We start from the raw sequence: 72,089 nt of genomic DNA on the forward strand, positions 1-72,089 counted from the left end.
TTGTCAAATGTGCAAACAGTGTGTGATATAGAAAACAGAACAAAGAATGAACTTAAGCTTGTTGCTCAACAATTGGGAATTGCAGTTCACTCTCATCATTCTAAAGATCAAATTGTTGGTATGATTAATAAAAGCTTGTTTAATGTAACTCCTCCAAATGAGCAAACGCAGATTGAATTAGTTAAGTTACAGCTAGCCCTGCAGGAGGCTTGTGCTAAGGAGGCGGAGTCTCGTGTTAAGGAGGCTGAATTTCAAGCACGTGCTAAGGAGGCTGAGTCTCAGGCTACGGAGGCTGAATCTCAGGCTCGGATTCAGGAGGCACAGATACAGGCACAAGTTGAACTTGCTAGGATTCAGGCAGACCATGAGTATCGCATGAAACAAGGTGGAACTGGATCATCTTGCTCTGATGATTTTGATGTGGCTAAAAATGTTAAACTTGTCCCTCCTTTTAATGAATCTGATTTAACAAAGTATTTTCAGTTGTTTGAGAGGGTAGCTACAGGTTTTAATTGGCCTAAGGAGTATTGGCCAGTACTCCTTCAAACTGTTCTCACCGGTAAAGCTCAAGTAACTTATGCATCTTTGCCTCAGGATCAATCTGATAATTATGATGTAGTTAAGAGCTTGATTCTCAAGGCCTATGAGCTTGTTCCTGAAGCCTATAGAGTAAAATTTAGGACAACTTACAAGCAAGATAAGCAATCCCATGTTGAGTATGCAAAAATCAAAGAAGATCTGTTAGAGCAGTGGTTAAATTCTAAGAATGTGGATTCTGATTTTGGTAAATTTAAGCAGATGATTTTGCTGTAGGATTTCAAAAGGTGTATTAGTAAAGATGTAAGCCTATATCTTGATGAGAAAAGAATAGATAATTTGTCTGATGCTGCAGTTTTAGCTGATGAGTATGTTCTCACTCACAAGAGATATTCTAGAGAAAAAGGGAAAGCTGAGAGTAAGTACGTTGCCTCTACTCAGAGTACAGGTAACAGGAAAGAGAATAAGGATGATGTTTCTCAGGAAGTAAATACCAGCTTCACCTCTAGATTTCAGAAAAGTAAATGTACTTATTGTAGTAAGCTTGGTCATACTACGGAGAAATGTTTCAGGAGACAGCGTGATGTGAACAAAAAGGAGTCTTTAAATATTCAGTCAATTGGTCTAGTGTCCACTCTTGAGAGTTCCCGGAATTCTTTAACTGAGTTAACTGAACCTGCTTTGAGGGGTAACTTAAATTCTCATGATGGAGCTCCTCTTTTGAGCAGTAACGTGGGTGACACTCTCAAGAGTTCATGTGCTAATTTCCTGTCTGATGGTTTTGTCAGTCCTCTGGACAGTAATGACAGGAAATCAGTTCAAATATATCGTGATACAGGTGCTTGCCAATCCCTTATGCTGACCAGTGTTCTAGGCTCTAATTTTAATTCCTCTGATGAAACTGTAATCTTACAAGGTGTAGGGAATAATTACTTCTCTGTTCCTCTGTGCAGAGTGAATTTAGAGTCTGGTTTTGTTAATGGTTCTGTTATGGTTGGGTTGGTTGAGACACTCCCAATGTCAGGTGTAACTTTCTTACTTGGAAATGATATTGGTGGAAGTCAAGTGTGTCCAGCTCCTCAGTTGTCTAGTGAGCCAGTGGCTGCGTCCCAGGATTGTGATGTCCCTGATGTGTTCCCTGCATGTGCTGTCACTAGGGCTAAGTCTAAAGTTACTGGTGATTTAGAGGATGATGATCATGTTATCCTAGCTGACACTTTTCTTGCTAATTTGGACCACTCACCAGATGAGGCAGTACCCCGTAGTGTTGATAATTTGTCTCGTCAAGAGTTGGTTGAGTTGCAGGTTGCTGACCCTGAGTTGAAAGGTCTAGCTAACTCTGCTTGCAGTGAGGAAGAGTCAGCTGGTGCTTCTACTTGTTATTATGTAAAGTCAGGAGTACTTATGAGGAAGTGGAGACCCCCAACAGCATCAGCCGACTGTGAATGGGAGGTTGTACATCAAGTTGTCATCCCTCGTGTTTGTAGGCAGGATATCATTAGAGTGGCTCATGATTCCAGTTTGGCAGGACACCTTGGAGTGAGGAAGACTGTGGCACGCATTTTGAAACACTTCTACTGGCCAGGTATCTTCAGGGATGTTTCCTGGTATTGTAAGTCTTGTCACACCTGTCAAGTTGTGGGGAAGTGTAATCAGACCGAAAAGGTTGCACCTCTAGTTCCCATTCCTCCTTTTGAGGCGCCTTTCACCCGTGTGTTGGTGGATATTGTGGGCCCTCTTCCTAAGACTTCTTCAGGATTTTTCTTATGTGTTGACCATGATTGATATGGCTACTCGTTATCCTGAAGCCATTCCACTTAGAAACATCTCAGCAAAGAACGTGGTTAAGGAAATGCTAGGGTTCTTCACAAAGTTTGGTCTGCCCAAGGAGGTACAGTCAGACCGAGGAAGTAATTTCATGTCGAATGTTTTCAAGCAGTCTCTGAAAGAGTTGGGCATCACCCAGATCACGTCTTCAGCTTACCATCCCCAGACCCAAGGAGCGTTGGAGAGATATCATCAAACACTCAAATCGATGCTCAAGAAATACTGTTTGGAACATCAGAAAGACTGGGACAAAGGTCTTCCATTCGTTGTGTTTGCTGCAAGAGAATCTCCAAATGAATCACTGAGCTTCTCACCTTTTGAACTACTGTTTGGCCATGAAGTAAGAGGACCCCTTAAGCTACTCAAGGAATGCTGGCTGTCGGAGGAAGATGACGTCAACCTGCTGGAGTATGTGATGAAGTTCAAAGAACGGCTGTCCACTGCTTTACAGCTGGCGAGAGAGAATTTAGGAGCTGCTCAGGAGAAGATGAAGACTTGGTATGATAAGAAGTCCAGGTTACGCCACTTTCAGCCAGGAGATCAGGTTTTGATTCTGCTACCAGTTCATGGGCAACCTCTTCAAGCCAAGTTTAGTGGTCCTTATTTCGTGGAGAAGAAACTCAGTGATGTCAACTATGTCATCGCCACGCCAGATCGTAGAAAGAGCAAGCAACTATGTCACATCAACATGCTAAAGTTATATCACAGGCGGGACGAAAATAATCCAGTCTGCACTGTAGCTGTTCCACCCGAGTCTGCAAGTGAAGCTCTCCCATGCAGTATGAGCCTGAGTGATAGTTTGGGGAAGAATCCTGATATCATGAATGATCTCCAGACTAAGCTTTCTCATCTACTACCCAAGGAAAGGCAGGAGTTTTCGGCATTATTGCAGGAGTACCCGCAAGTGTTCCGTGCCACTCCAGGAAGAACCACTGTGTTGATGCATGATGTCGATGTTGGAGACGCAAAGCCAATTAAATTGCCTCCTTACCGTGTGAACCCAGTGAAAGTTCCTCTCATCCAGAAGGAGCTTGGCTACCTGTTGGACCACAAGATGATTGAGCCCTGTCAGAGCGAGTGGAGTTCTCCTGTCACTCTAGTCCCTAAGCCAGGTGGGTCACAGAGGCTTTGCATTGACTACAGACGTGTTAATCAGATAACCAAAACAGACACTTACCCTCTCCCTCGTGTGGAAGATTGCATAGACAAGATTGGAAAGGCTAGGTACATAAGTAAGTTTGATTTGTTAAAGGGATACTGGCAAGTACCTATGACTGAACGTGCTAGGGAGATCTCATTTTTTGTAACATTAGGAAAGACCTTTGCATGGTCTGTAATGCCATGTACAGATTGTTTTAGAGTAATAAGAAATTTCCTTTAAAAATTTCTTTTTTCTTTGTGGGGAGGTGTTACATAGCCTATGATTTCATCATCCTTTGTGTAATTTTAACGCACAGTTGCTGCATGTTTGATCACGAGCGTGTTCTGTCTCAGTCCCCCCTTCTACCGTTATAGTAGAGTGAGTCGTTCTCTCTGTTGTCCAGAGGGGGATTGTGAACTCTATGTCCCCATGGCTTTCATTTGCGCGTCCTTTTCACAAGTTTTATCAAGCTCTCCTGGCTCCTATATAATGAGCTCAGTCTCTGCATCATTGCCACTTAGATCTGCTCCTCATTTTGTTCACATCTCTGTCCTCCCCTGTACAGATATTATTATTGTGAGTGCTCAAGAAATCTCCAACCATCTAGCAGCTGTGTGTAATTTGAGTATAACTGTTGTTGCATTTTTTCTTGTACTGTATAGCATAAGTTTAATTTGTAGGGCCTAGTGAAGTTTTTGTAATTCGTGTGGGGTTCTTTATGTCAGTCATTTTTGATAATAGTTTGTATCTGTAATTATTTATCTGGCATTCACTGAGTATTATCTGGTATCTCATTTTTATCAGGGCTGACTTAGATAAATTTATTCTTGCTAATTTCGTGTTAATAGAGGCTATTGCAGTTAACTATATATTTAACCTGTTTATTTGCCATTACATTATCTTTATGAGTCCTGAATGTTTTGTTGTTAATTTAAGCATTAAACTTTAACTTGTAATTTTACCTAACTCTTTTGTTTTGAACCTGGAACTTTACGGGACAGTAGTGACTCTTCGTATTCTCACTTAAAGTGTACATTATCTTTCTCTGTTCCGTAACAATATATGTATATATATATATATATATATATATATATATAATTTACAACTATAAAACTTATATGTAAACTTCAGAAAACTGGCAAATGGGCCCCCCACCCCTTAGAAAATTTCTGGGTGCACCCCTGTCTGATATTAATAAAATTCTTTGAAGATGGGAGAGAATATTAATGTATAAACTCAGCATAGATTGCTACGAAAAGATACGGGAACCCAGCCCAATGATTCTACAGATATATTAGGAGTAGTTAGAGGAAGATGAGGCTAGGCACTGTGGTTGTAGTAATGGATTTTATTCTATTACATAAAATACATTCCAATGAAGGTAGCTGAGATGTTGCTTCCTGCGTAAGGAAACACCGGAGCGGGTGTTGTGTTAAGCAGCCCCGCACTGCACCATGGATTCTTAATGAGGGAATATCCGGCAAAACTCTCCATGTGCCCTTATCCTCGCTCATTTGCAGCACGAAAGGCCCACATCACCAGTACTAAGAGCGTGTTTGCAGTTAACGAGCTAGCGAGTACTTGTGATTGTTTTCTATACAGCACAATGTTTTGCAAACCATGAAATTAAAATTGAATTGACTGACATAGCCTTTAGAGAGAAAAAAAATCACAGCCCTAGCATGCATTCAATATGGACGGTGGGTGTTAGTGCCGAAGTGGTGACATGTGGAGATGGAGATGCAGGAGGACTGCTTGGCCCTGGGGATATGCCCTGGGAAGGTCTTGAAGCGGTTGCCCAGAGTCGAACACGTTTAAAAAAAACAAGTTATTGGCCTTTACATAGTTTGACAGTTGGGCTTGGCCAAGCCACTCATTGTAATATTCCACCCATACACCCACAGTAATCTTCACTCTCTCTCTCTTGTAATAATTCACAACGTTGATCATTCTGTTTATCGGTCTACTATGCACGACCACAATTTTACACTATAGTGTCGACTATTTTCAGTGTTATAGACACGGCCCACTGGAAATTTACAAACACCATATGGCCAGCATAGGGGGTATGAAGAAGGGAATGTAGCTTCCATTTTCAGCTTAAATAGGGCAAGTCTGCATAGCCCTCGACAAAGAGAAAATTATTCATTCGTTACCAGAAACCTTGCTTGGTGGTTCGAAGGAGGGAGCACAATTCAAGCCCTCAATCTTGACCTCACAAAAAAAGTTATCGACAGTTTTTCTAGATAGAGGATGTGGATTAAGGAAGTTTATGAACACCAGACTCGAAGTGTGTTCAGATAGTGTCGATATGTGTAATGAATCTGTGTGAACAGGATGATGAAAAGTATGTGTCTGAGCGAGTCTGAAGGTGGGAGGATGCTTGGTAGGACAATAAGAAGATGGATGGACATGGTAAATTATTTGTGGGAGAAACCGAAATATGGCAATAATGAGGCTAGGGAACTAGAAGTGGGTCGAGCAGATTGCAAAACTACTGTAAGGCTGTGTGCGTGGCAGGGGTTTGGCACCCCTGTCTTCCCCGGTATTCTGCCGGATTGACTCTAGCTTTCAGGTAAAGTTAAAGCATTTTTATGTGTAAAATTTAGCCTTTGAAGTGGAGTCAGGATTGCGAGGGCTGGAATGGTGAATGAATGAGAGTGTGGTCTATTCAGTTGAGTAGACTTTTACCTCTCCCTCTGCCTCTTTCAGTTATTTTTTTTTTAACTCTCTGTGGACCTTATAGTACCTTATCCCATCCTAAAGTAGAAGAAAGAGGTCAGGATGACCTTCAAAGGATATAATTATATGATATGCCAAAACATACAGTATGTAATGGCTTTGGTGGAGTTGCTCACTTTGGCTAAAGCAGTGGTTCCTAACCTGAGGTGTACACAGTGACTAGTGTTTTGAACGTTATAAATGAGGATACTAAATGAGCAGCATAGAATATTTACAAAATTCTAACCTTAGGAAATTCCAGCACTTGATGATGCCTAACCTTTTACCTTCATTGGTTGTTTCTGCTAATGATGTTTGTAATGTTCTTACTCCCCTATTTATCCGTCCTTCTTAACACTCATGCTCTCTCGCATCTGTTGTTGCTTATGTCTCTCATTTCTCCGATAATGCAGAGGACGTAGACATTGACTTGTAGTATGTTTATGTTGAGTATTCGAGGCGGTGCACGTCTAGTGTGGGTCTGTATTGTAGGTGTAGTGTTTGTGTGCCAGTGCCAAAGGAAATGTGTTGGTGTGACAGAAGTATTTATGGATGTGTTACACCTGTCACATATCCATGTGCTGTGGTGTTCTCTGGTATTTGTAAATGTAGTGTTGTGGATCTATTCTCTACAAGAACTTCACTGAACAGATCCGCTTGATTATTTAGGTCCTGTTATGTATCAGGAGAAAATAGGCAAATGAATAGTGTTTGGGGCCAGGGGCTGCTCTCACTGTTCCTGGCAAGTGTAAGGTGGTGGGAATGACCGCCGGTAAGTCATTTTCCATTGTGTAAAAAACGGTGTAGGGAGCACCTGCCCCCTTGCGGGAGACGACGCCTTGCCGGGCTCACCGAGATCTTTCTTGCCGGATGCAGGGTGGGTTGAGGAGGTTTCACCCCAAGATGTACCAGTTCCTCATCTGGAGTACATACAGCTGCCTCGAGTAGGCTCCATTGCAGCCTGTGATACTACCAGTAGCTACACAATGATGTGGAAATAACGTAGATAACATAAATGACATTAACCTAAACTGAATATGAAGTTTCCATATGTTACCGTATTGTTAAGTGCAAACGAAGGGAAACTGCATGGATTTGTGAATGAGTTTGGAGAGTACCGTATGTAAGAAACGGAATCTAGAGGTGAATGTAGGAGAGTAAAGTTGTAGTCTTCGAGAGAAATGAAGTCAGTGAGTGCTCAGTGAGGTTGGATAGTGTGGAAATGGAGAATGTGAATCCGTGAAAGTACTTGGGTTGTGTGATAAGTAAGGATGGAACTTTGGACGATGAAGTGCTTGAATTGGTACAACAGGGAAGAAAGGTTGCTGGTTCATTGAAAGAAGTGATAATAAACAAGGAAGTGAGCCTAGAAGTATATTGTGGCTGCATGACAGTATTGTGTGATACATACTCTAACGTACGGAAGAGAAGCTTGGACCTTGTTGGAAGGACATAAGTCGAGAGTGTGAGCAGAGGAAATGAGTGATTTGAGAAGAGCATGTGGAGTTACGTGGAGAGACAGACCGACAAATGAGGAGGTGGAGGAGAGTTGTGGTGTGGATGTGGATGTGACTGAAAGCGTTAGGAGAAACACACTGAGGTGGACCTGGAACGGTGGCGTCTTCGTCGTGGGTCTATCCCCCAGAGGCTGTCGAAGAGAAGAGGAGGACAGCATGGGGACCATACCACCACAAACCCCCTTGGCCCCTCACGGGGCTCGAGTACCTGGGAGTGGCTTCGGTTGCCCGGGCAAGTGCCACATCTCCCAACACAACACACAGAACAACACCGTTTTTTCTACACCGAGAAATGACTCCCTGGCTGTCATTTCTCGACGACTTCTTCTAGCCGGGGACATTGAGAGCAATCCAGGACCCACCATCAAATACATATGTCCAACATGCTCAAAACCTATCACGTCGAGCCGACAGACAAACGGTTCAATTCAGTTCAATTCCTACAAGAACTGGACCCATTACACCTGCACAACACTTCTATCTATCTATCTATTGCCAGACGCCTCAATCCCGTTTGGGATGGCCACAAACAAATCGCCTCCAAGTCGCCCTGTCCCCCGCCATTTCACTCCCCTGCTCCCAGCTCACACCCCCCTCTCTCATATACCTCTCCACAACATCCCTCCATCTCATCCTCGGCCTCCCCCTCCCTCTTTCCCCCTCCACCTCACTCACATACACTCTCTTCGTCAGTCTTTCACCCTCCATCCTCTCCACATGGCCAAACCACCTCAGTGTGTTCCTCATAACGTTTCCTATCACATCCACATCAACACCACAACGCTCCTTTATATCCTCATTCGTCAGCCTGTCTCTCCATGTGACTCCACAGGCTCCTCTTAAATAACTCATTTCCACTGCTCTCACTCTTGACTTGTGTCCTTCCAACAACGTCCAAGCTTCACTTCCGCACGTTAGAGATGGTATCACAATACTGTCATGTAGTAACTTTTTCACTTCCATGCTCACTTCCCTGTTTCTTATCACTGCTTTCAAGGAACCAGAAACCTTTCTTCCCTGCTGTACCCTTTCAAGCACTTCACCCTCCAAACCTCCATCCTTACTCATCACACTACCCAAGTACTTAAACATACTCACATTTTCCAATTCCTCACCATCCAACTTCGCTGTACATTCACTGACTTCACCTCTCTCAAAGACCATCACTTTACTCTTCCCTACATTCACCTTTAGATTCCGTTTCTTACACACTCTCCCAAACTCATCCACCAAGCCTTGAAGCTCCCCTTCGTCTTCACTCAACAACACAGTATCATCTGCAAACAACAGTACAGGGAGTTTCCAAACACTATCCTCTCTCACCATGGCCACTCCAACATCCACTACCCTACCTTGTACCTCTTTTATTACCCCATCCATGTACAGATTGAACAACCATGGAGACATGACACATCCCTGTTTCAACCCAACCTTCAAAGAGAAAATTCACTTAGTTCACCATCCACACGCACTGCAGCCTTCGCACCATCGTACATACTCTTCACAGCATTCAACAACTTTCCATCTACTCCATATATTCTTAACACTTTCCACAATCCTTGTCTATCCACCCTGTCATATGCTTTCTCCAAATCCATGAATGCCGCATACAACTTCTTTCCCTTCTCTAGAAACTTTTCCACTAAAGATCTGAGAATGAATATCTGATCTACACAACCTCTTCCCTTCCTAAAGCCTCCCTGTTCTTCTCCAACTAATTTCTCTGTTCTTTCTCTAACTCTGTCAATAAGTATCCTACCATACACTTTTCCTATTATACTAAGAAGACAAATGCCCCTATGGTTACCACACACTTCTTTTTCCCCTTTTCCTTTGTACAAGGGAATAATTATACCTGACTTCCAATCCTCCGGGACTCTACCTTCCTCCCAGGCCAATCTGCACATCTTCCACATCCATTCTACTACTATCTCTCCCCCATGCTTCAGCATTTCACCACACACTCCATCAATTCCTGGGGCTTTCCCCGATTTAACTTTCTTCATTGCTTCCACAACTTCTGTCCTACTGATTTCTTCCTGTCTTCTCACCTCCCTCCTTCTCCCAGCCATTCCCCAGCTACTTATACTCGCATTACTTCCATCCTCTACGTTCAACAATTCCTTAAAGTGTTCTCTCCATCTGCTCACTTTTTCTCCCTTCTCCATTAGTAATCTACCATTTTTATCTTTCACTCCCCTGCTAACTTCACTTCCACAAGCACAACACTTGCATCCAGAAAACATTACGCATACACCTGGACCTGCTCCTTATGCTCCTTTCTTCCCAAGCACCAACCCCCATACCAATCCTACTCCTACTTCCTTCACACCTCCACAGCCAAACCCAACGATCCTTCCCACACTATCCAGTCCCCCAACTCCTCCCATTCCATCCCATCCTAATCCACCTCAACCCTTACCTCCATCACAACCTCCTCCTACCCCTTCCCCTCAACCCACACCACCTCCCCCTTCAGTGCTGCAGCAGCCAACACACATCCCACACACAACATAAACATCCTTCAGTTAAACATAGATGGCATAAACACCAAAAAACAAGAACCCACACAATTCATCAAACAACAGAACATACACATTGCCATCCTACAAGAAACAAAACTACACAGCACAGAAAACACAGACATTTCATAACTTCACCACCATTCGGCAAGACCGGGCTGACGGCAGTGGCGGTGGACTCATCACCCTGGTACACAGATCCATCAACTTTGCAGATACCAGTGCATATATAAAGTCACTTCCCCCCTCACATGGCAACACAACAGAAATACAATCCGTTAAAATACGCACTGGTAACAAATCACACATAACAATCGCTAACACATACATTCCCCCCATAGTACCACACAATTACTCTCCACAGATACACCACATTCCTAACATACCCAGCATCATCCTGGGTGGTGATTTCAACGCCAAGTCATCGGCCTGGCATGTCAACAATCCTGACACAGACAGAGGGCTGGTACTACAATCCCAGACAGACCATCTTTTCATACTGAACAAGCTAGACCAACATACCCATATCCCACACCAAGCCCTCTTCCTGCCATCATCTCCAGACATCACCTTCTGCTCCCCTACCCTTGCCCCCACTACATCATGGAGAGTGATCAAAACCCTAGGTTCTGATCACCTCCCAATCATCATTACTACCAAAACCAGAATCACCCCAGCTGGCCACAAACACACATACACTAATTATAAGAGAGCCAACTGGAAGATCTTTGTAACTGAAACAGAACAACATTTCGAAACACTAAACAGTACACCCATCACAAACATCAACACCGCTGTGCACACTTTCAATACAATTATACAAAATGCAGACGAAAGACACATCCCTAGAGGCAACAGAAAGAGATACAACCCCAACTTCACACCAGAAATTCAAGGCCTCATCAGATAACGGGACACACTGCGACACTCCCCAACACCCCATACACAAGACACCGTACAACAAATACAAAAACTCAACACTCAGATAAACAATCAAATATCAGAACAGCAAACATTAACCTGGAAAAATTACCTCCAAACACTTGACCAAAAAACAAACATCAGCAAACTCTACAAAACACTAAACAGCATCACACTTTCCAACAGCAACACCACACAATCACACGATGCCATCACAACAACAGACACCATACCCTCAAACAAACAACAAGCAAACACTCTCATCAATCACTTTTCACAAATCAGCCATATAAACCCTCATCCCAAAGACCGACGTATCATCCAGCGTAAGAGACAGTTCCCCACAGACCCAGACTACGCACCTTTCACTTACAACCAGACAAAGCACATCATTAACAACCTCAAGCACTCATCTGCCTGTGGACCAGACAACATAAGCAACATTCACCTGAAACATCTTGGACCACAAGGCATACAAGCACTCACCAACAATCAAACTACAGCTACTCACACAACATATACCCAACATATGGAAGCATGGCATTATCATCACTATCCCTAAACTCAACAAAGACCCCACGTTACCCTCCTCACATCGCCCCATCACACTCCTCTGCACCCCCTCTAAAGTCACTGAATGACTGGTACTACAACTAGTCACACCTCACATTTCCCAGTCTGGTCCACAACATGGCTTTAGGCCACTACACTACACAAACACCCTTCTTATAGAACTTACACAGAGAGTTTTCGATGGCATGAATTCAGCTAGGCCACCACACAGAACACTCCTAATCACACTAGACATTAACAAAGCTTTTGATGCCATCCCCCGCCACAACCTCACTAACAAAATACTCAACACAAACATGCACAATAACACAAAAAGATGGTTGGCAAACTACTTCGCAGGCAGATGTGCACACGTAACATTTGCGGGTCAGTCTTCTAACATCAGAAACTTCACAAACGGTGTCCCCCAAGGATCTGTTTTGTCCCCTACACTCTTTAACTTATACATGCACGATATACCCACACCCCACACACCACAGATACACATAGCTTCCTATGCAGATGATATAACACTTACATGTATGCACCAAAATGCAAACACAGCTGCACACATCATTCAACCTTACCTCAACACACGACACGAATGGTTCACCACAAACAGGCTCAAATCTACAGTAACCCTTCTCACAAACTGGACAGCAGAACACAGTCACATCCCACAACTCACCATAAACAACACTCCCCTACCACACACACACACACACACACACACACACACACACACAATTCTTAGGGTAACATACAATACTTCAATGTCATTTAAACAACACATCACAAACATTAAAAATAAAATAACACCAAGACTCAATGCTTTGAGGTCACTTGCCCATACAACATTCGGACACAACAAAGAAACCACCACCACGGTATACAAACAATACATACGTTCAGTGATGAATTATGCAAGCCCTGCCTGGGCTTCTAACCTCACCAAAACACACTACAACACTCACCAGACCATGCAGAACAAGGCCCTAAAAATAATCATAGGCTGCACAGCTACTACACCCACAGACCACCTACATCAAGAAACCAAAGTCCTCGAAGTCAAGGATCACCTAGACATGAGAGGCACCCAGTTTCTTGCTGCAGCCTCCACAAACCCACAACATCCACTATATTACATGGCAGCACATCCACTCACACCAAGGAACATCAAAACAACACCCAGCACACGATACCATACACAAATACTGTCATCTCTCCCTCCTCGCCCATCTCAGACTAGCTTCCAGAAGCATATCCACACTCAGATCACTCGCCGCTCCATGGCCTTCCTAAGGGACGCGGGGCTGTTCGGCCAAACTGCCTAGGGAACAATTACTACTACTAGTACACACTGAGGTGGTTTGGCCATGTGGAAAGGATGGAGAGTGGGAGACTAACTAGTTGAATTTATGAGTGAGGTTGGAAGGCTATAGAGAGAGAGGGAGATCGAGGATGAGAAGGAGGGATGGAATAGAGTGGCACATGAGAGAGGGGGTGTATGCTGGAGGGGACGGGGCAGGAAAATGGTAGTGGACAGGCCGACAAGGGGGCGATTTGTTTGTGGCCACCCCGTGCGTGATTAAGGCGTCTGAATTTAAGCAAATAAATAAATTCCAGTAACGAAATAACAAGCAACGAAAAGGTAACGGCTACCAACAGTGGTCAGAAATTTTAGATGTGGAATATAAAACAAAAAACACTGTCACTGTAAGAAAGAGGCAAAGATGAAGCCACTGTAAGGTAAGAACAACCATAATATTGTAAGTTACTATGGAATAATGTGCAGGTAACGAGGAGACAGCTTGGTATTGATCCAGCCCACTGCACCTCTGCTGGGACACCAACATCACGAGTGATAAATTGTGTTTGTGTGAGCCACACTGCTGCATGCAGTCCTGCCCCTTGTTCTTTTTTCTTTTTTTTTTCCTGCACCCCGTCTCATTCTCACTTACCCTACCTCATTCACACACCGGCTCATTGTTTAACATCCTTCCTAACTGTCTCACATTCTCTTTAGTTCTCACCCACTCTAGTTCACTCTACGACTCAGCTCCACCTACACAATATTCAAGGTTTATGGCGGGAGTATCAGCAATGCTACTTCCCTGCTCCATGGCAAAAATCCTCATTCAGTGTCACTTTACCCGTCTTCCACCCTAAAAGGCTAATACAGGTTAGTTCTGAACCCTTTATTAAGGCAAAATCTGAAGCCAAACACTAAACGGATAACTTAGCCACCAGCCACCTCAAATAATGCAAGATGGTTCTTTCAGCCAGTCCAGTAGTGCACGTGGGATTTCGGTAATTGTCTCTCAGGCTACAGACATCTGCTACTAGAAAGTGGCCAACACCAACAGCTAGCCTTCGCACTACGGACTGAAGGAATCAATCATTACCAAAACTGGCACTCATATTATAAATGCCTCTTTTTCATCTTTGCCTGCCCTTAACTCTTACATCACAACGGTCATGCATCTGTGTTTGGAACCAAGAACAGGTACAACCAAACTCCATAACGATGGCATCAGGGAGTGTGTTATATGGACTCCATCTTATGTTGGCTTCCACATGCGTGATCGAGGAGATGAGGTGGCTCAGGCCGCTAACCTGAAAGAGAGAGTAGATAAAAATTTTGGATAATTTAAACAACAGTTTGAAGACAGTTTTCTCCAACGGAGCAATAGCATGCCTTCTTATACAGATGAAATACCGAAAGGACAGAAGTCTGTCCCTTTAACCTCACCATGATGCAGGAGCCTCATATGTCAAGATCATCAGGCAAAGTTAGTAGACTCATGGAAGTCACATATGCTAGCCTTAGAACAGGGAATAAATAACGATGGCAAGAAATACATTGCGTTAGTGCACACACTAAACGTAGTCTACACTATACATGAGAAAGTTTTCTCACATGTCGTAATGTTCTGCCTCACACTACCTCATTCTCCCGCTGTGATTCACTCTCCCATTTGGCCTCACGCTACCACACCCTTCCACCCTGGTTCACTCTCCCATTCTGCCTCACACTACCACACTCTCCCACCCTGGTTCCCTCCCAATGTGACTCACGCTTCCTCACTCGCCACCTGTGATTCATAATTCCTCACTCTCCCATTCTGATTCACAATTCCTTACTTTCCCACTCAGATTCACAATTCCTCACTCTTTATTCACTTTTCGAGGTCGCTTTGCTGGTATGAAGTTATTAATTATATCCTTGAATTGGTGTTGTGCAAATCCATCCGTTTATACTCATTCAGGCAACCTAGAAGGGGATAATATTGGATTTGTTTTTACTATTTCCCCTGCCACCTCAAGTCCAGCTTCGATAAACCTACTATTAGTTATGGGGTTAAGTGGCATGTGGGTGAGTCAAGTGGTGAGGGGAAGGGAGGGAGGGAAGACGGGAACAAGTGCTGTGATGGATGGCGTGCGGAAATAAAGTTATGTTGTATTGAGTGAAGGTATGAATGCATTAGGACAATGTGTGTGTGTGTGTGTGTGTGTGTGTGTGTGTGTGTGTGTGTGTGTGTGTGTGCTCACGTACCACCTTCCCTGCTGTAGCATTTCATCTCGCTGTATTACTTTCCCCACTGTATTCTTACTTTCCTACTGTATGCTGCTATACGCTTTTTTCTTTCCTGCTATTCTTCGTTGCTTTACCTTTTTTTCTCATTTATATCCTTCTCTCATCTCCACACACCCCCGCCAACCCCTTCCCCCTGCCGACACAGTCACTAGACTCAGATATGTCCATGACTGATCATTTACTCCTGGTTGTCCCTCGTATTTTCCCCTTTCTACCTTAATCTGCTTTCCCAATCCTGTTCATTTCCTTCTGGTCCCTATCACACACACACACACACACACACACACACACACACACACACACACAGATACAGATTGATTGATTGGCTGGAAGGCAGACACACAGAAAGATTGACTGACTGATAGATAGACAGACAGCCAAACAGACAGACAGACAGATAGTTGGGTAGCGGGGAGGTTATGTAAATGGGAAAAGGAAAAAAATATATATATCATGCTAAGTTGATACAAATGTGTTCACTGATGAGTAATAGCAAGAGGGTCTTCGGATGCCTCTGAACATCGGGATATCACTACTACCTACGAAATAGTGCAGGTGTCATTAATTCATTTTATGACAGAGTTGTAGTATGATAATTAGGTAGGGAAGGAAAACTTTAGTTCATTTTAAGAATAATATGTAACGTTTCCTTCATAACTCTACCTATTACTCAAACAACTGGGGTTAACCACACCTTCATTATCTCTTGTATAAATTGTTCAGTCAGGTTTCGTATTATTGTCATTGTATTCTACTTATCCTTAGATAATTTTGCATAACTAACAAGAGACACCAAGAGGTGTAGATTACACTTTAGTCCCAAGTGATTTTTTATTTTGATGAACTAAAGTCAGATAAGTTCATACAGCTTAGGAGGCTCCCCTCTCGGTGTAGGTGATAAACAATATTACATTTAACATCACTAGTAAAACAAAACAAAACAAAGTCCGAAGGGTAACAAAACGTCCCGAAGGCAACACTAATGGATTCCAAATAAAAACAAATATTAATAAAAAAATAAAATCCCTTGCAAATATCCAGCTTTTTGTCTTCATTCTACTTCCGCACGACGTCCACTTTATCTGGAAAGGCACTGTCCGGAAGGGGATTGAAATGATCCTTTATATTTACCCAGATCTATGACGCATTTACATTTCATTACTGCTAGCACAAGACGCTTATATTCCTCTTAGAAGAGACCTGGTAGTAAAGATATTTGAGGGCAATAATAATGTTCAGTACAGTTTCAGTAACGAGAGAAAAAAACCTAGTAGCAAAGAGTTTCACACCGCTGGACGTTGTAATAGACAGGTTGGCTTATAAATAAAGAATAAAGAAAGAGAACTAATATATATATATATATATATATATATATATATATATATATATATATATATATATATATATATATATATATATATATATATATAGATAGATAGATAGATATAGATAGATAGATAGATAGATAGATAGATAAAGATATATATATTTAAGGAGTAGACTGTAGCACCAGTCGAGCAGGGCAGTACTCCCGAGGTGGATGGAAAGCTGATGACAGGGAGTGCTGGAGCTCCCGTTTCATTAGCCCTCAGGACTAGTTCCTGACCATCCCCCTTTGCTGAACTTTTTCAGTGTCTCAGTTACACAGAGAGTAGGCCAGCATGCTCTCCCGTACAAATTTCTCTAACTATCTACACCAAACTACATGCACGTACACAATACACTTCCTATTCAAAATTCAACAAAAATGGCGTTTCTTCATCAAGCCTCGGAGTCCCCAGGGGGGGGGGGACCATAAATGCCCCCACCATCCACCCCTCTCACGGTGACGACTTGAGGTGCCTGGAACCACTGTCTGACTCTCTTGTTCTTCATTTCTGCAACATTCGCGGCCTTTCCTCTAACTTTCGCTCTGTTGAGCACCACCTCTCCTCCTCTAAACCTCACCTTCTTTTTCTAACGGAGACTCAGCTATCTGAGGCAACTGACAGCAAACCCTTTTCTGTATCCTCCTACTTGCTCTATACTCATTTCAAAGCCAAAGGTGGCTGTTGTGTATATATACGCAACAACTTATCTTGCTCTCGTGTTCCTGAACTCGATTCTTCTGAATTCTCTACACTCTGGCTTCGGCTTTCCTGTCATTCTCTGACTAAATATATCTGTGCTGTTTACTGATCCCCTAATTCTACTGACTATCAAAAATTCTTCGACTATCTTACTTCTACGATGGAACACATTCTATCCATTTCCCCTTTCTCTGAAATCTCCATTCTAGGAGATTTCAATGTTCACCACCACCTTTGGCTCTCCTTTCCTTTCACGGATCCACCTGGTGAACAAGCCTACATCTTTTCTATCCTTAATGACCTAGAGCAGCTTCTACAGCACCCTACCTGAATCCCTGACCGCCTTGGAGAGAGCTCCAACATACTTGACCTCTTCCTCACAACTAATCCTTCTGCTTACTCTGTTAATCTTTTCTCTCCGTTGGGCTCCTCCGATCAGAACCTTATTACCTTAACCTGTCCTATCACTCCGGTATGGCCTGTGGACCCTCCAGGGAAACGTCGTCTGTGGCATTTTGGAGCCGCGGACTGGGAGGCCCTCAGGCAGTACTTCTTAGATTTTCCTTGGAATGATTATTGCTTCCTTGGCCAGGAGCCATCTGAGTGTGCCTTGCGCATTACGGAGGTTATTCTCTCTGGCATAGAAGCATACATTCCTTTCTCATATCCTTTGACTAATGCAAGAAAGCCTTGGTTTAATCACGCTTGTTCTAATGCTGTCCGCAAAAAGGAGAGGGCTTACAAAAGGTACCGGATCCAACCCACCCCTAAATCACATCATCTTTACGTTTCTGCCCAGAATCGTGCTAAGTCTGTTCTTCGCTTTACTAAAAATAATTTCATCCATACTAAATGCTCTCAACTCTCCAACTCGAATTCTTCCCGCTCCTTCTGGCACCTTGCCAAAAATCTTTCTAACAACTTTACCTCATCATCCTTCCCTCCTCTTTTCTACTCTGATGGGTCTGTAGCTATTTCTTCTACTGATAAAGCAGATCTCTTCGCACAGACTTTCTCCTCCAATTCCACCTTAGACGATTCCGGTGCTGTTCCTTCATCACTTCCCCCCTCTGACTTCCTCATGGCTGACATTAAAATTTCTTCAGTTGATGTATTTTCTGCCATTACTGGCCTCAGTACTAACAAGGCATATGGGCCTGATGGGGTCCCTCCTGTTGTCCTCAAGAACTGTGCTCCTGTGCTTACACCCTGCCTAGGCAAACTCTTTCGCCTTTGTCTGTCAACTTGTACCTTTCCTTCTTGCTGGAAGTTTGCTCTCATTCAGCTAGTCCCAAAGAAGGGTGACCACTCCCAACCCTCCAATTATCGTCCAATTGCTTTAACGTCCTGTATTTCAAAAGTTTTCGAGTTAATTCTCAATAGAAAAATTTTAAGGCATCTTTCCTATCACAACCTTCTTTCCAATCGTCAGTATGGGTTCCGTCAGGGACGCTCCAATGGCGATCTTCTCACCTACCTTTCAGACTCCTGGTCATCCTCCTTTCGGGACTTTGGCGAAAGCTTTGCCATTGCACTTGACATCTCAAAGGCTTTCGATCGAGTCTGGCATAAATCTTTAATTTCCAAACTGCCCTCCTACGGTTTCTATCCTTCTATCTGTGCCTTCATCGCTAGCTTCCTTTTTGGTCATTCTATAGCTGCTGTTGTAGAAGGCCATCGTTCTTCTCCTAGATCTATCAACAGTGGTGTTCCTCAGGGCTCTGTCCTATCACCAACTCTCTTCCTTTTATTCATCAATGATCTAAGCTGTACATCTAACCCTATCCACTCATACGCTGATGACTCCACCTTTCACCTTTCTATTCGGTTCCCGCAACGCCCATCTCAACAGTTACTTCAACAAACAAGGGATGAGGCTATGGCACACCTAATGTCTGACTTGGCTCGTATCTCTGACTGGGGTAAAAATAATATGGTAGTTTTTAATGCATCTAAGACTCAGTTCTTACACCTATCAACCCGACAAAATCTTCCACAGGTATACCCACTAATGTTTAATAATATTCAGCTTAATCCTGCATCATCCTTGAACATGCTTGGGGTTTCATTTACTCGGGACTTATCTTGGAAAGATCATATTACATCTCTTGTAAAATCTGCTTCCAAGAGATTGGGTGTGCTAAGCCGACTCCTCTCTTTCTTTACCCCTGCACAATTGTTGACTCTATACAGGGGTTTTATCCGCCTCTGTGTGGAGTACAACTCTCATGTGTGGGGAGGCTCTCCACATACAGCTCTTCTCAATAGGGTGGAGTCAAAGGCTTTTCGTCTCATTAACTCTCCTCTTCTTACTGACTCCCTTCAACCTCTGTCTCTTCGCTGCACTGTTGCATCTTTATCTCTTTTCTATCGCTACTTTAATGGTCACTGCTCCTATGAACTGTCTGCTTGCATTCCTCCACCTCTACGACGGGCGTGTAGCACCCGTCTGGCAGCAAACTCTCATCCCTTTTCTGTCCAACTCTCTAATGCAAGAGTTAACCGTTACTCCCAGTCTTTCATTTATGCAATAGGTCAGCTCTGGAACTGTCTCCCTCTGTCTGTATTTCCTGCTGCCTATGATCTCCAGTCTTTCAAACGCAGTGTGTCCAGGCATCTCAAAATGATCGGATCTTGAATTTGGCTCTCTATTGTATTTTGTTTTTCTCTTGGAGGGAACTGTTACTGCGGGCTCGTGGCCTTCGGTTCCTTCTTCCTCGCATATATATATATATATATATATATATATATATATATATATATATATATATATATATATATATATATATATATATATATATATATATATTTATTTATCAATTTAGTATTTATTATTTTCTCTTTGTGGAGCCTACTCTGCCTACTTAATATTAGAAAAAATGGGATGCAGAGGATGATATGATCAGTGGAAGAAACAGTGAAGTGCAAAATCGAGAACTGAGAAATAAACAGATATCAAGGAGAAAAAGAAAAGGACAGAAAGTACTTCACAGGGAATCGTCAAGAATGTGAACAGAGAGAGAGAGAGAGAGAGAGAGACCGAAATGAGTGCACGAAGGTGTGTGTGTGTGTGTGTGTGTGTGTGTGTGTGTGTGATAAATTATGAGAGAGTGACTAAATGTGTGTTTGTGTCGCTGTCAGGTGAAATTTGGTTGGACATTTTTCTCCACTTAGTGCGAGGCTAGAGGGATATATGTTTATTTATTCTGAGGGTCTTCAATTTCCACTTTTCTCTTTCCGTCTTTCTCACTGTAAAACTTTTTAAATCACAACCTTCTTTCCCTCCACAACCCACTCCTAATACTGTTGTTATTCCCTCCTAACATATAATTTTAACTTTTTCTTTTGTAGTCCATAATTTTTAATATTTTCTTGTCAGTTTTCACTTGCACCTTTTCAACCTACTTTTATCTCTTTCATTTTCTACTAGACCTGGAAGTGGCCTGTTGTGCCAATACTACGGTGACATTAACAACTTTATCACGAAAACATCATCTATTCAAGCTTGGGAGAGATCCTCTGAGGATGGAAGAGTGGGAAGCAGTGCTCTTCAGCTCTTTGCGTCTGAGAATATCTTTTGCTACTTAGGATAGATATCTGAAAGTGACCGATCTCCTTACGTCATCCAGTCCGGTCCCCGATATATTGTTTTGCCTGTTTCTGAATGCCATGCACCCTGTGTAGGTAAGAAATAGAATAAGGGAGGGTAAGACAATGATGATTATTATGAAGATGATGCTGACACGACTATTAAAACTAGTACTACTACTACTACTTCTTCTACTACCGCTACTTTTACTACTACTACAAATACAGCTAATATTGTTATTACTACTACTAATACGAAAACTACTACTAATATTATTACAGCTGCTACTACTACTACTGTTAATAATGCTGCTGCTGCTGCTGCTGCTGCTAATTGACGGTGAGTGTACTGAAAGAAGTACAGTATAGCACAAATATTTACTCGGGAGTTAAAGAAAAAAATCCAATATCAGTGCTACAATGAAAGAGAGAAATTTTCAAACTAAACAAATGTCACAGTCGGTTAATGCGGGAAAGATGCATATGAGAGGTTCACATGTAGCCTATCACTCTGCAGAATATTAAGTATATTAAAGAACGGTACTGGTCATGACGGACTGCCTCTTAGATTACTGACAAATGCATCTGATGATTTTTAATCAATTTAAGCAATGTTTTTAAGCTTTTATTTTACTCATTGTTATATGCCTGGTAACTGGTTGATGGGAAATGTGTTCCCAACAGTTAATAATAAGAAAGGAAATGTTACAGAAGCATCATATTAAAGACTAGTGATGCAGTCATCATGTATGCCAAAAATAATGGAAATTCATATATTAGATATACAGGAAGAATCTTTTTAGTCCAAGACAGTTGGGATTAAAAAGGGGTGTATCTGCAAATGATGCTAGCTCTCTTTTAAAGGAAACTCAGTATAATTATTCTAGACAAAATGGACCAGGAGCTGTCATTTTTGTTGATCACTTCAAAACCTTCAGCGTTGTAGATAATTTCATACTAGGTGAAATGGTTTTAAATTGTGGGGTGCCCATTGACGTTACGTTTTTGCTGATGCATTACCTTGGCAACCAAAGTGCTAATGTTGTTTGGAGGGAGTTTCATGGTCACTACTGTCCTGTAGATAAAAGAGTGAGGCAGAAATGAATCCTCTCCCCTTTTATATTCAAGTTATTTACAGATAGTATTATTAGCAACATAACCAATATTGAAAAGGGATGTGCGTTAGGTGCAACTAGAATGAATATATTAGCTTATGCAGATGACATGGCATGAATAGCAGACTATATACTCAATGTTCAAATATTATTTGAATCACTAAACAGTGAAATACATAAACATGGTCCGCAAATGAAAAAGTCAAAGACCAAATGTATGACAGTAAGTGCGTTCCATAATATTATATATATAATAGCTATAGTAACAATCTTTACCACCATAATAACAGCAAAAATGATAATTTAATTACAATAAATGGAGATGTTTTTTGAAGTGATGAGGGTTTATAAATACTTAGGGTTTAACATAAGCTCGAAGCTGCAGGACAGGAGTAGTGTAGAATATAATCTTAAGAAATTTAAATATATAATTAAAGAAACATTACTATTTCCTTTCAATTCGTACTGTAAGGCCTATGTCACATTATCAGGAACTTTCCCACGACACGCCACGATCTTCATGTCTTCATGTGTCGCCGCATGAAGTCTTGAGTAACCTGGCGTGACTTAGGTGTGACTTGACTTGTCGTAGCAATAACTTGGAGATCGGATCCTGAAGACCCGCTACGACATGTGAAGTTATATCTACGACAGGCAAAGCTACCTATGACACGCTACGACAACTTACGACACGCAACGTCAGCGTGTTGTAGCTTGTTGTAGAGTCTTGTGGCGATGTCTTGGAGTGATGTGGAGTCAAAGTGACCGTTTTTTTTTTTTTTTTTTTTTTTTTTTTTTAAGGGATGATCGTAGTGTGTCGTCAGGATAACGTGACGCTTCCGTAGGGTGTCGTGGGATGTCGTAGCAATGTCTCTGTCTGTCTTTGCATTAACTTGACTGTGTCGTGAAATGGCCGTTTTGGCCTACCGTATGAGGTATGATCGTGGCATTTCACCAAGATCATACCTCGAGGGTAAGATCGTGGTGATTGGGGCCGTTCTCGAAGATGAGCTTGAATTTGGGACACAGACTTAAGCCTGATTATGGGCTGAGTTTATCAATTGCTCTAAAAACTGTTAAGTCAAATATATTCAATAGTTTTAATGTCGCGTATTGTAATGCCTTTTAGCAAATACTTTATGCTCCCTCGTGCAGCAGCAGTCACGAGGCAGCGGAGGTGTGTGTTCAGTTGTTGCCTCACCACCTGGCCTCACTACTAACCGAACCCAACCAAACCTAATCTAACCTGACCTAATCTAACCAAACCAAACCTAACCTAAGCTAACCTAACAAAAGTAATCTAACCTAATCAAACCTAACCAAACTAACCTAACCTAACTAAAGTAACCTAGTTTACGCTGATGGTCCTTTTTGGCTTACCCGACTAGGTAAGCTAAGCTATCTCGGTTGAACTGCGATTTCAAAATATCGCCCTGTGATTGGTCGGCTGAGTGACGTCGGTCGGGTGAGAACTGAAATTAAAAATATTCATAGAAAATAGAAATATTTGCACACACACAAAAAAAACACATACAGACATACACTATACAGTATGATAATACAAATCCACTGGGTATAGTAAGATTGTCCGCTAAAGAAACGGCAATCAAGTAAATAAATACCCATACGTGCAGCGTCATGAGCACCAACGGGATCCTGTAGTGTTGCCGGTCACCAGGCGAGACAGTTTGTTCTATTCGTACGTCAGCTTTAATTTCTGCTTTTGAAAGTTTATTTTTTATATTTTATTTTCTAAACATTAGTGGGGATTTTATCCTGTATAGTCAGGAAAGTTTTGTGTGTGTGTGTGTGTGTGTGTGTGTGTGTGTGTGTGTGTATTCATACAGATACGTGTGTGTGCTTTATTCTTTCAGGTTGTTGCTTATATTTTTATTTCATTTTCACCATTTTTTTAATACTTTGGTCTATCTATCTATCTATTGCCAGACGCCATAATCCCGTAAGGGGTGGCCATTTGACTCTGAGGTATTAGTTTTACGGAGAGGGGCACTGACCCTCCACCAACCCACTTGTTGACACGTATAGTCGATTTGACATTCCTATTTCTTCCATAGTCAACCTAGAAATTTTGTTTCCTATGAAGTTTTTTTTCTTGATTTGGCCCCAGATGGGGATCTAGGACAATTTTAGCTTGGTTGCCCAAATGACAACATTGGGCAACTCGAGGAATTTGCATAATCCAAGATGGCCACCGAACGTCACCTCGAAAATTTAACTTTCCATCCCCCTGTCCTAGAATGATGTGTAATACCTCTTTTCAGGGTTTTTTTTGGGGGGTGTAGAATCCATTTTTGATGTTGATTTTTCAATTTTAGTTGATACTCATGTGTTAAAGGTTAGATAAAGGCTAATTTGTACTTGGTAGCATATATATTTAATGGAAATAACAACTTGACATTCATGATTCACTTCATTAATTTTTCTTTGTGTGAAAGCTATCATTAAGTCATTACATGTGAAACTTGTAAGGATCTCGCAAAAAATATATTATTTATATAAAATTAGTGCAAAATCATATAATTTGAAGACAGGCAAATTAAGGTCTTTTGTCTCCTCCAAGAACATGAAATAGATTACTTTCACCTAACAGCAAAATTAATATTTGTATTTTCCCATTCATAATTGGGATCAAGAAGGTAGTCCTCCATCTCCTCCTGTCCTTCACCCTCCTGGCTGTCACCCTTATCATATATCTCTTCTCCATCATCATCGACACTTTCTTGGGCTAGAGCATCGTCCATGTCAGCATCCTTCTCATGTACTCGTATAGCTTGATCATCTGTTCTGTTTGTGTATGGATTGCAACAACCAGCTCCATCTTCACCATAGCAGTTACAGTAGGACGTGCATGAAAGATGTTCTTTGTGGCAGCCACATGTCTCAGTGATACACTTCTCACTCTGTGTCCTACAGTGACACCGGATCACGTGTATTATCTCTGGTGGTGCAGGGTCACCCTTATTAATGACAGGAACAGGGTTACTATCCTGAATCTCCCAACCAAACTTTGTGATATCAGCTGACTCGACAGGTGGAGCTTGGTGGTCTGCCGCTTTCCACATCACTTGCAAGTGCGCCCTTAACACATGCTGCAACAGGTTGGGTGTTGTTGGAGAAAGGGACATCAGTTTTGTTTTGTTTTTATTTTTGTTGAACAGCATAAAGTGGGCAGATTCCATAGAAGTTCCTGGTTGCTGTCCATACAAAGCAAGAAGGAAGGGTTTTGCTGCTTCCAGTAAATCAGCCTCTGTGGCATCCACTTCACCGAGTACATCAGCCAATTCTGGGAAGTTCCCTCTCAGCGAAATATTTAGTGCAGTGATCTTTCCTTTGTCATAGGGATATGAGGTTGTGTCACAACCGCTGAGGGCATGCATGCCAAGGAGTTGCAGACATTTTAGCCCTAGGTTAGCACGGGTTGCATTGATGTCAAGGACAGTTCCATCCCAACGCTCCATCTGTACTTTGCACTGTATGTCCGCCCAATATACCCAATACTCCAACAGGACAAACACAGCGTCATCACTAAGCACACATACCACGCACTTTCCATTGTTGGCTGCCTCAAGGACATAGGAAACAATGGTGATGTCTGCTTCATCATGGCCAAATGAACAATTTTCGTGAGTTTCCACTGTCACATTTTCATCAAAAGGGAAGTTGTACAATATGCTTGCCAGCCTTCGCTTATTGCTCTTGCTCTTCAGGTTGACATCTTTCTTTCATAAAGGGCTAGCAATGGAGAGCTCATAGTCCATGATGATATAACCAGCCCGGCGTTTTCTTTCATGCTCCTTCGCAGAACCATCTTGGTACTTGTCAAAGATGATGATTTTCTCAGTGCAAGGTGGATAGTGACTCAAACTACCCTGGATGGAGGCAATTAGATCTGATAGACTGCCCCCCTGTGGCCACACAATATGGTAAAACAGTTGTGAAACATCTCCAGTGACAATATCTGCAGGTTGTGGCAATGTTTCAGCCACACCAAGACACTTGACCAGCTCTGACTTGCTACCTTTACGGAGGCAACCTTGTTCATCAATGAGCGATGGAGGTATAGAGCACAGTTCATAGGCAAAGAGAGATTCAAGCTCCATCTGCTGCCGCTGACCTATCACCAATAGTCGGAGAATAATATTCTCAAGGTCTACTACTGGCCTTACTTTGCTTCCTTTCGCCTGTTTTGTAAGAACTGGCATTGTCTTGAAGGGGCTACTGATAGGGTTGTAAAACCCATTAGGCAGACTGTCAATAAATTTCCTTTGCATCTTCTCTCCAATCACAATCAAGTCAGCCACATTCACAACAGGCAGGGCGATTTGACCAGTGACAGGATTGTACAGATGATGGCGGTGATCTTCCAGTGGATGTGGATACTTCTCAATCTCTGCCTCAATGAGACCGCGATCCTTTGCATCCAGTACACGCCAGTGCTTTAACTCCTCTTTGTGCTGTTTTGGTGCATTTTGGTCAGATGAATAAGCATAGTACATATGATTCACACAGTCTGATATATGTACATTGATGGGGAAGGCATCAATCCATTCCTGCACAAGCTCAGCAGATAGTGTCATGCCCTTGAGAGCTCCTTTTCCAATCTTTATGGCAGTCTGATCACCAAACTGGTCAGCAGAGATAGCGTTCGAGTATCCATCATGGTGCCGACAGACAAGATTTGGCTTGGCATCTGGGGCATGGAGTGCACGCATTTCCAGTAGGTACTGGGTTAGGTATCGAGCATACTGCACATGGCCAGCTAGGAAGAAGTACTTCATCATGTGCTTTAAAGCCAGTTGCTTCAAGTTCATGTCACCTTCTCTCTCTGCACGTACAAACTGGTGGATGAGAAGTGTAGGAAGAATGAAGTTGTCTACCCAGTGTCGGCCAGTAGGATGGAGGCGAGAAGTGTCCAGGTAATGTTCTATTTCTTCAAATGTTTTTGTCCTAGTTGATAACAGACACTTCAAGAGTGCTGCTGATACTCCCCTAAAGTCTCTCATTGCTTTCACCCAGGACTTCCCATTGATGATACTTGTCAGCCCTCCATATGCCAGCCACATATACCGGTACCTCCAGACCAGAACCTTGCATTAATTTTCCAATGCAGCTGAGAAAAGACTGTATAATATGCATCCCACCAGGATGGACAATTACATTCTTGAACTGCACCGGTTGGCTCCAGCATATCTGCTTGGTTACAACAAATAGCTGCATGTCAATGGTGATGTGAACATCTGTCATTCCCATGTCAATCAGTGACCTCTGAATTTATTTTAGGGTTGTGAAAATTGTGTCTGGATGAGAAAGGGGTGCATCAATCAATGGACCAAACATATATGTGCTGGCAGGTTTAAGTATACCATTGTTCCTGGCTATCTGATTGTTGAAACCATTCCACTCTATAGCATCTTGCCCTTGGGTCAAACTGTTGAGCCACTGTGTGTCCTTCTCTTGTGCAGCTACCAAACTGGCCTATCGAGCACATACCTCCCTGAAACTTACCCCGGTGGTGTTGGAAGTTGGTACTGCAGGAGGAATTACCTTCTTAGGGCCAGTGTAGTGCAAAAGTGCTATGGCTTTTGTTTTGCCCACTGACTTGGCCTGCTTGGATGTTAGACGAGGAATTATAAGCGTACTGATTCCAGGCTGGGTGTTTCCAGTCTCAATGATACCAGCTGGATGCATCTGAAATTCTGTTGCCATGGCGTGTGTCTCCCGGCGACCATTTGGGGTTGAGACCAACAAGTCAAAGTTGTCATACCAGCCAAATATGAGTCCAGCTGTTCGAGTGAACCCCATCATCCTATGCAGCATGGCAGCATTATCACCAACATACTTTGCTGCCGACTTGCGGAACCGCAACACCTCATCATATGATACAGTGTATCCATGTTCATGTAAAATATGAATGAGATCACTACTTCCAAACCTGTGATGTAGTTTAACACCTAACCCAAGTGTTATTTGATTCAGTGTATTGGTAATGTGATACTGTATAGACTGACAAACTTAGTGATGCCTTTGTGATTTCACCATGCGATATAAGCTTTGAGACAATCCTAAGCAGTGTTGTACTAGTGTGTTGCTTTATTCTGGCATAGATAAAATCACCAAGGTCATAATTCTTGTTTTTAAATGGAATACCACGTGCCTCAGGTGGTGATCTTTCGCACCAAAGCATCCTCTTCTTCCTCGTTGAAAGTGTCTACCTTGACAAATTTCAGGATTTTGCCTACAAACTCCCTGAAGCCAACAATGGATGCACAACCCTCAACATGAAGTACCACAACATCATCACCAAAATAAGTAACCAGAGTGGTAAACATTTACTTTCGTGTCAGCTGACCACCGTGACTCACATACTTATACAATTCAGTGGATGTCCAAGTACTTACTTTTCTATTAGTGTACATCTCATCAACAAGCATTTTCAGAGCTGTGTCGTCAATCGTGGGGCTTTGCTTAGCATGCACACGAATTTTTCTGAATTCATCATAACAGCAAACATGATACTGTGCTTCTGCTGCTGCTAAGTCATGTACACCGTGACAATGCCTACTCCACACATCATTTCGATCTTCACAATATTGTAATACAACAGCCTTGAAAGGCTGAGCACCTTTGACACCCTTTCTTTCACACTGTACCACTCTGCCCCACCTTTCAGGATATTTTGGATTTACAGGTTCACAAGGTGCAGCACAAAACAAACACTGTTTTTTTAAATGAAACTCATTCACTTGTGATCGTCTGATTCTGGTAGCTTGTCTTGCATCACTGTTTACTGAATCAATGTTCCTCTTTTTAGACACGGCTTTTTTTTTATATGATCCTTGGAGGTAAACGAACAGTAACAGCCTTGATGAACGTCTACTGATGCTTGCTCTCCTTGAGAGTCCAAAATACTCTGCATTCTGGTAAGGGTTTCCTTGTCATGCCTTTCTGCTGCACATTCTATTACTCTTTTTATTGCTTGTAGCTTGAAACCTCGAAGTTGTCCAGACTTGGTGCAGGTAGAGAGGAGGCACTTTTCAGCATCAGGTGTTGTTTCGGTCATCTTGAATTCTGCAGAATAAACACTACATATAAGCATAAAAATTATGAAAATCCATCGCAACTTCTTCATACAATATACTTTTGTGACATTCTGTTGAAGCACGCAATATTTGTTCAAGTAAAGGTCAGACCTGACCTACTAAAACATAAAATTGAACTGCAATTGAGAAAACAATATCAAAAATGGATATTACACCCAAGAAAACCCCTGAAAGGAGGTATTACACATCATTCTAGGACAGGGGAATGGGAAGTTAAATTTTCGAGGTGACGTTCGGCGGCCATCTTGGATTATGCAAATTCCTCGATTTGCCCAACGTTGCCATTTGGGCAACCAAGCTAAAATTGTCCTAGATCCCCATCTGAGGCCAAATCAGGAAAAAAACTTCATAGGAAACAACATTTCTAGGTTCCAAAAATGACAAACCGACTAGTAGGGAGCATGTATGGTTTGGTTATATGGTTACCACCCATTGTTGTAAATGGTTTCTTGGAATACAGGAAACCATTTTGCTTGTCATTTAATGTAAAGCCACATGTAAAGGAAAGAAAAATAATAAGAAGAGACAGGAAATATGGGAGAAATAGGAAGAGAGGAGGGCAGGCACAGAAAAAGAATGATAAAGGCTAAGGAAGAAGCAGGCAGCACTACATCAAGTGAGTGGATGATGGTCGCCACCACCTACCACTAAATACTTTGGTGCTCCCTTTAAAAGATGTATTTTTTACACTGACTCTCTTTACTTTTACATATTTTTTCTTAGGTTTTTGTGACTTTTTCTTATTGTGTGTTTTTACTTGGTGAACATTCTCAATTTTTTTTTGTTTTTTGGTTTTACTGTATTTTGGGGGAACAGTTGTACGAAACATATCGACTGTTGGATGTTTTTCTTCCTCTCACTGTATATTAGATTTTTAATGTCAGCAGCATGCAGTTTTATTTAGTATAATGTGAATTTTATATTGTGGCTGATGTAACTCTGTATTCTCGCTTTCTAAATCATTATATATTTATAATTCTAATACCAGTATATCAGGAACATTGAAGGTTGAATCACTGACTGCCTCTGCAGTCATACAAGTAGCAACTCTGCTTGCTATCAAGCAACAGTACAAAAAGGTAAAATGAATACTGTTTGTTATGTAGCCCTTACTAAAAACACATGCATGCGTGCCTCTATACTGATATTTTTATGCTGTATTTAATTTCGCTTTTTTAACAAGAGGAAAACTGATTAGGAACTTTGAATAATTTATTTATTCAGTTTAACTCAACCTTAATTTTTAGTCGCTATATGTAATATACATGATAATATAACTGCGACATACAGATTAATTGATTGATTGGTTAATTGACTACTACTACTACTACCATTACAACAACAACAACAACAACTACTACTACTACTACTACTACTACTACTACTACTGTCATGCCCTACACTCCCTCAGTAATCAATTACATGTTTAGCAATGATCTTTAATGAGCACAATATCTGACTATTATTTATAGAGATAAGTAGCATGAGAACAGTAGCAGTAAGGAGTGCACATCCAGAGAGAACTGTAACATTAACGTCAGGCAAATGTGACACTGTATATCCCTTTCCATCCCAAGTCCCTCCCGGACTACGATAAAACTGTTCCACGCACTAAGGCTCCAATATACATTTTCTATTTTACCATTACTAACTTAGTACAATAGTTACATTACTTTAGCAACACAAATGGAAACAAATCACTCAGTATATGGAGATCTAATTCAGTTACATGTACAGTAATTACAAGGACATTAACCCTTTAACCGCGGGTGTCATTCCAGAATGACATTGCAAAAACTGGACCAAACCGCGGGTGTCATTCTCGAATGTTTGTGAATATTTTGAATACCCCGCTTTTTTCCATGCGCCAATTGTTTCAAGGGAGAGTAGCTATTAAGTTCTTTCACTCTAGCCGACCCCCACCTCCCTCCTCCCCCCCCCCTGGGGCCCCACCTCCCACCCCCAGGGCCCCCCACCCCACCCCGGACCAAACACGCATCAGTATCTGTCCAGCTGTGTAAGTGAGAACACTGCTGATGTGGCAGTGAAGTGCAGGCAATTACAGTGCCTTTTACCTGCCTCAGTGAACACAGAGTGGGTGTTTATCGTATGTACAGTGTTCATATATGTTTATAGTATTATTATCAGAATGAGGTTGGCATTTGGTAATGGTGTGTGAGCGAAAAATAGTGATTACAACACCGCTGATATGGCAGTGAAGTGCGGGCAATTACAGTGCCTTTTACCTGCCTCAGTGAACACAGAGTGGGTGTTTATCATATGTGCAGTGTTCATATATGTTTATAGTATTATTATCAGAATGAGGTTGGCATTTGGTAATGGTGTGTGAGCGAAAAATAGTGATTACAACACCGCTGATGTGGCAGTGAAGTGCGGGTAATTACAGTGCCTTTTACCTGCCTCAGTGAACACAGAGTGGGTGTTTATCGTATGTGCAGTGTTCATATATGTTTATAGTATTATTACCAGAATGAGGTTGGAATTTGGTGATGATGTATGAGCGAAGGTAATGGTGTGTGAGCGAAAAATAGTGATTTTAGATCGCTCACTTCTAATGGCACTGCCCATCCAGTGATAGTCAACGAAATCATGAAACCTACATCATTGCAAAGCCGAAGGTTAGTATTTTCTAATGGTACCTTATTTTTCGCTCTAGATTTATTCTGTGCAGAGTTATAAAGGTTTAAAGTTTGTTTACATTTTGGTCGAAACCCCCGCGGGAGAGGCCAGTCAGGGCAAAACAATGCCCGCGGTTAAAGGGTTAACCTGCCCCGTCCCGACCAATTTTCCAAAACTGACCCCCCCCCATCCCGCCCAATTTTGGAAAAAAAAAAAATTTGACTCAAACCTCCACTTTTGGTGAGAAACATCGAAAATTCATAGAGAAATCGCTCACCTGTGGTTTAAAATACTCGATACAGGTAGCAGTACTCCTTACCTTACTGGGTTTTCTATCAGGATGGCTCCAAAGAAAATGAGTTCTATGGGAGGGTAACTATTCCACACCACTCACAAAAGGTATTTATTTATTTATTTGGTACGAATTTATATGTAGTACGAGAGTATATTGGTTTTCACACAGTAATATAGGCAATATAAGCATTGTTTCACTCATCAAACACAACAACATATCTGACCTTTTTTGGTGACATTACCTGATCATCATTTCTGACTGTTTCTTCCTCTAATGCTACGTAAACTTTGTCCTCCACATTGTCATCGATTGGGGAATCACTCTGGCCCTGAATTTCGTACCGTGGCACGACATATCTTTACTGGCCAGATCACTGGTAACAGGTGAATTGCCGAGACAATGGCGTGCAGGGAGGGGTGGTCATGCAGGGTAAAGGATTGTCCCTGCCTGGCATCTTGTAGAGGAAGGGGTCTCATGTATATGTACCAAAAATCATGCGCAAAAATTGAAAATTGTGCAAATTAGGGACCTTGCAATTGATGTGCATTTATAAATATCAACGAGACTGACAGTGACAAAACGTGTGGACGTATCTATATGTCAATGGAACTTGGCAGGTTAAATGTTACGTAATCATTCACTTTTAAGTATTAGATGTTTATTTGAATTCTTACTTATTTCATAAATAATCACTACAGTTATCAAGACGACTGTGGACTAACATAAATTATTGCTGGATTTCAGGCAGAAGTTATTTGGTGTCATTTACTGATGCTTAGGGCATGTGAAATTCACTTGTCTAGTACACTGACAATCTCTTGTAATTCTCACCAGCTTCTGTTCACGAGTTTCTGTAGTCCATATTCGTGTGACTGTCTGCTTCTTTCATCAGAACTGCTGTGCTTTTGAGACACTCCACAGATCTGTCCCCTCTGCCAGCCTAATACCGTTCTATGCTCTGTCACTCTTAGGTCTCGGCTTATATCCAGTTCCTGGAGCACTGTCTTGCCCCTTATTCAAACTATTTAGCTCCATACTTGAATCACTTATACTTTAAATTAATGAAACACTTATGGATATTTTTCTCGTCACCACTTCCTAGAATTAATGAAGCTTTTATGGGTGCCTTTCTCGTGACCTCTCACTAAAATAAATGATTCACTTAAGCATTACACGCTCTCATAACCCCTGATTTTTCACTCCATGCCCCACAAAGGATCCTTGGTACTCCACAAGAGTCAGTCCTACATTAAAAAGTCTTGAGAACCTTCGCATGTTTTACTGTCTTCTTATATTTTCACTCCATATTTCTTCCTTCTCCAATTTCACTTGTCTCCTGCCATCTCAATGTCTTCAATGCAGCTTCTCATGCTTCCTGTGCTTTTGTTGTAATCTCCTCATGATGCCTACTTTTAACAGCTTTATATGCCACTGCCAGCAGTGTGACACTCTCTCTGTATAGCTTTTTTTTTTTTTCATCTTCTCCATTATCACCTCCTTCTTCCTTTCCTTCTTCTCCATGATCTTCATCTGGTCTTACGCCAAGATTAATGGATGTGTCAGGTAGGTGTGGAGGTCGAGAAGACTGGCTCATTCATTTACCCACTTTGTAAGCTCTTGCCCTACAAATGTTCGTTTCAGCATGGTTGGAATCAGTAACATCATGCAGTGTTTGGCTGTCCCGACACTACTACTACTACTACTACTAATGAATATTCCTTCTCGTAGGACAATGCGACTGATAACACAATGCCCCTGCATTTCTGCGTTCAGGTCACTCAACAGCAAATTTATGGTTGTCGGGCAATATTGCTTTCTCTGGGGAAAGTAATGACCCATCAAACCTGGGTCACACATCCATACACACATTATTCAAGGCCTAGAAAGCGACAAAATCAAGTGAAACGCGTTTTTAAATGTTAATAAAGGCGTGGTGTCCTGCAACCAAGTAAACCTGCCTTTTAAATGATGCTGAGTTATCATGCAATAGTTTATATTTGCAGGGAGTAATGAAAACCTCATAGCGTCTTAATACACTTGCAGGATGCTTTTACACATCTTTCTCATGCAGCATGAAACAATAAGACTTGATAATGATTGTTCTGACTTGTTATGGAAAACTGTATTACATAATTTTAAGTTTTGGGAGTGATAATGGACCTGATGATAGGAAACCTTGGTGACGGTGACAGTGTCTGGTTCCATTAAATCCAGCAATCCAGGTGCACCTCCTCTCTCTCTCTCTCTCTCTCTCTCTCTCTCTCCTGCATTAACATGACTCCGCATTTCAAGGTTCTATATTCTGATGGGCATAAGAAAGGTTTCTATCGTATCATAATTAATGATTTTTTTTCTTTTTAAATCATATTATTGCTCTCCATTTCAACTGTATCTTGTATGTAGATATTGGTAAACTTGTTTTGTTAACTGTGTCTTTAAAAGTACTGAATATGTTGTGTATTTCCATCTCCATTCTTTATGTCCAATGGACATACAGGATGGAGTGATATTAATAGGTACTGAACATTGTCCATTACCCATTAATATCGCCTTAGCTTCTGTAAAAATTATATTAACCCGTACCCTCCTGACATTGTATGTCGTACGACAGTACGTGATACCTGCAGTGGACCCGCCATCATACACCATACGATTCACAGTTGGAAGGCACATTGTGTGCACATTTTTCAAATTTCGCTGGTGATGCGTTGCAGGCAGACGCGTTAGACCTTCCTCTACTGTATGTTAGTGGAAACAACGGTATCAGCTAGTCAAGTGTGCCAGAAATTGGTGATTTATGGGTGATATCATTATGAACCTATGTCATTTACACCCCTTTTTATTATATAAATACCACAATATTGTTGCAGTATGTGTACTTTTGTAGCAAATAAATGTAAATAACCTATATGTATATAGGTTGGTTTTGATTAGTTACCCTCCTCCTTCCCAGCATAGAAAATGGAGCAGCCACACAGGCCTGGCCACAGAACACCTGGCTGAGGCGAGAGGGGGCACACCTTAGGAGCACTTAGGGGTGGCGGGAGCAACATTCTTGGTGATTTTCATTAGTTTCTCACCAAAAAAGAATGTTTGAACAAAAAAAGAAAAAAATCGAAAATTAACTCGCCACATGCCAGTGCCATTTTAAAATGGTCTGGCGTAATTCCGCAGCCAGTGCCAGTGCCGTTTTAAAACGGTTAAAAACAAAAAATCACTGTGACTGCATTTTTCAAGATTTGTGGGTAAAAACTGGCAGGCATGTATGGTAACTATTCCTCTACCCTCCCCCATGTTGTTAAGGCCATACGCTCACTCCCCCCCTCACGCTCGCTCTACCTTACTCTGCCTGTGTGCCTCACCCAGTGCTACATAGTGAAGGCATTTTGTAAATATTTTCATGTAAGTGTAAGTTGTAAATATTTTCTTGTAAGTGTAAGGACTATATACTGAAGTCAAGTTGTCAATATCTTCTTGTAAGTGCCAGGACTGTACATAATGAAGTCAGGTTGTACTTATCTTCAAGTAAGTGTAAGATAATGCATTCACAGTGAGAAATACACAAATTGTTATAGATGTTGAAGTAATAAGTAATCAGAAAAGTGTACTGAACATTGCTATACTTTCCCAGCATAAATACCTGAGTATACCTTACATAGAAAACGGCTTTCTCTCACCTATGCAGTGAGTGTGAGAGCAGCTATACCTGTATATAAGTATGCAGGACCATAAAACCCATTTCTGAGTGTCTGTGAGTATTTTAATGGTGAAATTCGTTGTTTTCACATCAAAATCTATCATTTTAGCCAAAAAAAAGGTCAAAAAATGCCCAGCACGGAGGCAACCTATAGGGCTAAAAATAGCTGGCATGCGGCGGGTTAATCGGGCTTTCAGGAGGTGGAGGGGCCCGAAAAAACTGGGAGGGTGCAGGTTAAAAATATGAAAAGGCTCTAACAACTCTTGATAGTGTGGTCTTAGTTACTTGTAAGGAGACAGGGAAATCGATTATGGATAGCTAAGCTCAGCCAGAATAACGTAGTGAGACAGTGTCAACGAGGTGAGTTACAGCAATCTTGGCTTATGAAGTTTATTGCACACAGTTATAATAGTGAGTTACGATGTGGCGGAGCGTGACCCTAATGTTCGGATCTTCTCTCTAGACCTTCTCTCCCCTTTCTGTCTCTGAAGGGACTCTCTCCAACATTATATACAGCTCGGAGAGGATGTGTGGGTGTGTTGTAATGTCTAGTACATTTCCATCCATGTGGACTAACTGACTATGGCTGCTTACTCCACGAGTTTGAATACATCATGAAATTCTTGGTTGCCTGGACTACGAGGAAGTTTGAGATAAATCATATTGTTAAGGACTCTTGATGGTCTGGGACAACAAGGTTGTGGATATACAATATGTGAAGTGACATTCCTAATGAGAAACTGTGTGTCTCCAGCAGATACTACTTCCTGTACCTTGTGTTTATGAGATCTATACTAATGCCTATTTAACGTCTATATAATGTCTACGTATCGCTCGATCAAGCCAACTGTCGTACCAACGAAAGTAAATATTGTCATAACATATTAATGCATATATATACATATTATAGTCAACTTGTAAGGTAATTAAGTGAAGTACACAATACTGTAAAGTTACATAATTAGGATAATGTAGTCAGTGTAGTTATAAAATTGTACATGTATAATAAAATAGAAAATAATACAATGGCAAGTCTACTGTAGTCAGCTATACAATATATATGAGAAAGACTTGCTGTATATATATATATATATATATATATATATATATATATATATATATATATATATATATATGATAGTTTAATTAAAGTAAGCCTATATTGTCCGTAACCCATATTTTGTTATTTTATATAAAATATATATATAATATTTACAGGAAGAAATCAGTAGGATAGAAGTTGTGGAAGCAATGAAGAAAGTTAAATCGGGGAAAGCCCCAGGAATTGATGGAGTGTGTGGTGAAATGCTGAAGCATGGGGGAGAGATAGTAGTAGAATGGATGTGGAAGATGTGCAGATTGGCCTGGGAGGAAGGTAGAGTCCCGGAGGATTGGAAGTCAGGTATAATTATTCCCTTGTACAAAGGAAAAGGGGAAAAAGAAGTGTGTGGTAATCATAGGGGCATTTGTCTTCTTAGTATAATAGGAAAAGTGTATGGTAGGATACTTATAGACAGAGTTAGAGAAAGAACAGAGAAATTAGTTGGAGAAGAACAGGGAGGCTTTAGGAAGGGAAGAGGTTGTGTAGATCAGATATTCATTCTTAGATCTTTAGTGGAAAAGTTTCTAGAGAAGGGAAAGAAGTTGTATGCGGCTTTCATGGATTTGGAGAAAGCATATGACAGGGTGGATAGACAAGGATTGTGGAAAGTGTTAAGAATATATGGAGTAGATGGGAAGTTGTTGAATGCTGTGAAGAGTATGTACGATGGTGCGAAGGCTGCAGTGCGTGTGGATGGTGAACTAAGTGAATTTTTCTCTTTGAAAGTTGGTTTGAAACAGGGATGTGTCATGTCTCCATGGTTGTTCAATCTGTACATGGATGGGGTAATAAAGGAGGTACAAGGTAGGGTAGTGGATGTTGAAGTGGCCCTGGTGAGAGAGGATAGTGTTTGGAAACTCCCTGTACTGTTGTTTGCAGATGATACTGTGTTGTTGAGTGAAGAAGAAGGGGAGCTGCAAGGCTTGGTGGATGAGTTTGAGAGAGTGTGTAAGAAACGGAACCTAAAGGTGAATGTAGGGAAGAGTAAAGTGATGGTCTTTGAGAGAGGTGAAGTTAGTGAATGTACAGCGAGGTTGGATGGTGAGGAATTGGAAAATGTGAGCACGTTTAAGTATTTGGGTAGTGTGATGAGTAAGGATGGAGGTTTGGAGGGTGAAGTGCTTGAAAGGGTACAGCAGGGAAGAAAGGTTGCTGGTTCCTTGAAAGCAGTGATAAGAAACAGGGAAGTGAGCATGGAAGTGAAAAACTTACTACATGACAGTATTGTGATACCAACTCTAACGTACGGAAGTGAAGCTTGGACGTTGTTGGAAGGACACAAGTCAAGAGTGAGAGCAGTGGAAATGAGTTATTTAAGAGGAGCCTGTGGAGTCACGTGGAGAGACAGGCTGACGAATGAGGATATAAAGGAACGTTGTGGTGTTGATGTGGATGTGATAGGAAGCGTTATGAGGAATACACTGAGGTGGTTTGGCCATGTGGAGAGGATGGAGGATGAAAGACTGACGAAGAGAGTGTATATGAGTGAGGTGGAGGGGGAAAGAGGGAGGGGGAGGCCAAGGATGAGATGGAGGTATGGGGTGGGGAGGTATATGAGAGAGGGGGGTTTGAGTTGGGAGCAGGGCTGTGAAATGGCGGGGGACAGGGCGACTTGGAGGCGATTTGTTTGTGGCCACCCCAAACGGGATTGAGGCGTCTGGCAATAGATAGATAGATAGACAATATTTACTCTTTGTCTTACGTGTACATAACAGTTCTTAAACACTGATTTCAGGTTAGCAATCCTTGCTTGCATTCTGTGCATGGCCAAAATTAATACAGTAAATATGATGGAGAAAATTACAAACATGACTGGAGCTTGGCTGTATACATAATTTGGGTTGAACATAATCTTGCTGTATTCTTCCCAAGGTTGTATTGTCTGATTTATTATTTATGATTTCATACTTGGGTGGTCAACTTAATGTGTGCATTTACATTTAAGTTCATCCTAGGTCATGGCTGGAAGTATTTGTGTGTGTGGTTGAGGATGGCCTAATGGTTTTCAGTGGGCAAGGTGGATAGTGTAGGTGTCAGGACTGCACAGTAATCTGGTGAGATGTATAAACCAGCTGCTGATGTATGGGCTGGAGGTGTGTCTGGGCAAGTTACAAAAGCTGATGTATTTTGAGTGAAGCAGAAGAACTGTGAATGTCCAGTGCATTGATGATGAATGGGTTTATCTGGAGCATATATGAAGTTGCAATGATAAGGGATGTCATGATCTTTTATGATGGCCATTTTACAAGGGACTGTCTCAGCTGGCTGAAACGTGAAGAGGTACGCAGGACTATCATGTATTACCCTTAAAATGTATCATTGTAATAGGAATAACTAACGGCCTAATATTTTTTCTATGATTTGTCCTGGATTTACCCTATATAAGGCATTGTTTACCATTGTGAATTGTTTAAGTGGTACCTGTAACTTGGGTAATGGTACATCATCGCCTGACTCGAGATGATATATTACTTTAGACCATACTGGATCCTGTCTCTGTGCCTGTGAGATGCCTTGATTAGTGGGGATCGTTTCATCATTGTTGGAGTGTGATTCCCGTGGACTTATTGTAGCAACATTGGCTAACGGATTTCGTGATAAGGCATCTGCTGCCACATTTACTCTACCTTTTATGTAGTGAATATTAACATTGAAAATCTGCATTTTACATTTTCATCGTGCTCTCCTCCCAGAGAGGAGTTTTACTTGGAACATGCCCACGAGAGGCTTGTGGTCTGTGTATAGGTGAATTTCGTATCCGTACATGAAGTCACGAAATTTCTGTAGAGCAAATACCACTGCTAGGGTTTCTAAGTCTGTTGTACAGTAAGTTTTCTCTGCTCCTTTTATTTGTCTACTGGCAAAGGCAATAGGTTGGTATTTTCCTCGTTTATCCTCTTGCATCAATACAGCACCTAAACCCTTGAGGGAGACATCTGTGCAAATTATGAATGGTTTTGTGAAGTTAGGATAGGCCAAGCAAGGTGCACATGTAAGTTTATCTTTTAATTCATTAAATGCTGTCATAATGAATTTCATTTAAATGTGGCATCAATATTATGTTTTGTGTTCTCATTGTGTTTAGTCCAAGCAACATATCTCCTCTAATTGATAATTTTTCTACTACGTAAAAGGTGGCAGTGAATGATTTTGTGGTCTCTGTGAAATTTATGTTTAACTCAATCATACCAAAAACTGGTATTTCTTTACCATCCACTGTATTGAAATTTAAGTCTGAGTTTTCCAAAAACGTCACTTTTCTTCTATTTCTAAAAATTCTTTCTAACTCATCTTGCGTTATTAAATTCACTGGTGAGCCAGAATCCAAAAATAATGAAATCTCTTCCTCCTCACATAAAGCAGAGACCAAAATGCATTCATTTCCAAAGAGACTTCCTATGTTAACTATTTGTTTATTTGGGTGTTTTATGTGTCGTCATCTTTTGTGCTGATATAACCTTCGCCCTACCCATAGATGGATACCAGTTTTTCTATCATTCTACAATCTGAGGTCCAATGACTGGAGGACCTATAATGTCTGCAATATGCTTTGAAACCTTTTGCCTTTTGCTTATCTTCTTGCGTTTTAATGTAACACTCCGATTTTGTGTGACCAGGCTTTGCGCAATAGTAACAGGAGTGTTACTTGAGTTCATCCTATGAGGTGATCATCCATTTGCTTGTCTTTGTGCTAATCGATGTCTACTGAGACTTCGGCCAGGCTTTTGTACCGCCCTGTTACCTGGTGTGTGGGAACGAGTCCTTGCGCTAGCTTGACTGTGTGTTTGTTTCTGAACTGGTCGTGATTGTCTCTGGTCCTTCGCAGGACTTGACTTAGTTATCCCTGCTACGATTTCTGGCACTTTGATCCCTGTCCTGTTGGCCTGTGAAGTGTCAGTCATGCCAGTTTTACTGCAGTTTAATTCCACCTCATAAATGAAATCAAGTAAACTCATCCCTGGATTATATGGGATGGTCTTCAAAATCTTTAATATCCTATCAGGAAATTGGCATAGGGCTGATATGTAGCCAATGATGTCAACGACATGCACTGGTGACACATTATCATCCTCTGTGACCCAGTTTGAGCTTTCTAGGCTAGATAACAGAGTTTTCTTTGCTGAGGTGGTTTGGCCATGTGGAGAGAATGGAGGGTGAAAGACTGACGAAAAGAATGTATGTGAGTGAGGTGGAGGGGGGAAGAGGGAGGGGGAGGCCGAGGATGAGATGGAGGGATGGGGTGGAGAGGTATATGAGAGAGGGGGGTGTGAGTTGGGAGCAGGGCAGTGAAATGGCGGGGGACAGGGCGACTTGGAGGCGATTTGTTTGTGGCCACCCCAAACGGGATTGAGGCGTCTGGCAATAGATAGACAGATAGATAGAATTTCCCGTAGATCTGAGCCTGAGTATGTTTGCCTAAGTAGGTCTACAATTTTGTGTAATTCTGGGTTTATACCACCAAGAAAATTCTTGCCTCCAGAGAAGTTCCTGAGAAATCTGTCTTAAATTGCTCAAATGTTGAAACTTTCAACAGCTCATCTGACCTGAGCAAACTGCCAGCTGGGCATCGTTCTTGGTTTATTCTAATTGAAAAAACAGCTATTTTTCCTTTCTCATCTGTAATGTGTCTCCTAATGAAATACTGCTGACATTGTTCAATAAGTGTGTTTATGTCGATCTTGTCTTTTTCTGTACCAGAGAATTTTTGTAGTTCATTGTCTTCATGACAAACACACACTGGAATGGAGTATTAGTGGGATTTTGTGGAGAAGGTACTGCACTAATACTTGCTTCATCTACATTAGACATCTTTACCGTTTTTTTTTTTTTTTTTTTTTTGCAATCGTCATTTACAGGCAATTCATATGTTTTCCCTGACCTTAATACTCTATAGTCTAAGTTATAGTAAACTGGAAGTAAATTTTTATGAAGTTCACTATCTACATCTGAAATTTCTGACCAAGTGTCATTCAACGTAAATTGCATATGTTTGCAGTTCTTTATCTACAGTAGTGTATGTTTTGTTTCCTGGGTTTGGTTTTCCACTTGTTCTTGCGTTTCAGATGGTGTTTCGGAATTATGTTTTCTTGATCGTTTTCTGGTGTTTGTGTCTGGGTATTTGTCACTGTTAATGTTGATCCTCCGGGCGCTAATTGTGGAACTTTCCTTAGCATAATGGGATTACACAATGAATCATATTTTACTTTTCTCTTGACTGCTTATAAAAAATAAAATTATAAAACACTTACGTAAGTGTAAATTGTGTAATTGTCTCTGGTAGTTTGTAATATTTATGATGATGAATATATAATTATATAATTGCTTGGTTCGTTAACTAAGTGATAGTGTTTTATGGATTGTTATGTAAGTGTTGAAGTGTTAACTAATACAACCTTGGTTAGAATAGATCAGCTCACTAGAACAGCAGTGGAGATACAGTCGTGGTGTGACGAAAGAGGTGTTGTAGATTGTTGGTTACACCTGGAATCAAGACACTCGCTCTCCTCTTCCTGGTGGTGGAGGTCAGATGTCACACATGTCACTTGGTATGGTTTGGCTGAGGTAGGTCAGGTCCTGGTATTGACAGCGTCAGCACTCGGTGTCGTTGCTGGGGTAGGCAGACAGGATGGCAGGCAGGTGTAGGATGGCAGGCTGGTGTTGTCAGGCACTCGGACTGATTGACGGGTTATGACGATCTTCTCAAATGATGACAATGCTGACCTGCTGCCTCACTGTGGTAGTGGTGGTGGGGAAGAAGATGGTGGGGATCGTGGTGGAGAAGGTGGGGGTCGTGGTGGAGAAGGTGGGGGGTCATGATGAAGAAGGTGGAGGAGGTTCAAGGAGGGAGAAAATGTGCTGATGTTACATCACCATGTTGGGTCAGCACACAGATGCACTTCCTCCTTTCTCACTTTCCTTGTTTGTTCTTCTTCTTAACTTGTAGTGTTTGATTTTCCTTACTTGTTGAAATTAACTTGCAGGCTTGTAGAGGTGTTGATTGACGTAATTTATCACTGCTACTGATTCTTGTAGATCGTGGAGATGCGGTTTAGGTGGTTAGAAACGAGTCTTATTTGTTCATTTAATTTGCTGATTGTTGCTTGTAGAGGAGTCACAGATTGATTGAGACGTTAATCGGCTTCGTTTGCAGCTCACCACCACTCTCAGTGAACGTAGTGAGGTAGATATCGTAGTAAAAATTCGTAAGGCATAGTTTGTCGTAGTTTACCGCTGTTCACCAATCTCGGTGGCGTAGTTTATCGTACTTGGTTCGTTATTACCACTTGCCACCAGTCTCGATGGCGTAGTCTTAGGTACTTTTAGGGAGATAGGGAAATCGATTATGGATAGCTAGGCTCAGCCAGAATAAACTAGTGAGATGTAATATCAGCAAGGTGAGTTACAGCAATCTTGGGTTACGAAGTTTATTGCACACAGTTATAATAGTGAGCTGCGATGTGGCGGCGCATGACCCAAATGTTCAGACCTCTCTAGTCCTTCTCTCCCCTTTCTGTCTCTGAAGGGATTCTCTCTGACATTATATACAGCTCGGAGAGGACGCGTGGGTGTGTTGTAATGTCTAGTAGCTTTCCATCCATGTGGACTAACTGACTGTGGCTGGTTACTCCACGTGTTTGAATACGTCATGAAATTCTTGGTCGTCTGGACTATGAGGAAGTTTGATATACATCATATGGTTAAGGATTCTTGATGATCTGGGACAACAAGGTTGTGGATATACATTATGTGAATTGACATTCCTAGTGAGAAACTAGGTATGTCTCCAGCAGACACTTTCCTGTAGCTTGTGTTTATGAGATCTATACTAATGCCTGTTTAATGCCTATATAATGTCTACACGACAACACATCTAACGTGTTTAAAGTTTTGCTCTCACAAGACGAGTCAATGCAACTTAGCAGCAGACTCGTGCATCAAAATATTAACGTGTCATCTGAGGAATATATTGGCAAATTGGATGTGATATGGAACCTTCTCTTATCACAGAAATACACAGGAGCACTTGCATCAGGGATATTATATTTTTATAGTGTAACACTAATTGCATATGCTCACCCTCCCAGATAGGTATATGTTAGATAACCTTTATACTGGTCGCCATCATCATCAATAATATACGCCATTTTATTCATCGTTGCCAGTACGATGGAGTGGTTCAAAATATGGGGAAGACAAAAAAACAAATGAAGGAAAATCGTCATGGCATCTAGTGAAATGACTCATCAATGCATTAATTCATCAACCAAGTCATTCAGACTGTTGGTTGAAGCATGTAGACAACACACATCAACACAAAGTTCTCCATATGATAAAGTGACGTATAAACTTGAACTATACATATTTTTCTTCGTATTTTTTATGACATGTACAAACACGTTCTAGTTCAATATAGCTAATGGATACTATACTCATTCCTTTCTATTCGCCCATCAAAATCACGAAAAGTGAATTGCTTAAGTGGATATCGACATTTTATGCATCGATTCTCCTCCCTTCTATGCCATATTTCCTATACTGTTTGGTGCTCCATCTTACACTTTGCTGCCAGTTTCAGCTGAAGTGTATTGCGAAAGGCAATGCAAGTCAGCTTGTTTGTTTTCCTTGTCTTATTCTTGTAACACTGTCATACCTTTATATCAGTAACATTTATTAGGGTGGGGTGATGGGAAGGGTAGATAAAATTCGTACTAGTTTAAGACCTATTCTAGTATACTTTGTGTGTTCGTACCTCACCAGATTTTTTTTTTTTATGCAAGGAAGAAGGAACCAAAGGCCATGAGCCCGCAGTAACAGTTCCCTCCAAGAATAAAACAAAATACAATAGAGAGCCAAATTCAAGATCCGATCATTCTGAGATGCCTGGACACACTGCGTTTGAAAGCCTGGAGATCATAGGCAGCAGGAAATACAGACAGAGGGAGACAGTTCCAGAGCTGACCTGCTGCATAAATGAAAGACTGGGAGTAACGGTTAACTCTTGCATTAGAGGGTTGGACATAAAAGGGATGAAAGGTTGCTGCCAGACGGGTGCTACGCGCCCGTCGTAGAGGTGGAGGAATGCAAGCAGACAGTTCAGAGGAGCAGTGACCATTAAAGTAGCGATAGAAAAGAGATAAAGATGCAACAGTGCGGCGAAGAGACAGAGGTTGAAGGGAGTCAGTAAGAGGAGGAGAGTTAATGAGACGAAAAGCCTTTGACTCCACCCTATTGAGAAGAGCTGTATGTGGGGAGCCTCCCCACACATGAGAGTTGTACTCCACACAGGGGCGGATAAAATCCCTGTATAGAGTCAACAATTGTGCAGGGGTAAAGAAAGAGAGGAGTCAGCTTAGCACACCCAATCTCTTGGAAGCAGATTTTACAAGAGATGTAATATGATCTTTCCAAGATAAGTCCCGAGTAAATGAAACCCCAAGCATGTTCAAGGATGATGCAGGATTAACCTGAATATTATTAAACATTAGTGGGTATACCTGTGGAAGATTTTGTCGGGTTGATAGGTGTAAGAACTGAGTCTTAGATGCATTAAAAACAACCATATTATTTTTACCCCAGTCAGAGATACGAGCCAAGTCAGACATTAGGTGTGCCATAGCCTCATCCCTTGTTTGTTGGAGTAACTGTTGAGATGGGCGTTGCGGGAACCGAATGGAAAAGTGAAGGGTGGAGTCATCAGCGTATGAGTGGATAGGGTTAGATGTACAGCTTAGATCATTGACGAATAAAAGGAAGAGAGTTGGTGATAGGATAGAGCCCTGAGGAACACCACTGTTGATAGATCTAGGAGAAGAACGATGGCCGTCTACAACAGCGGCTATAGAACGACCAGAAAGGAAGCTAGCGATGAAGGCTCAGATAGAAGGATAGAAACCGTAGGAGGGCAGTTTGGAAATTAAAGATTTATGCCAGACTCGATCGAAAGCCTTTGAGATGTCAAGTGCAATGGCAAAGCTTTCACCAAAGTCCCGAAAGGAGGATGACCAGGAGTCTGAAAGGTAGGTGAGAAGATCGCCAGTGGTGCGTCCCTGACGGAACCCATACTGACGATCGGAAAGAAGGTTGTGATAGGAAAGATGCCTTAAAATTTTCCTATTGAGAATTGACTCGAAAACTTTTGAAATACAGGACGTTAAAGCAATTGGACAATAGTTGGAGGGTTGGGAGTGGTCACCCTTCTTTGGGACTGGCTGAATGAGAGCAAACTTCCAGCAAGAAGGAAAGGTACAAGTTGACAGACAAAGGCGAAAGAGTTTGCCTAGGCAGGGTGTAAGCACAGAAGCACAGTTCTTGAGAACAACAGGAGGGACCCAATCAGGCCCATATGCCTTGTTAGTACTGAGGCCAGTGATGGCAGAAAATACATCAACTGAAGAAATTTTAATGTCAGCCATGAGGAAGTCAGAGGGGGGAAGTGATGGAAGAACAGGACCGGAATCGTCTAAGGTGGAATTGGAGGAGAAAGTCTGTGCGAAGAGATCTGCTTTATCAGTAGAAGAAATAGCTACAGAACCATCAGAGTAGAAAAGAGGAGGGAAGGATGATGAGGTAAAGTTGTTAGAAAGATTTTTGGCAGGGTGCCAGAAGGAGCGGGAAGAATTCGAGTTGGAGAGTTGAGAGCATTTAGTATGGATGAAATTATTTTTAGTAGAGCGAAGAACAGACTTAGCATGATTCCGGGCAGAAATGTAAAGATGACGTGATTCAGGGGTGGGTTGGTTCCGGTACCTTTTGTAGGCCCTCTCCTTGTTGCGGACAGCATTAGAACAAGCGTTATTAACCCCTTAACAGCGGGGCGTCACTTTCGTGACGCTTGGGAGCAAGGGATCATACCGTGGGACGTCGCTTTTGTGATTCTGTGTTATTTTGAATTCACCCGGGCTTCCAAATGGGGGCTTGTATCATCTATCAGTACTGCCAATGTCCAAGACTAGTCAGCACTCCTAATCTCATCTGTACTCTCATCCATTGTTGACAATTTACCAATTTCTCCCCGTTCTTGACTCCCCTCCCTACCCCCCCTCCATTACCCTATCCTCTTGCCTGCCCGGCCATGCTACACTAAGTAAATCTTCCCTGGAATTTTTCACTGATTTCATCCATTGAAATAAGCCCTATGCCCTATTCTTATACCAAATAATATATACCAGAAAGAAATAAGGTAAGTGAGAGTGCCATACACCTGGAATTGGCTAATTATTACCTGACAACACCTCACGTGCACTCGTTCGCTAATTTTCGCTGTTTATTTCCCCTTGAAATATGCCGTATAATCTATTTTTGTAATAAATATACATATAAGGAGGGAAGGGAGAAGCCTAAGTGATATTTACATTCACCTGGAACTACCTAATTTATAATGTACTGTCTAGATTTTCTGCCAATCATTTCACTGCTATAAATTAGCTGTGTCAAGAGGCTAACATTGGGAGTCCTGATTTCCCTAGGTAGGCCACCACCCCGGCCCACCCTTATCAGTTCACTCTCATCTTCCAGTGTGGAGGTACGTCTGTTCACTCTTGCTAGCTTCAGGGACTTTTCACCCCCATGCAAAGGGCCCTGTGACTTTTACCCCCTACTAAACCTCGTGTGGAAAGAGGTAAAGGGCTGACAATTGATAAAAGAGTGACTACGATCTTTCTATTGAGTAAAACAATGCAAGTGGAATTGTTAATAATGTGTAAACAGCAAGTGAAAGTAATGAATGTGAATATACGTGAACAGTGGAAAATAGTTTTATAAGTTACTTCAAGTGACAGCGCATAACACAGTGTAAATAAAATAGAAATGTTAATAACGTAAATAAAATAGAGAACGTAAATAGAAATGTAAATGAGTAGTATTATAAGAATACGAGTATATACCCTAGGAGTAATGAAAGTGAAAGTTTACTCTAGCATGTCTGAATACTATGAGTTATGAGAGTGAAACTGAAAGTGACAGATTCACTCTCAATGCTAGTATACAGGACGAGAAAGTGAATGCTACGTATTTTACTGAAAGAAATTGAATCCTTACAGTGACAATAAACTAATACTACTGAAGGAAACTTATGGATAAATACTGTAGATATATATAAGTGTTATATAGTAATAGAAATATAAAGTGTGAGGGGGTTTATGAATAATAAATGACAGAGTACCTAGAGCGAACTAGCGCAAGTGCGACGGTCAGACGCGCTCGTAATTTTCATTGCTTTCACAGTGGTTTTTTTTTTTGCAGTATGGATCCCAAACTACTTGAAAATCATAGAGTAGTGTTTATAGTGTTAATATCTGGCTGTGGTAATCATATTACGGGTTGTCGGGAAGTGTAAAGTGGAGACTTCGTTACCCAACTTCAGAGGTCTCCACAAGTCCTACGGTAAAGACGAAGGCTCAACAAACATTCCAGGAGAAAGCTGAAGGTATGTGCCATAAGCATATGTAATTTTAATATTCTAGGACTAATAACTAATTTTTGACAAATATTTTTTGAGAGTCTGTCGGAGCCCAAATAACCCCGCGGCACACCCAAAACATTGGTAAACATGCCTGCGGTGTAGGGGTTAAACCAAGGCTTTTTTGCTTTAGTCAAAGGATATGAGAAAGGAATGTATGCTTCCATGCCCGAGAGAATAACCTCCGTAATGCACAAGGCACACTCAGATGGATCCCGGCCATGGAAGCAATAATCATTCCAGGGAAAATCAAAGAAGTACTGCCTGAGGGCCTCCCAGTCCGCTGCTCCAAAATGCCACAGACGACGTTTCCCTGGAGGGTCCACAGGCCGTACCGGAGTGATAGGACAGGTTAAGGTAATAAGGTTGTGATCGGAGGAGCCCAACGGAGAGAAAAGATTAACAGAGTAAGCAGAAGGATTAGTTGTGAGGAAGAGGTCAAGTATGTTGGAGCTCTCTCCAAGGCGGTCAGGGATACGGGTAGGGTGCTGTACAAGCTGCTCTAGGTCATTAAGGATAGAAAAGATGTAGGCTTGTTCACCAGGTGGATCCGTGAAAGGAGAGGAGAGCCAAAGGTGGTGGTGAACATTGAAATCTCCTAGAATGGAGATTTCAGAGAAAGGAGAAATGGATAGAATGTGTTCCATCGTAGAAGTAAGATAGTCGATGAATTTTTGATAGTCAGTAGAATTAGGGGATAAGTAAACCTCAGTGTGAGGTAGGATTTCTCGTAGCTGATTGAAACAGATCGATGTTAGACTTACAATAATGATGATGAAATCAAAATAGAGTAAGACCTCACTATAGCAGACTATTTGGGGCCCAAACCATTCCAAAAACAGCGAAATTCTGATATAAGTGACATACGGACTTTCTCCTGCTATCCCAGACTTTTTCCGATTTATCAGACATTAGTCCGGATCACACCAATGATTTTAAACTGTTTTCACTATCACTGCAGTACTGTACTGTATTATACTGTACCTTCACTACAATAATCAAATGGTATAATATATAAAATAATACTGTACTGTACACTGATAAACATGTCTTTTATTTACCTTATTGTGGTGAACATAGCTGAAGTGGTCAGGCAGTCCAGACTGCTTCTGGCTTTATCAGACGTTTTCCGATATATAGGAATTTAGTCCAGTAGCTCCTCGATTCTGACAAATCCTGCAGCCCATCGTTTTTTACATGATGACCTACAGGCTACAAACAACAACTCTGCACAAGTCGTCACCATCACATTCGGCCTCAACTAGAGTATGTAATGGTCACGACAAAGCTCAGTATGTTGAACGACTATTATCATTCAATTATGTTCTGCCCATAGTATTCTAAGCACTCTAAGCGACCATAACACCAGCTTTGGCTACACAGTGCTGATAGATACTAACGATAATGATAATTACATACAGAAACTATAGAAAAAATAAGTGGCAATATAATGCCTGGATTAAAACCCTGTCAGAATAGAGAGGGTGAACTCTCCAACAAAGCCTCGGCAATTTGCAATTTTGCCAAAAGTTTGCCGTCAAAGGAAGTGTTCACGAGAGGAGGTAAAACAGCTGATTGCACAGCAGGTAGAGGACAACTGGAGCAGAGAGAGAGAGAGAGAGAGAGAGAGAGAGAATTTCGGACAGTATATTCAGCGTGGATGATTTAGAAAATCTAGGCATATGACAATATGCTTCTTTATAAACTGATTCACTGAGTTCTCTGCAAAGAAGCATTTTGTTTATGTATATATCTTATACATATATTAGGTGTATGTAATTTGCATATACATGTTTTGTATACTTTACTGGCGCTCCCAAGAGACGATATCACGCGTTAGCAATCAATATAACTAGGCAGCGGAAATGCCTGATTAAACAAACGTTCTTCAACCTACTCCCCGTCCTCCAAAAGGAACTTAGTATGCTGTAGAGGAAGGACAGTTTCATTCTGCAGTTCACTGGGTTCACTCTCAAATGAACCTGGGGTTACTACTACTACTACAGTGTACTGTATATTTGTTAGGTGTGTGGTGCAGCTACAGGCGGAATCAAAGGCAAATTATGGTTCAGGTGTTTACAAGTCATCATTTATTACTCAAGATCACCAAAACTACATTTCCACTAATGACAGTGATGAGCAAGATACATAAGAAAGGCAAACTGAATGGTTGGAGAATTGACAAGAAGCGCCTAGCAATAGCTTTTTTTTTTCTTTTTTTTTTTATTCTTCAAGCTCTCAACTGCCTTTCCTTATTCATCACGCCCATTAGTAGGCTTTTGCGGGAGCAGTGACTTTTTTACTACACTGTGATCTTTTATATAAAGCACTTGATCATTACCCAGTATCGTTCTATATTTCCAGTTTTTTGGCTTCATACTGGGATGTATCTTCCATAACACGTTTCATTTGGTTTTCCTTGCAACAGCTGTGTGCCAGAGACCAATGGGTACTCTGGCTGGTTGAATATAAGGTGTAATACTTTTTTTGTGGCTTGAGCCATCTGTTCCCTACCAATCGTCAATTAATTTGCTTTACTAGCTTCCACTATTCACTCTCTGATACTTTTGCATCCCTTATTTAACTATATGCTTGGTTTTCCACGCCTCCTTCAGTCCTCTGGGTCATTGACATCTACTCTTTTCACCACTCTGTCATATCCATTCTCACTACTTAACCATAATCGTATATGAAAGCTCTCTTCTTACTGGATGATGACGTACAAGACGGATCTAAATTTAAGAAATGTTTATTATAAGGTGGCGATGGGAAATGTTTTGGGAGGGCCAGAGACAGAACACGCAAGTTTGGTTTTTAAATGTATTAATTCCAATACAGGAACACCTCCAATTTTCAGGCTTCCGATGGCCAGACGTCCCTTTTAATCAGGACAAAATTGCGAAAGGGCACTTGAAATCTCTGCGTCCGCCAGACTAGTTTGCTGGGCGGCTACTGGCAGTGTTGAATGCTGTGTGTGTTCACTTAGATTGCTTACAATGTATGTCATGGTGCGGATTCCCGTGTTTTATTTGATTCTTACCTTATTTTACTTACATTTAACCCTAACAATGGCGTCTAAGAATGATGCAAGCAAGTGTCGATGGTGGCGTCAAGCATACACACCAGGAATACAGTCAGCCCTTCTTCTTGGTGGTTATTTGTTTCGCCAAACCATCACAATAAGTAAACCCCTGAATAACCAAATTAAGCAATAAATGAAGATAAATGTTGCTCAGGGCCCACAGGCTTACACTCACTTTTATGCCTAATAACTGAATAACCCCTAAAAAGACCGGAGGGTCTGGATCAGCAGCGTTTACATAGATTCTGAACCAGCATTGTTACTGATGTATTTGTCTGTGAATACGAAATTCCCACGATGAACCATGCCCAACCATCAGTTTTTATTCTTGTGAATACGACACTTCTCATCACATTTACCGTTCTGTTAGTTAGCTTTACCCATAAATATTATGCCTCCACTTTAGTTTATTCTTAATTACTACCACATTCATGAAGTTATTTCCATCACAGGTATCTATTGAGACACTTTATAAGTAAGTGCAGAGTGCATAAATTATTATGTTTTGGGGTTGTTTGCGTTTGGAAGCCAGTCGCCATGTGGCACGCCATTACCATAGTAAACGATACATAGCTACAGAGTAACTTACCGCACTGGCCACCCGTATCTTCACGTATATTTCCACTCATCTGTCTGTTTGCAATGGTGTATTAACAGCTACTTAGGGGATCGGTTGCTCTAGAACATTTTCATAATGCCTAAAGAAAAACAATAAAGCAGAATAAGGTAGAACTGTTGAAAAACAGGGCCGTGATGTTCCCATGCAGATGCTGTGACACACACGGAATTGTCTGGTCAGCTGTATAAGATACAAAGAAGCGAAGGAATGAACTTACTGACATTTTATGTAGACAGTGATTCGAAGAAGCATGTGAACATAAGCAAAACTATGAAAGATGGTACGAAGACTGAAAAAAATTGAGTGATAATGAAATTGTTTCGACAGTGTTGGAGTAATGAAGTGGATTTGTTAGGTAGAATGATACCGAACCAGTCTCAGCTGTTCCATATAAGAATATAATCAGCATATGAGTGTGTTAACACTGAAGGATAGTAAGTGTGAGGGGTATTGTTGGGGTGTATACGTGACCTACGTTGGTTCCTGCTGAGTAATTATACGTGATATATGTGGCCTCTGTCAGGCCGGATAAAACGGTTCATTCGGCAAGCGTCTTGAACCATGGGTGACCGAAAATCGGAGTTGCTCCATATATGTTGCCATAAAATGCTTGTTAAAGCAAGTTATGCAGTAAAGTAGTTGTTAAGGTGAATATGAGGGGTGGTGCTGTTGAGCATTTATTGTTTCGTTAAACACTTAACTACCATATTTCAACTTCCTGAGCTATATATGAATGTGTATCGATAGAAAGAATATACGCTAAAAGGCGTCATCGTAATAAAAAAGTTAATAGATTATTTTAAAATAGTTTGCTACAATATGTCTGTCCTTAGCTGCATAATATCTCCTGTAAGCAGCAAGAATACTGCAAAAGTCAGCATCACACTAAGAAAATAAAACACACTTGCCCACAAGTTGTGGATCAAAGGGAAGCTTTACATATCGGTAAAACTGTCTCGTACGATTATGAACAGTTACTGAATGATATTGTTCTAATACTGTGAAGAGACACATTTCTGGTTCTTACCTCCTACATTTACTGGGGACGAATTACAGTGTTGAGGATGGATCTTCATAGTTAATAGAAATTAATTATATCGTTAGTTTAAAATTTGAAGCATAAAGAACAGGTTATAAAATACTATGGTATGCTTTGTTTAAGAAATCAAATGCCGTTCTAATGAATTCATATTTTTATTGCTTTTTGCCCCGAATTAGACACAGTGATACATAAAGACAAATATATATATCTCTGGATTCCACAGAACATTCTGGTACACACAGTAACATCAAGTGCCAGTTAACTCCATCTGAATGAAGCATTGGGACCTAAGGCTGGCTACCATGAATCAAAACATTTAAGGTTCTGTGATCGGTTTAGGTGCCTGGATGTATTAAATGGCCGAAAAACATCCAGCCACCACCTTACTAAGTCTGACCAGCTTGCAGTGTCCCTCCGAATGGCGCCTGAAACCACCAAATCAATTCCGCTCCAGTTAAATAAAATCATGTGGGAGTGACAGTAATCAAATATACTATATATATATATATATATATATATATATATATATATATATATATATATATATATATATATATATATATATATATATATATATATATATATATGTATGTATATGCATTATTTCGCTTCAGGCATTCATGGAAAATGTTGCTAATACCTTCACTGCCAAAGGTTCCCTGAGATTAATAAAACTGTCCGGTGGCATCAAGACTTAAGGCTGTTTTTGTCGTCCAAGCTGAAGCTTGGGATTCGAAGCGCGTCTTGGGGCGCTTGGTTTCTGTCCGCAAACACAGTCCAGGATACGTAGAACCGAAAAATTACGTGTCAATCGCCAAGTAAACAGAGGGGTTCGCCGAAGAAGAACTTTTGACGAATATGCAACTTACATGTAGCCGTTATTTGTGCTGTACTGCCTCTATATGTCGTTAATATTAGCCACCTGCACCCTAATTTTATGTACATAATGCTACTTTCATTATTTTAATCATTTATGTGTCCTTGCTGGCTAATCTCACTCTCCCCAAGCTACACCAAGACTGCTCCCGACCACGCTTGGGTGAGATACGAAGACGGTTTTCGTTTCGATCAAGGTCTCCTTGGACCTTGGTTTCGATGACAGACGCTTGGGCCGGCTTCGTATCATTTTGGCCGACAAAAACGGGGCAGCTTGGTTTCACCGAAGATGGCTTCGAATCCGATCCCTCAGCTTGGAAGATAAAAACGCGGCATTAATTAATAATAGGTCATGGTACGGAATGAACCAAGGCCAAACTCAAGTCTTCATTCAAGCTTTACTCGTCCAAAAAGACTTCTGTGAAATCCTTTACCTTGAATCACTGTCATCTGCAAAGCATCAGTATGTCCCAGACCAATTTCACAACCTTATGCTTCGTTCATTATATTTCTATGTTACTGTCCGCCTAGCGAGGCGATAATGAAAAAGCTGAGTCTGTCTCTGTGTCCATGTGTGGCTGTTCCCAAAAATATCTCAAACTCAAGTTGGCAATCTGTATCCAAACTTTGTGGGCAATATCCCGGATATATGGCTTGTTTGTTAATTCTTTTACGGTCTTTGGACGCAGGTCCTGAAAGTGTCCACCCAGCTCTTTCGACTCGGATCCACGTCCAAACAAAGAAATTTTCACCAAAAATCAAGAATTGGGTCTAGCATTCTGAATTTCGGTCTTGAATATCCAGTTTCATGATACTATTTTCATTCATGGGAAAAATCGAAAACGTGACCAAAAAATGCTTAGGAAAAAAAGTGGTATAAACATTCCTACGTGCTCATTCAGTTTATACTTGCCTTAATTGTTTCATTTTATGCAATGTCATTTTTTTTTTCATTTCATCTAAAGTCTCAGCTTTCTAACGGTATAAAAACAAATCCGCTAATCCTAATATTTCGGAATGAAATAAATGATCGGAAAAGAAAGAAAGAAAAAAAAAACTAGAGCCCGCGGCAGGGAAGGAGGGGGGAGAGCGGGAGGGGGGGAAAGCGTGAGGTTTGTGCTGGCTACAGGGGGGTCGCACCGCAAGTGTTGATAATGAGGGACTTTCAGGTGTCGTCTGCTACCTAGCTGGTGAGCCAAAACTCAGTCCTAGACCTGAAAAAGTTCCATAACTATTGTCACTATATGTCTGGATAAACTTACAAGAGTTAGCAACACTGTAGACCATTAAAGTCACTAAAATACTCGTTGATAAAAAATGTCACACCCATGAATGAATAATACTTTCGACCGGCTGTTTTGCATATGCGTACATTGGGCTTCCACCTGGCAATCCCCTACACAGTAATTTCGTTGTGATATTGATAAGTTCAGTGCTGCAGTGCAATTGGCTTTCATATCTACATTTGTATCGTCTTGTTGAGTAGGAATAGTGCTTTCTTGAAGCTTGTCATAGCCCTAGTTTTCTGAAATTTAATGTTTGCCAAATACCGCCACTTGACATCTGTTTCCGTAAGTCATAGGCGACCGTCCCCATGCTGGAATAAAACATAGCTCACTTTTCGCTAGCTGTCGGAGAAGGCGGATGTGTATGTGGTTCATTTACTAGACCATTGGGGCGGTTAATCAAGGTTTTTAAGTCCATTCTTTGAATTATTTGTATGATGTACCTTGATTTATCTGTCTATCTATCTATCTATAGCCCGACGCCATAATCCCGCAAAGGGTGGCCGCAGACAAAACGCCTCCAAGTCACTCTGTCACCCACCATTTGACTACCCTACCCCCAACTCACCCCCCCCTCCCTCATATACCTCTCAACTCCATCCCTCCACCTCATCCTCGGTCTACCCCTCCCTCTCCTTCCCTCCACCTCACCTACATACACCCTCTTAGTCAGTCTTTCATTTCCCATTCTCTCCACATGTCCAAACCACCTCAGTGTATTTCTCCTAATCTTCTCAACCACATCCACATCTACCCCACAACGTTCCTTCACTTCTTCATTCGTCAACCTGTCCCTCCACGTCACTCCACATGCTCCTCTCAAGTAACTCATTTCCACTGCTCTCACTCTTGACTTGTTCCCCTCTTGCAAGGTCCACGCCTAGCTTCCACACGTCAGGGTAGGGATCTCAATGCCATCATGCAGTGACTTCTTAACTTCCATATTCACCTCCCTATTTCTCATCACTGCTTTCAGTGTACCAACAACCTTCCTTCCCTGCTGTACCCTTTCACGTACTTCATCCCCCAAAGTTCCATCCTTACTCATCACACAACCCAATTACTTGAATGCACTCACATTCTCCATATCCTCACCATCCAACCTCACTGCACATTCTGTGACTTCATTCCTCTCAAACACCATAACTTTACTTTTGTTTACATTAACTTTCAGCGTCCTCCTCCTACACACTGTCCCAAATTCATTCACCAAACCTTGCAACTCCCATTCATCTTCACTCAACAATACTGTATCATCAGCAAACAGCAACACCGGAAGCTTCCAAATCTCACCCTCATTCATTAGGGCCAGCCCCACATCCACTGCCCTACCTTGCACCTCCTTTACAACCCCATCCATATATATATTAAACAGCCATGGAGACATCACACACCCCTGTTTCAGTCCCACATTGAGATCAAAGAACTCACTCAGCTCACCATCCACTCGCACCGTGGTCCTAGCTCCCTCGTACATACTCTTCACAGCACTCAACAATTTCCCCTCCACTCCATATATTCTTAATAAGTTCCACATACCTAGCCTATCTATTCTGTCATAAGCTTTCTCCAAGTCCATGAAGGCAGCATACACTTTCCTTCCCTTCTCTAGATACTTCTCTACTAAACATCTTAGAACAAATATCTGATCTACACACCCTTTTCCCTTCCTAAATCCCCCTTGTTCTTCTCCAACTAGCTCCTCTGTCATATGCCTAACCCTATCAATGAGTATTCTACCATATATTTTACCAGTCACACTAAGAAGGCAAATACCCCTATGGTTACCACATACTTCTCTCTCCCCTTTTCCTTTGTACAGAGGAACAATTATACCTGATTTCCAGTCCTCTGGAACCCTTCCCTCTTCCCAAGCCAATCTACACAACTTCCACATCCACTCCACAACAATCTCACCCCCATACCTCAGCATTTCACCACACACTCCATCAATTCCTGGGGCCTTTCCCAGCTTAATCTTCTTCATCGCTTCCACTACTTCCGCCCTACTGATCTCTTCCTCCCTCCTCTCATCTCTTCTTCTCCTAGCCATTCCCCGACCACTTATAATCACACTGCTCTCACTCTCTACATTCAACAAATCCTCAAAGTGCTCCTTCCATCTCCTCAATTTCTCTCTCTTCTCCACCAACAATCTATTATTCCTATCTTTCACTCCCCTATTATTTCCCCTTTCACACTGCCTTACTTTCTTTACCTCCTTCCAAAACAATTTCTTACTCTCCCTCCATTTCACACTCAGATTCCTCCCAAACTCTTCATCCGCTTTCTTCTTACTATCCTTCACCAGTCTCTTAACCTCCCTTCTCCTGCTCACATATACCTCTCTCTTCTCTCTCTCATCTTCTCCCCTACCTCTACTCGCCAACCATTCACCATATGCCTTCTTCTTTTGTTCCACAGCTCGTTTCACCTCATCATTCCACCATGCTGTCCCTTGCACACCCTTGCATCTCCTCCTCACTCCACAAACCGCCTCACACGCTGCGCCTATCTCTTCCGTGAATATCTTACATACGTCTTCCACCCTTTCCATCTGCTCTACCTCATACCTTCCCAATCTTTCTTCCACTATGCTCTTATACTCTGTCATTTTCTCACTATCTTGCAATTTCTCCACTCTTCTCACAGGAGCTGCTTCCTCCTGTCTTCCCCTTCGCCTCCTCAACCACTTTCTTTGCATCTTTACCTTGGCCATCACTAAGTGATGGTCCGAGACTCCATTCCCCCACCCTCTCCACACTCTTGCATCCAACACTTGTCTTCTCATTCGCTCATCCACACACGTAGTCTATCATTGCCTTTCGTTCAACAAGTTCACCATCCATCCTCCTCATTACTCTCCATGTATACCGGTGGATCATCTTATGACGAAAGTAGGTGTTGGCTATTGCCAACACCTTACAAGCACAGATGTCCACCAAAGCACTACCATTCCCATCTACTTCAGCTGGCACACCCCACTGACCAACCACTCCATCCACTCGTACATTCCCAACTTTGCCATTCATGTCTCCAATCAACAGCACTCTCTCGCTCCTTTCAAACTTGTCCGTACATGCTTCAACTCTCGCCCAAAACTCATCTTTCACTCTTGCCACTCGATCCTCTGTTGGAGCATACACACATACAATCGCCCATGCTTGTATACCTACTTTCATCCTCACCCATACAATCCTTGCACCCACTGTTCCATACTCTCTTATATTCTCCTTCCACTTCTTGCTTATCATCAGACATACTCCCTCTCTTGCCCTCTCATTCTCACTGACTCCCGCACATATACCTACACCATATTCCCATTCTCTCACCCTTTCACCTCTCCATTTAGTTTCAGTCAATCCACATATATCCACTTTTGCATCCTCAAGCACCTGAACAATCTCTCTCTCTTTCACTTCATCATTCACTCCTCTCACATTCCATGTTCCCACCCTAAGAATGTCCTTTGTCCGTTCCTTAGTCGTCAACGTATGGTCCGTCCGGGTCCGAGGCGCTTTATTCGCTTTTTTAGTTAGTTCTTTTTACGGGGTGGGGCACTAACCCACCACCAACCCTTTTAGTCGCCTCGTACGACAAGCAGGGATACTGGGGGAGTATTCTTGAAACCCCCCTACCCCCAGAGCAGGGGTCCGTGGGGTCCATGGATGGGATACAGGGGGTCCGTGAAAGTCAGAATAATTGAGCATATGACAGGGTGGATAGACAAGGATTGTGGAAAGTGTTAAGAATATATGGAGTAGATGGGAAGTTGTTGAATGCTGTGAAGAGTATGTACGATGGTGCGAAGGCTGCAGTGCGTGTGGATGGCGAACTAAGTGAATTTTTCTTTTTGAAAGTTGGTTTGAAACAGAGATGTGTCATGTCTCCATGGTTGTTCAATCTGTACATGGATGGGGTAATAAAAGAGGTACAAGGTAGGGTAGTGGATGTTGGAGTGGCCCTGGTGAGAGAGGATAGTGTTTGGAAACTCCCTGTACTGTTGTTTGCAGATGATACTGTGTTGTTGAGTGAAGACGAGGGAGAGCTGCAAGGCTTGGTGGATGAGTTTGAGAGTGTGTGTAAGAAACGGAACCTAAAGGTGAATGTAGGGAAGAGTAAAGTGATGGTCTTTGAGAGAGGTGAAGTTAGTGAATGTACAGCGAGGTTGGATGGTGAGGAATTGGAAAATGTGAGTACGTTTAAGTATTTGGGTAGTGTGATGAGTAAGGATGGAGGTTTGGAGGGTGAAGTGCTTGAAAGGGTACAGCAGGGAAGAAAGGTTGCTGGTTCCTTGAAAGCAGTGATAAGGAACAGGGAAGTGAGCATGGAAGTGAAAAAGTTACTACATGACAGTATCGTGATACCAACTCTAACGTACGGAAGTGAAGCTTGGACATTGTTGGAAGGACACAAGTCAAGAGTGAGAGCAGTGGAAATGAGTTATTTAAGAGGAGCCTGTGGAGTCACGTGGAGAGACAGGCTGACGAATGAGGATATAAAGGAGCGTTGTGGAGTGGATGTGGATGTGATAGGAAGCGTTATGAGGAACACACTGAGGTGGTTTGGCCATGTGGAGAGGATGGAGGGTGAAAGACTGACGAAGAGAGTGTATGTGAGTGAGGTGGAGGGGGGAAGAGGGAGGGGGAGGCCGAGGATGAGATGGAGGGATGGGGTGGAGAGGTATATGAGAGAGGGGGGTGTGAGTTGGGAGCAGGGCAGTGAAATGGCGGGGGACAGGGCGACTTGGAGGCGATTTGTTTGTGGCCACCCCAAACGCGATTGAGGCGTCTGGCAATAGATAGATAGAATTTAGCGAGATTGCATGATGCCGTTTGGCATCATTAACTTAAAAAAAATAAATAAAAACTCGAAGTCTTGGAGAAGTCTGGTTTTCGTTGACACAAGCCTACTCTCGTCTGGCACAGCGAGCTATCGGTGCTCTTGATTCCGTTTGCAACTACATACCTTTATGAGTCAGGGATTTCGGCGCTTGTTTCTATGAAAATTAAAAGTCGAAATCAACTGGATGTCAACGATGACATGCGTGTTGCCTTGTCAAAGACCACTCCACAATTTCATCTTATTCAAGCCAAACAGCAACAACAACCCTCTCACTGAAATGAACTATTGAGCAAACTTAAAATTTTGTTTTGTTTAATTTGCTCAAGTTTGATGTATTTCATTTTTTCGAGTGGCCATTAGTTTTTGCATGAAAAAGAGAAACATAATTCTTTGTAAAGACTGTTTTATACTTTGTGATACACTGCGTGAGGTAGTTTTCAATAAAATAATGTATATTCATTACATGCAAAATGCTGCGTTTGTGCTTATGTGCATTTTTGTAGGGAAGGGGTTCATAGCGTTCACCAGATTCTCGAAGGGGTCCGTGACTCAAAAAACGTTAAGAACCACTGGCGTAGAGCGTGTGCTGCTACATGAGGGTGATTAAACTACTTCGTTCACTCTGACGACATAATTCACTTTATTCTTTATTCCGACGAGTTTGTTCAGCTCAGGGGAGACTGAACTGGATGATGATATAGCTTCATTAACCCTCTTTAGTATGAGTATTCTAAATGGTAAAATCGTTTGGCAGCAAGAATAAAACTATATATCATCGGATTGAAAAAAAATTAGGCTTCTGACATCTTCTCGGTCAGAGGCTCAGAGGCTTACCTGATCATTTGGTACATGTTTTACAATTTATTTTTCCACCCATTCCGATAATTGAAGGAATATACATAATTCTAAATTGCACTGGAGACTTTGTACAAATTTATCTATATTACACATTAATATATTCTTGTACGTTTCATGATGCAGACTCGATATTAAAATATACACACATTTTGTTTCTTCAGTTTTGATATTATAAACATTAAGGTGGTAACTTTTTGATGAGATTTCTATTAAATGCAAGGTATTGTACAATTGAAACCCGGACTTATTTTTCTTTCTGGTGCATCAGTGCAAGCCATTAATTCCCTCTGTACATCAACTGATAGAAAAAGGATAATCTCTCTCTCTCTCTCTCTCTCTCTCTCTCTCTCTCTCTCTCTCTCTCTCTCCAGTGAACTAGTTTTTAATCTTGACGTTATTAGGATAGGATACTGATAATAATGAAGGCTGATGAGTAGTCCCTGATTTGATTCGGCAGCCTCCGAATTTGAGCTATCGCACTTAATCCCTTTAATTCAGTATAGTTCATTCTCAAACATTAACACTGAATGGACAAAATAAGCAGTAGTCTTTGGTAAAAATTGAGCATGGGCTGTTCTCCTATTCAGGACTGTCCCTTTAATGCGCATGCGCGAGTCTCGTGGCGACATGTTAAATGCTTAAATTTACAAAATATTAAACCAGATAATACAAGTACTATCAGTACGAAAGTTGATGTTAATAATGTATAATAGGCAGGCCTTAATATATGTGAGGGACCGGCTACAGTGTCCAGCAAATCAAATATGATTTATGCAAGGTGTTGTTGTGACAGCCTGACACTTCAGTATCGAGTCTATGATCATAGATTATAAAATTTTGAAAATAAAGATCATTCTTATTGGTTATGATTTTTCTGAGTAATATTTTATAGATTTCAATGGCATATGTCATTACTATATCTCGCAGTTAGACATTGGAGTACAAATAATCCATGGCTATTACAGGCATAGCAACCAGCAAAAAGACTAGTGTAGATCCGAGGTTGGAATGACTCAGCACTCTGAAAGTTCCCCATTTTAGCGAACTGTAATGATATGCCTAGGACTGCCAGAGGATTATTGTTCTAGTTTTTTAATGATATAGGGAGATATGCATTCGTGGGCAAACTTTGGCTTTTATTTTTCTAAGATTTACCATACAGGGTACTTCTTTCTTGTTTTTAATTCTTGCTTTCAAACTTTTAGCCTCTCCTTTTTCTTTGTCATTATCTGTGCTTTCATTCTCATTTAAATTCACTGCTCAGTATTTTTCCATTTACATTTTTCTTTCACTTTTATTTTTTTTAATTCGTGGTTTTGTTTTATTCTCTCCATCATCCATTGTTATTCTTTTTATTCTTTATTCATTATTCTGTTTTTTCTGCCCTTCATTCACTTTCTTTTCATTCTTCTCTTCTTTAGAAACATTCATTGCTTTCATTCTCCTTCATTCCCATTCTTCCCATTTATTCCTTCCATCATCCAGATTTTTCTCATTTATTCATTCGCTCACAGTTTTTCCTATTATCCTCTCCTTCCTTCATTATCTTTCCTTTTCTACATCGCATCATTCACAGTCCAACAGCGTTACGTGTATCAGCCTTTTGTTCAGCCAGGCTGCTGAGGTTTACTAACCTTCCGTAATACAGTTCCAGTGAGAGGGGTATTGAGAAAGATTGTTAAACCCTTAGCTGGGTACGGATTCTCTTAGAAAAGGAGAAAACTTTTAGCACTGATAAGAACAAAAAGCTAAACATCGACAGCCCATGAACGTCTAATCAAAGTCAAGTAAATCGTCTGACAGCCAAATAAAATGTTTAAGTCACATCTTGCCACAGACGAATAACAGTGTCTGGTGTCACCCAAATTATAACAAGTGGTGCCAGGCACAACAAACCTCACCCGAAAGCAGATATTTTATTTTTAACCGTTTTCAAGTTGTAGCCCTCTGAAAATCCGTGATCCTGGATTTAACCTTTCAGGGTCACTGAAGGTCAAAGGTCATGGTGCCAAATGAAAGCCAATATGAGACTTCTTATACCTTGAAAATATTAAATAACTCTATCTTAAACCAGTTTCGAGCTATAGCCCTCTGAATATCCGTGACCTTGAGTTTGACCTTTCAAGTTCACTTAAGGTCAAAATTCAGCGTAGGCTACCAATCAGAAGCCCATATTGGACTTCCTATAAGTTGACAACAGTAAGTAAGTTATAACTCTAAACTGCTGCAATCAGTTTAGAGTTATAACCCCCTGAATTTCGGTGTCCTGAGTTTGTCCTTTCAGTGTCACTCGAGGTCGAAGGTCTTGGTGCTAAATGAAAGCCCATATAGGAGTTCCCGTGTGGTGATAATAGTAAACATCGCTATCTTCAACCGGTTTCAAGCTACAGACCTCGGAAATTCCGTGACATTGATATTGACCATTCAGGATCACTCGGTTACCTCCAAAATTTAATCACTTCCTTTTGGGACCAGTGTCCACGTATCCTGAAAGTTTCACATAATTTCTGTCTATCCATCTATCTATTGCCGGACGCTCAATCCCGCACGGGGTGGTCACAAACAATTCGTCTCCATGTCGCCCTGTCCCCCGCCATTTCACTGCCCTGCTCCCAACTCACACACCCCTCTCTCATATACCTCTCCACTCCATCCCTCCATCTCATCCTCGGACTCACCCTCCCTCCCCCCCTCCACCTCACTCACAGTCTCTCACCCGCCATCCTCTCCACATGGCCAAACCACCTCAGTGTGTTCCTCATAACGCTTCCTATCACATCCACATCCACACCACAACGCTTCTATATATCCTCATTTGTCAGCCTGTCTCTCTATGTGATTCCACAGGCTACTCTTAACTAACTCATTTCCATTGCTCTCACTCTTGACTTGTGTCCTTCCAACAACGTCCAAGCTTCACGTGCATACGCTAGAGTTGGTATCACAGTACTGTCGTGTAGTAACTTTTTCACTTCCATGCTCAATTCCCTGTTTCTTATCACTGCTTTCAAGGAACCAGCAACCTTTCTTCCTTGTTGTACCCTTTCAAGCACATCACCCTCCAAACATCCATCCTTACTCATCACACTCCCCATTTCTTCGCCATCCAACCTCACAGTACATTCACTGACTTCACCTCTCTCAAAGACCATCACTTTACTCTTTCCTACATTCACCTTTAGATTCCGTTTCTTACACACTTTTCCAAACTCATCCACCAAGCCTTGCAGCTCCCCTTCGTCTTCATTTAACAACACAGTATCACCTGCAAACAACAGTACAGGGAGTTTCCAAACACTGCCCTCTCTCACTAGGGCCACTCCAAAATCCACTGCCCTACCTTGTATCTTTTATTACCCCATCCATGTACAGATTGAACAACAACGGAGACATGACACATCCCTGTTTCAACCCAACCTTCAAAGAGAAAAATTCACTCAGTTTACCAACCACATGCACTGCAGCCTTAGCACCATCATACATACTCTTCACAGCATTCAACAACTTCCCATCTACTCCATATATTCTTACTATTTTCCACAATCCTTGTCTATCTGCCCTGTCATGTGCTTTCTCCAAATCCATGAAGGCCGCATACAACTTCTTTCCCTTCTCTAGAAACTTTTCCACTAAAGATCTAAGAATGAATATCTGATCTACACAACCTTTTCCCTTCCTAAAGCCTCCCTGTTCTTCTTCAACTAATTCCTCTGTTCTTTCTCTAACTCTGCCAATAAGTATCCTACCATACACTTTTCCTATTATACTAAGAAGACAAATGCCCCTATGATTACCACACACTTCTTTTTCCCCTTTTCATTTGTACAAGGGAATAATTATACCTGACTTCCAATCTTCCGGGACTCTACTTTCCTCCCAGGCCAATCTGCACATCTTCCACATCCATTCCACTACTATCTCTTCCCCATGCTTCAGCATTTCACCACACACTCCATCAGTTCCTGTGGCTTTCCCCAATTTGACCTTCTTCATTGCTTCCACAACTTCTATCCTACTGATTTCTTCCTGTCGTCTCACCTCCCTCCTTCTTCCAGCTATTCCCCACCCACTGACATTTATACTCGCATTACTTTCATTCATTCAGAGGTTTTTTCCGTAATGTTGCTAGCATAGAAACAAACTCACAAACAAACTCGACCCCCAAAATACCTCCCCGCATTCCGTGCGGGCGAGGTAATAAGCAATTAGCCGGGCTGAAGAGGTTGTTGAGACGGTTTATTATATTTACCATCGGTGTGAACTGGTAAACATTAAAGGCGTATATTCAGTAGATTTGGCAAGCAACTCAGAAGTTGTGATAATTATAAAGCACATCATTTTCGCACATGATTTTTCATTTTAGATGCTACGTTACAGAACTTGTTAAAAAGCTGGAAAAGTGTGCACAATTATTTTTTCGTAATTCACGAGTAAAATGACCGCCCAGCTCTAGACGCCTGCATTTTTCGTATCTATGTCCAGTTAAATAATACGTTCGTAGATAAACCTCCCCTGGCATTCAGTCCCTTTCAGGCGTCTGGATTAAGTGCCGTAAGAGGACCCAGACGTGACTTTATCCTGAGTCAAGGTTGCAACATCACGCAACTGCAGGCTCCATTTCTTTCTCGAGTTTGCCAGTTTCATGTTTCAGTCTGTTCTTGGTTATCGTTGCGTCTAACGTCCGACATTTGAATTCGGATGAAAGTAAGCCATTGGCGCCTAAAGGAGGTAATACTGACACATCTAACTCGGGACAACTCTACAATAGTATTAGATTTTAGTTCACGCCAAATGATTTTATTCAGTTGACAGTAAGTCCTAGGAACCCAAGCGTTTTAAAATGTATAAAATATTATACTGTTCTGCCCCAGTTCTTTTCTACTTCCTGACATCCATTCTTTTCCACGTATAACCTCTCATATACCTTTTCTCCGCCACCATGTTTCCTTGTCTCTTGGACTTCACCATGTTGTTCGTCTCAACAATTCCTTTCCCATTGCAACCATAGCTTTCTCAGTAGCTGTCCACCATTACAGTCCATCAGCCTCCCTCTCCTACTACAGTCTTCTTTTTTCCACCATCTCTTTGTACTCTTCTCACCTTTTTTTTCCCTCTCAAATCCCCAACTATGATTTTTGTCGTCCTTTCGGCTCATCTCGCATCCATCACTTTAAGTACCTGTTGTTTTACACATGCTTCCCTTGGAATCGCCTTACACCCCTCCACTTTTAGCTCCCTACGTGTTATAAATTTGTAGCCAATATGGCTTAATATTCTCCCACTTTCACCAGTTCTTATCTGCTTCTTTCTTTTCCTAAGACATTATACTATATATATATATATATATATATATATATATATATATATATATATATATATATATATATATATATATATATAGATAGATAGAGAGATAGATATAGATAGATAGATAGATAGATAGATAGATATACAGTAAATATATGTAAGTATATATAAATATATATATATATATATATATATATATATATATATATATATATATAAATGTGTGTGTGTGTGTGAGTGTGTGTGTGTGTGTGTGTGTGTGTGTGTGTGTGTGTGTGTGTGTGTGTGTGTCTGCGCGCGCGCACCTTTGAGCGTGTAGGTATGCATAAAGTTGGGTTCACACTACTTGCCCTAATACCAACGTTAATTGTACTGGCTTTAGTACTTGTATTATTTCGTTGACTTATGTGTATTAAATTCTGTGGCTGAGTATTAATGGCTTTATTGTAAGGTTTTGTCATCACTTTAATATTCTTTATACAATTTTTATTGCTCACTCACTATAAGTATATACATCCAAAGAATCAGTGTGTGTGTGTGTGTGTGTGTGTGTGTGTGTGTGTGTGTGTGTGTGTGAAGCCTTTGGTTTCCATTCCTCTTCATAAACATTAGTAGTAGTAGTAGTAGTAGTAGTAGTAGTATTGTTATTATTATTATTATTATTATTATTATTATTGTTGTTGTTGTTGTTGTTGTTGTTGTTGCTCAGTTGTCATCAGTGTTTGACGCGCGCGTGTATGTTTTAATGAATATAACTTTTAAAAGTTTTCAGTTTAGTAGAAAACTGGTAAAAAAGGTAACAGCCTTCCCAGCAGCTGACTCATTCATTTTGAGAACAACAGCTGAGTGTAAGGCTACATGACAAATGCAAATTAAATGTATTTATATCGAGTTAAAACAATCACGGGAAAACGGTCGAGTGAAAAGAGAGGAATGAAGTAGTTAGAGTTTTAAAAGTCATTCAAAGAATAAGGTCAAAGGTCAAATGTTCGACAGTTTTGATTTGATTTGTACCAAACCTGATGGAAGTGTTGTAGGTGAGTGGAGGGTGAAGAGAACCGACGTAGAAAACAATCCCACAGAGGTAAAGGTAGGGTAGGGCCAACTAAAAACATTTAGTATAATTTGGACATTATGTGACTGAAGGGTTGAGGGTTAGACAAGGATAAGGTAGTTCAGTATTGATAATAATCAGCCAAACGGCTGAACGCTGGCATCACAAAGCACACACAAGTGCCGGGCAGTAAGACCCACAGATGTGTGAGGGTGTCGCTCCCTCTGAATGTTCTTAACATTTCATCATTATTTACATAAAAGATATATCTCATCATTTCCCACGGTCATAAGTTCAATCATTATTATTATTATTATTATATTATTATTATTATTATATTATTATTGTTGTTGTTCTTGTTGTTGTTGTTGTTATTACTATTATCATCATCATCATTATTATTATTATTATTATTATTATTATTATTTATCATCATCATCAATGTCATCATCTAATCCTGTGTTGCACCATGATGAGCGTAGGAGCCCAGGGCTAGGCAAGTTGGTCCTGGCATTTAAGATGAGAGTGACCAGCCTCAGTCATCCCTGAGTGGCATAAGTGAGCAGTAAACTCCTCTTACTGACTCCCTTCAACCTCTGTCTCTTCGCCGCACTGTTGCATCTTTATCTCTTTTCTATCGCTACTTTAATGGTCACTGCTCCTCTGAACTGTCTGCTTGCATTCCTCCACCTCTACGACGGGCGCGTAGCACCCGTCTAGCAGCAAACTCTCATCCCTTTTCTGTCCAACTCTCTAATGCAAGAGTTAACCGTTACTCCCAGTCTTTCATTTATGCAACAGGTCAGCTCTGGAACTGTCTCCCTCTGTCTGTATTTCCTCCTGCCTATGATCTCCAGTCTTTCAAACGTAGTGTGTCCAGGCATCTCAAAATTATCGGATCTTGAATTTGGCTCTCTATTGTATTTTGTTTTTCTCTTGGAGGGAACTGTTACTGCGGGCTCATGGCCTTTGGTTCCTTCTTCCTCGCATAAAAAAAAAAAAAAAAAAAAACACACCCCTTGGATAGAAACCTACACAGGCTCAATCCGACTGGAGCACCTTTATTACCCACTAAACCACCAGGGGCCATAATTTGGTTATATGGTTACCACCCAGGGTTGTAAATGGTTTCCTGATGTACAGGAAACCATTTGGCTTGTCACTCGGTCCACAGTAAAGTCACCCATAGGCAGAAGAAGAGGAAAGACTGAAGGAAAGAAAGACAGAACAGAGTGTAAAGACACCCGTAGGCAGAAGGAAGAGGAAAGAATGACGGAAGTATACAGAAGAGGAAGGAAAGAAGGAAGAGAGAAAAGGACAGTCACCCGATGGCAGCAGTGCATCGAGTGAGTGGATGGTGAGCGACCCCACCTACCACAAATTATTATTATTATTGTTATTATTATTATTATTATTATTATTATTATTATTATTTATTTTTATTATGAAGTCACATTACTTTATTATCATTATCATTTCTCATTACTTCTTTCATTATTTTGGCTTCTTATTTCTCCTTCCATTGGTACACTCTGTTATCTCATCTTCCATTCTCATCTTCCGTAATTAACTTTTCAATAGTTTTTCTATAAATACCTTTTCCCATTATTATCCCTCCTCACCTCCTCCATATCCAGTACCATTATCATCCTCCCTAATGAAGCTGACTGTTTCAGAGATGAAATGTGCTGTTTCGGGTAGATCTTGACGTGCTGAATTCAAATATGACCATTAAATCCCATGATTGGTTCCTGGTTTCCGGATATTTTCATATTTTCTTGATACATAGTAAGTCAGTGTATTGTATATTTCATATCACATTACCACTGAGTAATATAGATAAAATGTGCTAAAATCCTAATTCAACATGATGTTGTGAAAGCACCACAGTATTTGTGCAAGTCACACAGTCGTTCAAGTTCATTCATCGTCTGTTCGACGTCTCTTCGCTTGCCTCGTGAAGCTTTTGCGTGGAGCATCCCTCGTCACTGTTCAGCAGTAGTCTGCTTGCTTTAATGGATTCCGCTTGCCCTGATATCGCTTCTCCATTGTTACAATATCTTGGTGGAACCGCTCACCATGCTCGTCACTCACTGCTCCGCAGTTCGGTGGGAAAAAATCCAGGTGATAATGTAGCACGTGTATTTTCAGCGATATGTTGCAGCCTAGGCTTCTGTACGTCTCGAGCAGGTTTTCCATCAATTCCTTGTAGTCGTCACCTTCTCGTTCCCAAGAAAGTTGGTTGCAACTCTTTCGAAAGCTTTCCATGTCAGCTTCTCCTTGCCTCGTAGAACCTGGTGCAACTCATCATTTCCGACAAGTTCACGACTTTGCGAGCCAACAAACATCCCTTCTTTTATTTTTTGCTTCACTTAGCCTCGGGAACTTTTCAAGGAGGTACTTGAAGGCTGACTTAGTCTTGTCCATTGCCATAACAAAGTTCTTCATCAAGCCCAGCTTGATGTGTAAGGGCAGCAAGAGAATCTTTCCCGAGTCAACGAGTGGGGGATGCTGAATTTTTCTGCCCTGGTTCCAACGACTGTCGAAGTGGCCAGTCTCGTTTGATATAGTACGAATCTCTTGCTCGGCTGTCCCATTCACAGAGAAAGCAGCAGTACTTGGTGTATCCGGCCTGTAGCCCTAGCAAGAGAGCAACAACCTTCAAATCGCCACAGACCTGCAACTGATGAGACTCGTAGTTTTTGCATCTCAGGATTTGCTCCATGTTGTCGTAGGTTTCCTTCATATGTGCCGCATGGCCAACTGGAACTGAAAGCAGTATGTTGCCGTTATGTAGTAAAACGGCTTTGAGGCTGGTCTTTGTTGAATTGATGAACAACGGCTGACAGCCGTCATCAATCCACTGATGTCCTTGCAGGCCACTAGTTCTCCTTTCATAAAGAAGAACCGAACGAGGTCCCTTTGGCGGTCACGAAACTTGGAAATCCGAACATCGCTCGCAAGTAGATTCCACTGCTGTAGCCTCGACCCAAGTAAATATTCCTTATTCTTAGGCAATTCCAAATCTCTGACGAGATCGTTATCTGGCCAGAGTTATGAGCTGTGGCTCGAAAGGAACTTTTGACGGAACATCTGGGTCGTGTGAAGTAGGTTGCGCAAGAACGCAGCTTTCAACATCTTCCTTTTCCTCATCCGACTCCAATGTGGACGCTTCTGGAGCCATAGGAACTTGCAGTGCGTCACCATGGGGTACCGATCGTATGGCAGATGGAATGTTAAGATACTGCACAATCCACTTCTTTTTCCTTGACACACCAGCAAGTGGAGGCACCATGCAGAAGTAACATTTGCTGATGTGATCTGTCGGTTCCCTCCAGACCATCGGCACTGCAAACGGCATGGATTTCTTCTTCCCATTCAACCACTGACGGAGGTTTGTCGCACAGGTGTTGCAGCATATGTGTGGGGCTCAGGTCTTACCCTGATCGCCGATTTTGCAGCCAAAATAGAGGTTGTAGGCCTTCTTGATCATCGTGGTTATTCTGCTCTTTTGTGAAACAAACCTCACCACAAACATAGCAGAAGTTGTCGAGATTGGTCACACAATTACCAGGCATTTCCATCAAACCTGCAAACACAGAACACAAGTTCTTATTAGTGATTAGTGACTTTTTACGGATGATTAATGTGATTTTGTATGTGACTTAAGTAATATTATAGGTGACTCAGTATCAGATATTGTCTTTTGATCATATCAATAATTCAGATCACACACACTTGTTGGAAATCGAGCTCGTTCTCTCGTAGTCCTTATAGTCAGACTGAATATTGTTATAATCGGTGATATCTTGAAAATTAGGGCCAATCAAAACTTAAGCAGCAGTCTCGTTTTCAGCGACCGAATATTTCAGAAGCATTTTGACTGTAGACCAGTGTAGCTATTCTATAATTACCTTTTCCCATTATTATCTCCCTCGCCTCCTCCATATCGAATACCATTATTTCAACCTCCCTAATGATTTCACCGTTGTTATATCAGTTCACACTTTATACTCTTTCCCTCATCATCATCATCACCATCATTTTAATTATCCAAGAACAGGAAAAGGGAAATCATTATTGAGCAGGTGAATTTACTTTACAGTATTCATCATTAACCTAAATATTATTGACAGTTATAAATCGATCAACATTTTATTCTTTTTTTCCTTTCATATTATTTTTCATTCGTTCGCTCTCCCATGCTGACGTTTATCTCACTCCGTCAGTCACGTCAGTAATTCCCTCTCATTCCCATTATTACATTCATTCTACATTCATTCTCCCCATCCACCCCTCTCTCTCTCTCTCTCTCTCTCTCTCATACTAATAAATAATGTGATATTTCCCCGAGACATTATGCAGAGGGGTGGAAATATCCTGGAGAAGGAGGGGGAACGCGAGAAAAAGGAGGACTGGACTGATGATGATGATGATGAGGAGGAGGAGGAGGAGGAGGAGGACATGAAGAAGATAAGTAAGGAAACCCATGAATAAACAAACGGAAGGGGAAAAGGAAATTACAGGTTTATCGAAGGACAATATTTGTGGGTAAAAGGAAAGGAAACGTAACAAGAAGATCAGGAGAAATGAAAATCAGGCTTACGGCAGAAAAAGGTATAATATTGGAGAACAAAGGAAATGGACAAAAATCACTTTATATCGCAGAGAATAACCCCTTCACCAAAAGGAGCATTTT

Source organism: Coenobita brevimanus, chromosome 2 (genome assembly GCF_032717465.1).
Source record: "Coenobita brevimanus isolate Jiangsu-jjx chromosome 2, ASM3271746v2, whole genome shotgun sequence".
NCBI classification, from domain to species: domain Eukaryota; kingdom Metazoa; phylum Arthropoda; class Malacostraca; order Decapoda; family Coenobitidae; genus Coenobita; species Coenobita brevimanus.